The 70419-nt window shown below is 49.1% G+C and overlaps 4 protein-coding genes across 4 annotated transcripts in view; 3 read left to right on the top strand and 1 right to left on the bottom strand.

Annotated features, from left to right (window-relative positions):
* Positions 1–22498: 22498 nt before the first annotated feature.
* Positions 22499–28841, top strand: LOC110474352 (putative P2Y purinoceptor 10). Its single transcript, XM_021537717.3, has 2 exons — positions 22499–22691; positions 27771–28841. Exon 2 carries the CDS (start codon positions 27773–27775, stop codon positions 28793–28795), a length of 1023 nt encoding a protein of 340 aa, XP_021393392.1. The 5' UTR covers positions 22499–22691; positions 27771–27772; the 3' UTR covers positions 28796–28841.
* Positions 28842–37755: 8914 nt separating this feature from the next.
* LOC110474378 (putative P2Y purinoceptor 10) lies at positions 37756–38967 on the top strand. The gene has a single exon (XM_021537747.2). It carries the CDS (start codon positions 37852–37854, stop codon positions 38965–38967), a length of 1116 nt encoding a protein of 371 aa, XP_021393422.1. The 5' UTR covers positions 37756–37851.
* An 11088-nt stretch (positions 38968–50055) lies between these two features.
* On the top strand, positions 50056–51116 carry GPR174 (G protein-coupled receptor 174). The gene has a single exon (XM_021537716.3). The coding sequence runs from the start codon at positions 50056–50058 to the stop codon at positions 51031–51033; it is 978 nt and encodes a 325-aa protein (XP_021393391.1). The 3' UTR covers positions 51034–51116.
* Positions 51117–61376: 10260 nt separating this feature from the next.
* Positions 61377–70419, bottom strand: part of ITM2A (integral membrane protein 2A) — a 9858-nt gene continuing 815 nt past the window's right edge. The window contains exons 2-6 of the mRNA XM_021537736.3: positions 66545–66676; positions 66140–66328; positions 65028–65138; positions 63815–63965; positions 61377–61781 (exon numbers count right to left, since the gene is read on the bottom strand). Of these exons, the coding sequence (XP_021393411.1) occupies positions 61693–61781; positions 63815–63965; positions 65028–65138; positions 66140–66328; positions 66545–66676 (672 nt within the window). The 3' untranslated portion in view covers positions 61377–61692. The remainder of the gene's footprint in view (positions 61782–63814; positions 63966–65027; positions 65139–66139; positions 66329–66544; positions 66677–70419) is intronic.

Below are 70419 nucleotides of genomic sequence, written 5' to 3'. Positions count from 1 at the left end.
CCCCTGGCACAGGGACAGCTGGAGGCCACAGCCAGGGGCCCAAAGGATCCCACTGAAATTCCTGCACTCACCTCCAGATTTTGCATTGCAAATTATTTCATTTGAAAAGTTCCTTCCCTCAGGGTTACTCAGGAGAATAATTTGGCGTTTTCCAACCCCATTGCCACCTTGTGAGAGATGACATGGATGACGGAACCACCCCAGTCCAAGGGAGAGAAGAATATTGGGGGAATTTGTCATAATTTAAGCAAAAAAGTGACTTTTTGGCAGTTCAGATTTCTGTCTTTTCCCATCTATTACCTCATCATTCCAAATTGGCAGAGCAGTGAGGGATCACAGGCAGGATAGAGGATGTAAAACACTGTCCTGCCACAGCCACTCCTTCCCAAATATTTATCCTACAATTCCCCTTTAAACACAACTCCTTCATGGATACTTTCTAAATCCAGAGCTCACAGGACATTTTTCCCTCTCTTTTTTGAGGGTGAGGAGGACAATGATATTGATGTGGGAGGCTGCTTCGTTTTCTCCTTTTCATATTGCCTTGAGCTGTACAACACCTGCTTGGGAGGGTACATTGTCCCCCAGATCTCTGCAAAATAAATTAAAATTAAATAGAATTCTAATTTCCACCACCTCCCCTAAAATGAAGATTTTTTTTTTTTTAATCCTTGATCTTTTAGCCAGGCTTCTGGGAACAGCTTTATTCCATCCCATCCCTCTGCTGGCACAGAGGTGCCCATGGAGGGAGGACAAGGGGAATTTCTAAGCCAGCTTTGCAGCCTCCCAGAGCCCCTCTCCAGGACAAACACCAGGGGTGTGCTGAAGGTGGACTTTTATTTCCATGTGAAATCTTAAATACAAACTCCTGAACATTGAAACTCCCTGGCTGACACCACCAGCCCTTCAAAGCCACCTCAACATTAGAGACCTGTGGTTTAAATCAGAATGAAAGAGTGATTCCTACATTATTTCACCTCTTACTCCCATTTTTGTTTCATTAGCTGAAACTGTTTGGGTTTGATCTCACAACATCAGAATCTTTCCACTAATAGAGCACTGTGCCCATGGGAAAGAAATGGAAAATACTGCTAAAAACATCTTTTAGTTATTGGGAGCCAGCAGCTGAGGAGCGACAGTTATCTCTGGATTCCTGGTAGACATAGCAGGGCAGATTGTGGGCACTAGTCACAAAGTGGGAAAAAAATAATCAGGATAACCCCTGTCCAGCAGTGAGAATGAGTGCCTGAATTCCTGAGAAGTCCTTGACTTGCCACAGCCTTGAGCCAGGCTGGGACTGATGTTAAAACTGCAGAACACTTTGGGTATTTAGGGATTTTAAATCACACATTCATTTGTCTGTTACCAGAATTTCACCAGAAATGCTGTCTGGTTTTCCCATCCCTATGGATGATGGCCTGGAATCACATCCTTGCTGCATCCCAGCCTGGGCTGTGTCCCACACAGTGCTGGAAGAGCCAAAGGGGCAGAAAAGGAAGAAGGAAAGAGTCCAAGCTAACTCCATGTGCATTTCCAGGAACTAATTCATGGAATTCTAGAAGGAGTAGCTTGTCCTGTGAAGGAGGGTGAGGATTTGGGTTCATGGTTTATGGTCGTGCTGGGTTAACAGCTGGACTGGATCCCAGGTGTCTTTTCCAACCTAAACAATTCCATGATTTGGAAGGATGAAGGCTGAGGGAGAGGAGGGAGGCTGTGTGTCAGAATTAGATCATAAATTTCTTCAAATCACTCATGGGCCTGAATCTTCCACAGGGGTCACCTCCCCTTGCTGAGCTGGCCAGGTGCCCAGCAGCTCACACCTGAACCTGATCCTGCCTCAGCACAACTCCAGGTTTAATAAATCCAGGATTTCTGGCCAGGGAACAGAGCTGAGCTCACACAGCCCTGGTGTTTCCATTCAGGGCTTGGCTCACACCTGGCCAGCCTCAAACAGAGCAGCCCCAACATCTGCAGGAGCCCCCAGCCCCAAAACTTCAGGTGCTTTTCAAACACTGCAACGGGGTTTTGATTACGAACAGGACTTTTTTTAACCAGAAAAGGCCAGGAACTTGTTCTGCAAACAAGTTTTATTGTCTTTAACTGGAGGTTTTATCATCAACATCTGAGACTGGGGGAGGGAAAAAAAAATCCCAGGCCGTTTCCAAAGCCATTCCTCCTCTCCTGTGAGTCACAGGTTTGACCCAGCCTGGTGGGACAGGAGCCATCTGACAACAATGGGAGTCTGGCACTTTGCATCCTGGAGTTCAGCGAGCACACGGGCCCTAAAAATAAACCCTGCTAAACTGCTGAAGCTGTATTTTCCTACCAAATTTCCTGCTGAGCTGATCCAACCATCATTTGACCATACGGATAGACCTCCTTGGTTATAGGCAGGGAGATTTAATTAGGAAGGGAGGAAGCAGGGAATTCCTGTTTGGGTTTTTTTTTTTTTTTTTTTTTTTGGAGGGAGGAGTAGGAGGGAAGAACAAATGAGGCAAAAAGAATTGTGAGCAATAGGCATATATTCCTGGCATTGGAGTTGCTGCAGAGTAAAGGATGCTGTGAAACATCTCCTTCCTCCTCAGGGATCTGTCTCCTTCCTTCCCTTCATCCAGCACGGTTTAAATAAAGAAACATCTGCAGAAACTCCCCAACAGAAGAGCTCTAATCGGGGAAAGATAAATCTGAGTATCTGGGATGTGTTTAGAGGTGTAGGATGCCAAGGGGCTTTGTGGGAATTGGGTGCCAAGTCACTTGAGCTGCAGATTAGAGTTGGCAGGGATCCCATGGAGTCCAGCACTAAAAAATGTGCTGCAGCACAGACAGCTATGGGAATACTCACAGGAAAGGACACACTGAAATATTAGGGCTCAAAAAGGACTTCTTGTTACGAGGGGAGGGCTACAAGTGGATCTAAATTGCAGAAAGATGGAAAAAATCCTGGTTAGGCAGAAAAACCTGTGGTGTGTGGAGTGGGCAAGAGCTGGAATTACCCTTGAGCTCAAGATCTCCTCTTGCACGTGGGAGCTCTGTGCAATCTTTACATCTCTGTCAGTATTTAGGGAGAATCCAAGAGTTTCCACCCTGACAGGAGTTGTTTGGGAACTTAGAGCTGCTAAAACCCCAAACCCAGCCAAAGGTGCTCCCTGGATGCTCCCAGGCCTGGAGCAGCCTGGGCTGTGGAAGGTGTCCCTGCCTTGGAGCAGGATGGGCTTTAAGGCCCCATTGATCCCCAGCCATCCTGGGATCCTGTCAGGGGTGTTGCTATAGGACACGTGAAAGCATGAGCCATCTGCTATTTGCAAGGTAAAGAAGAAAGTTTATTATTTGACTCTGACTTTTATACTTTCTTAAAGGTGACATTGGGTTGGAGAGTGAATGGGCCACCTCTCCAAAGACATTGGACAAACCACCAGTACATCAAGTTTCTTCACCCCCATGAAAGAATGTAAACAATATGTTGTTTACAGAAATTGTGTGGGAAAGTTCTCCAACAAAATGTAAACTCAAAAGGCTTTAGAAAATCTTAAGAATCAAGGTGACACAGGGGAACACATCCTCTGCTCCTTGTGGATGTGCCTAACGCTCCCCCCCAGGGGAACACAGCCTGTGCACTCCCGTGAGTGCTGCCTCACCCCTACAGGGAGAACAGAACCATTCTCTGGTACCAGAGCTCACCCCAGAGCTCTCCCCCTGCCCCAAACAGGAAATCCCAGTCAGCAGCACACAGACTCAGAGCAAACAGGGACTTTTCCAGCAGCAGGATTTTCACACCTCTCCTGGGCTGCTCTTTCCCTTTGCTCTTCTGCTCAGTATTTCAGGGGGGAAATGGATAACATGGGAGATTTAAAGCACTTCCCCATAAAACCAGCTCAGTTTCAGAGCTCCAGCAGGAAAATCTCCTCTGTTGAGGCTGAACAGGCACTTGCAGCTGGAGCAGGGGGAGACCAATGCCTTCAACAGGATCTGTTTTTCCTGGCTTTGCCTCACTCGACTGCTCCAGAAAGCAACCTAAGGGCTCTAGGCAAGGAGCAGAGATCAAATTTACTTCCTTTCCATGCAGGGTTTGAAGTGAAAGATCCTATTCCACAGTGCTCTCTTAGGAAAACATATCAAGCATATTTTTACTCCTTTTCTCCCCCCATCTCTCTTTTCCTTTTTGCAATAAGCTCTGGATAAAGCTCAGAGCCAGAGCCTGGTGTCTGCCTGAATCAGTGACACTGGACAAGCTGGGCCTGTCCCAGTTTGAAGGATGTGCTCCCAGGAAGAATTCAGCTCATTTTTTGGGCTCTGGAGAAGCCTGCAGGCACCTCCTGGAGCTGGTGAAAGCTGTGGCTCAGCTTTGTAACACCCTCTAAGCCAGAGCTAAGCAGGGTTTATCACCTCCAGGAGGATTGGGCAGCTCAAGGTCACATCTTGCTCTGCCTGGAGCAGCAGAGCCCAGCTGCAGCCTCACACCAGGGAAAAAAAATCCTCCCATCTCCATTATTGCACTAGTTTTTTCATCATTTTTTTCTTCCCAAACCTCCACCTGCCCAGATATTTTTGTAATGCTGGAGCTCAGCATCTCAACATTCCACATTGGCTAAAAACAAGTGGGCCCAGAAAGTGCCACTTAATTCATTGGGAAAAAAAAAAAAAAAAAAAAAAAGCTGATGGCAAGTGCAGATTTCTGCTCCTGAAAAAGGAAGGAAGCTCCATCCCCACATGAAAATCAACATTTTAACTAAGGAAACTCAGCATAAATTGACACACAAAGGGAAGCAAATAATTTGGGGGTTGAACTGTGTGTTAGCCAGCAAGCCCCAGTGGTGCTTTGGAGGCCATCCCAAGAAAAAGGCTGTTTATTCTCAGCTCCATAGCGACCAAAAAATCACTTGTGTGAGCTCTGCTTGTCCTGCAGCCAGCCTGGTGTCTCCAGCAGGAAATCGGGGAGGAATTCTGATTACAAGTGATCACTGCTGAAGATGTGTATTCAGATAAAAAAAGACTTTTCATCCAGTTCCTTTTGTTTCTTGATTCATAGTCAAACTCTAATCCTATGGCAAGTTGGAATTCCCATAGCAACTCTTTTTAAACAGGAAAAGCTGGCAAAAGGGAAAGGGCATTATTTAAATACCTGCTTACTGACTTCTGCAGCAAAGCTGCTGCCAAACACCCAAGAACAACTTCTTTTTAAACTTGGGCTAAAAGTAAAAACCCTTTAAAGGTGAAAATCCAATGTGAAAATCCTTCCTTTTAGGAGCTACAAATTCTTGCTCTGTTCCCACTGCCTGTAGCTCCACACATCACTTAACACTTGTGCTTCCTAATGCAAGAGGAGAAATGGAAATGGAAATATTTCTGGTGAAGATGCAGTACAAGAGAGCAAACAAGGATTTATTTTCAAAGGAATCTTTCAGAAATACTTTTAGGCAGAGAAACATCTTTGCTGCTGTACTCCTTGATGTTAAATCAGTTATTGTTTGTAGTCACACTGATAGGCATAGGAAAGGCCTGGGCAGATTGCTGACAAAAACCTGATTTCCCTTTAAATAATCTAGATTTTCTCTGTTAATTGGAGGTCTGGAATTTGTACTGATTGTTTAGAAATGCACAGAAAAGAAGAAAACCAACCCACACAGCTGCCCAAACTCATTTGGTTTGAACACGGCCCAGCAGTGGCCTCAGGGCTGTGCCACAGGATGTGACCCCAGGGGCTGTGCAGCCCCTCCTGAAGCCATCCCCAGATCCAGAGGGATGGAGCAGCCTCGGGGGGCTCTGCTGAGTGGCCCTGAGCTGTCAGGGGATCAGGAGAACTGCAGGCTCACCCCCAGCCCTTCCCCACATTGCAGGCTTCTCCCAAACCATGGAAATAACACAGATAATTTTTCCTTAAAATGACAACAACCCCCAGACTCGGAGCTGTACAACCAAACCAGAAGCCCAGAGCCTGCAGGCTGCTGCATGTTGGACACCTGGGGTGCCAAACCACCCCTACACCTGCACAGGGCTTCTCATGGACACAGTGGTGACAGGGCTGTTCTTCCCCTCCAAAAACCCAGTTCTAAAATCCAGCGGTGGGAAGGAGGCTGTGAACATCCAGCTGTGCCCTGGGACACTTTGGGTGGCCACTGATTGAACCACAACCTTCGGCCTGCCTGGTCTGGAGGTGCCAAATCAACACTGCCACGTTGGATTTGGTGCTGGAGCTCAAGACAAAAACTCTGAAATTATTTCAAAATAGCAAAAAATTGATTTCTAGGCACTCTCAGTGTTTCTCTTTGGGCTTTGATGCTACCTGGTACAGGGCTCAGGGATAACTCAACACTCTCCTGTGTCCCTCCACCATTTCTCTGGTGTCCCTGGGATGGCTCAGGGGACACCACAACAAAGAGAAATGCAGATTATCCCACCTCAGGTGAGACTCTGGATCAGAAACCATCTTTTCTTCCAGCTTCCATGAGCAACTCAAACAAGGCAGAGCCAAAAGGGAATTCTGTGTGCTCAGCAAGGGGCTCTGGCTCCTTACCTGGGATTCAAGGGCTCGAGGCTCACACGGATGTGATCAGGGACATTTGGGCAGGTGATGCTCCTTGCACTGCAGGGCTGATCAGCCAAGATCAGGCTGGAGGCTCATTCCAGCACTTCCTGGGACCCTGGGAAGGAGAAGTTCATCAGGAACCTGTTTTTGTTCTCTGGGGGCACAGGGATTTCACCCACTCCAGGCAGGTCCTGCTCACAGAGCCTTGGGGCACTTTTAAAGGTATGAGCAACCCTGGTTCTGCCTTTCCAGCATCCACCTGCCCCTGGAAATCCACCTGGATATTGTCTGGCACCTGCTGCTCCCCAAACGTCTCCTCAACCTACCCTGAGCATGGTTTTACCTGTTAAATGTGTACCCTGTGGGAAAATCAGAGCCAAGATGGGCTGAAAGCTTTGCCTAATTAAAAAATAGAGGAGACAGTTCAAAGTCCTTCTGTGACCCCAGGGGAATGGAGGATGCAAGGAATAATGGAGAGAGATGAAAGGAGGACGTGCAGACAACTGGGGGAAAGACATGAAGAGTAAAAATAAAGAGATTAATCAAAAGAAAGCCTCTAACACCTAGAGGGAAGGACAGAGCCGGCTAGAGAGCAAATATAACAGGGCAGAAGAGGAAGGTGATGTAGGACAGATAGGGAAGGAAAACCCTAAACAAAGCATAAAATGTAAAATAAGTGAAACCAGCATGAGTCACTTTGCCATAGTCAGCCCATCTCTCACAGGCTGCAACTGCCTGTCCCAGGCAGCACACAAAGGGCAGAGGCTGCGAGGTCCAGAGCCACTGATGGTATCACCTCCCACACAGACATTTCTCACCCGAAAAGCACCCACACCCCAGCAGCCCATCCTGCTCCCTGCTGCAGAAATGACTGTGCTGGGGTAACGGGGCAGGAATGAAAAGCACACCAGTGCCTGTGGCAAGAGCTCAGCAAAGTGCAGCAGCTTTTGGGGGGCTAAGGGGGCAGGCAGGAACCTCCCAGCACTGCTTGTCACAGACACAATCCCTAAATTATTGCCAGGCACGAGGCAGCGAGAGCCTGGCACAGCTCTGCTGAGCAGAATGCTTCTGAGCTGAGGCTACTACAAGTTTACAACACCTCTCCTCATGGGACTGATGGAGAGCCCAGACTCCACAGAGCAGATTGCTGGGGGAGGCAGCTGCAGATTAACTCGGGTTTAAAACTGCTGGTTTACTCTGAGCTGCTCTGGAATTGCTCAGGGCCCAGGCAGCATCCCCAGATCCCATTTTCTGCTTTTTCTGGAGACTTTCTGGTTGCTGTGCAGCCCCAGAGCTGTCCCAGCTCCAAACTCCTCAGGATCCATCAGCATCCAGATCTGGATCCATCAGGAGAGCTGTGACAGCCAAGGACGGGTGAGTGCGTGACTGACACCCCACTCCACCCCAAACCTCATCTCCCTGCAGCTCCCTGAGAGCAGGGAGGTGTTCCCAGGGAGAAGGGGCTGCTCCCTCACCCCAGCTCCTGCCAGGCCCCTCTCCAAGGATTTTCTCCCATTTTCTACTCAGCAAAGCTCCAGGAGGTGACAAGTCACAATCCCACTGCTTGGAGGTTCTGATTTCCCCCCTCCCTCCTGCAGTGTGCAGGTGAGGGGTGCACCAGTCCCAGACTGGGAAAAGCAGGGATTTTTCAGGGATATCTTCTGTGCTTTACAGCAAATCAAACTCCTCTTCTCTGAAGTGCAGCATATTTAAATTCACCGATTACAGACCGAAACAAGAAATCAACATTAAACCTTAGAAACCAGGACTCTTTGAGACCCCTTTCAGCAATGCCAGAAAGGAGGTTTTGGCGAGTTTCAATTGATATTTTTTTCCCACCAGGGGCCTGGAAGATGGCCAGGGCTCTGTGGGAGCACTGGGGCTTTGTTTGCCTCAATTCCCAGCAGGCACAAGTGCCTTGTCCCCTGTCCTGCTCCTGCTGCAGGAATTCTGTGTCAATAAACTCCACAGGCTGGGAGGGGCTGGGAGCTCTGCCCCACTGCCATTAGGACTTGGGTTCATTAATTAACCTTTCCAGGGTGCAAAGTGCTGTGCTGAGACCTGGATTTCAACATCCTGGGGTTTCCAGGACTTTCCCCAAGGCAGGCACAAATCCCTGCTCTCAAAACCCCGCTGACCTTTCCTTTTCTAAGGCATGTTCTTGTAGAAATCTGACCCCTGAAGGTGCCAAAGGATGCTCCTGAGTTTTATCCATGTCAAGATTTGGGTTCTGAGCACAAGGAGAGCTTTCTCCAGTGATAAATAATTCCATCCACCCCATTAGTTCTTCTCTGGGGCTTAGAAAAGCAGGAATATGCTTTTTACAGAGTTTATTTTCTCACTCTAATGTTTTCTCCTGGAAAACATTATTTATTCACAGCTAGGTGAATATGTGCACTCAGGGACAAAAATCTCATTTTTAAGCCTTGAATGTCACAGGCTTTTTGCCTCTCATTTCAGTCACTTTGAAAGGGCAAATCCAAGGTGCTCCCAAATTCCTTAATTTGGTTGCTTGGCTTTCTGGACCAAAAGCATCATCCCACTCAGAGGAACAGAGTTTTAATTGCTACATAATTAAAGAAAAAGGCCACTTCTTGTGGTTTTTTTTTTCCTGTGTGAAGTACAGTGCACCACAGAAGTGTTATATATATAAAAAAGATGACAGAAATGAAAAAGAAATGTTAAATCAGAAGGAAAGGGGTGCAGAAACTGTGAATCATTTAGTAAAGAACACAAATGTAGTTGTAAGAAACCACATTTTAGCAAAAAATAAAAGCTGTTATAACAAAGGAGCATCTTCGTTAGGGACTGTCCATTAAAGTCCTAAATTATACTTTCAAATGCAGTAATGGCACAAGAGAAGCAACATGAAACAAGCCCTCGGTAGCTGCAGGCTATGAAATCCCTATGAAAATGTGCTGAGTGACAGCCAGGGTCCTGCTCCGGGTTTAGAGAGCACCAGAGGGCAGCCGTGGAACACAAAAAAATCTCCTTGGAGCTCACAGGAACCAGGAAAACACAGCAGAAAGGGCTGCCTTCCATAAATGCATCCCCTGACAGAAAAAAACAAATCAAACAAAACAACAACAACAAAAAAAAAAAAAAAAACCTGGAAACAACTGGGGGTATTTTGCAGGAAAAACATCCACATGAGCCTTGTAAGTAGAGGGAAGATAAAGAAAAAAAAAATTCATGAGGGCTCTTCAAAACCAGCTCGTGCAAAAGCTGCTTATCCAAGGCAGCCTGGGATGCTGCAAATCCTCTGCCATTTATTCCCATTTCTCCCTCTCCAGCTGCTTTGAGGGTCCAGTTCCCCTGGGACATCTTCTTTATTTCATGCTGACAGATTCCTTTGATGAAAGGTTTGTTATTCCCGTGCCAGGAATGGTTTTTGCCACGGCAGTGCCCAGAGCTGCAGGCAGTGTCAGTCAGAGCCACATCTGAGTTATGTGACAGGGGAAGCCCCATCCTGCCCAAATCCCACTGGGATTCCAGCAGGCACAGCCCCAGGAGGAAGCTCAGCAGTGTCAGGGCACAAATTAATTAAAGGGGGAAAATGAGGGATGGATTGCATTTTTCTAAGGGAAAGGGAGAGATTTAGGCACAGGGGATTAAATAATTTATCTCCTCCCAGCTACTGCAAAGGATTAGAATTAGAGATTCCTGGAATGGTTTGGGATGAAGGGACCTCAGAGCTCCTCCAGTGCTTTGTCACTGCCACTGTCATGGGCAGGGAGACCTTAAACCATCCCAGGGTGTTCCAAGCCCCAGCCAACCCAGCCTTGGACACTTCCAGGGATCCAGGGGCAGCCACAGCTTCTGTGTGCCCCTCCCAGGCAGGAATTGCTTCCCAATATCCCATCCAACCCTGCCCTTCTTCAGCTGAGAGCCATTCCCTGTGTCCTGCCCCTCCACCCTTTGTCCCAAGCCCCTCTCCAGCTCTCCTGGAGCTCTTTCAGGCACTGGAAGGAGCTTCAGGATCTCCCTGGAGCCTCTCTCCTCCAGGTGGGCACACCTAACACTTGTTGCCTGCCAAAGTTTGTTTTCAGGGGTTTGCTTTCCATTATTCCCACAATTACCTGGCACAGGTGCTGAGGCACCTGCTGCCATCCCACAGCCAGAGGAAAACACTCCAGGCAAGAAAAGGAACTTTTTAAGCAGCTCAAAGTGGGGGTGAGAACAGCTCTGCTGTGCAACCCCCTTCAGCTCATCCTGCATCATCAGCTGCTCCCTGGCACCAATGTTTGCTGTGGATTTATTGCTCCAGGTAGCTCAGTTTGTCTAAAATATCCCTACAGAAAGAAAATTTTCCCCCAAAAGCACTGCTGTACTTCCTCAAGGTGTGGAGCAAACCCTCCTCTCAAATGGCCCTGAGAGAATCCACAGGAAGATGGTCAGAGCACAAAAAACCACCCAGAGCTACCTTAAATCCAATTATTACACCACTCATCACACAAACTCCTCTTCTCCTGCTGTCCCCATCCTGGTTCTGACCTGAGGATGAGGCTCAGGTGTGGAACAAGCCCCAACTGGGCCCATTTTCCATCCCCCTCTCCCAGGAGGAATTGCTCACTGATATCAAATTGCTTCAAAACTGCAACTCAGAGTCACCCCTTGGCACTGAGACAGCAGAGACGCAATCCCAGAGGCAGAAATTCTGGGAATTACTGTGAGACCCTAAAAATACAGGTGCTGGTTTTAGTGATTCTCCTCGTGAATCCCTTTATCCAGACCGTCCTTGCCCTCAAAGGGAACCCAACTTCTCTTGGTCATTGTAACAGATTTTTCAAACAATTAAAAACAGATTATGGGCATGAAAAGGCTGAATTTTTGCTATCTTCATAATTCCATAATAAATCTGCATCCCTGGCAGACACAGCCTGAAAATCATCTCATTTCCCATGGACACTCTGACCTTCAAAGCAGACACAGCTTTGAAGAAGTGGTTAAAATTACAAAAAAACCCAAACCAAGATACCAAAAACACCTGTTAAACTGTCAACCCAAGCAAAGCTATTTCTCCCTTGAGGTTTACAGAACAAGACTCTGTCTCCTCACCACTTTTACACCATTTGGAAAGTTATTTAACTCTAAATTGAAAGCATTGATAATGACACTGGATGTCCCAGATAAATTCTGGGAAATGGATTGTGTCATGGACTCTCCTGGGTTGGAAAGGATCCCATTATCAGCAACCCTCTAAATCTATTTTTAATTAAAGATAAACCAGCAGCTGCAGAGAAGAAGGAGAAAGGGAAAATGAAGCACTTGCTGAAGGAAATATTTCCTTAAACCCCCTCAGTTTGCATTTGCTGTGAAAATAAATTCAGGTTGGATGGAAATGTGTCAGACCAAAAGTGGTGAAAGTGCTTTGTATCAAATTTCATCAGGTTCCTTGTTTCAATAAAACATCTTTTTCTCCTCTCAAGTCCTCTTAATAACAACTTCTCTTTCCCTACACCTTTTCATCTTGTTTTCATTTCAGCTAGAAAGCATTAAAAGTTAATTTAAAACTAATTCAAGTAGAGGGTTTTTTTGTGATTATTTTGTTGGTTTTGACATTTTTAGTAATTAACATTTTCTTCTATTTCTTCTCCACCTCCATTTCATTCCCAACTCCACATCCTTAGACTCCTGCATTAAAAACTCAAGACAGGATCCAGCTTTTAACAGCACATTTGCAATATTTTATGTGGATAAATTCCTTCATTTCATTGCTTTTCAGTAGCTGATACCTTCCAGCCCGAGGCAAATAAGGGCTTACAGAAATTTTACTATCTCAAGTGGAACTGAAGCTGATTGTTACAAATAGTCCCATAATGAGGTTAAAAGGGCCATAAATCTTCACAAAGTCAAGTTCCTTCCTGCTCTGAAGGCACATTTGCAGCAAAGGAAAGTCTATTTAGGCAGAGCTTGGAGCTGAAAAATAAACTTAAAAGAGTAAATCAGCCCAAGAAGCTAAAAATCATTGTCAGAGAAATTATTTACCCTGGAAATACAATTGTCTGAATTTGGGATGAACTCCAGGATGGGTGGAAGGGAAGAAGGGAGAGCCACATCACCCCATTATGGGGGTTTCATGCTTGAAAGGAAAAAACTACTCAAAACAAAACCAGAATAGGTCCTGGATTGAAGGAGAAGGGGCCCAGCTTTGACTTTCATGCAAAATGTGCCAGGTGAGAGCCTAAAAGGATTTTGGCAGCTCATGGAAAGGGAAATTAATGAGCTGAAATCTTAGGATATTTTTCTTTTCCCTGGGAACACATAGGAAGCACCAACACCTTGTCAAGCCCTGCACCCACTCCAAATCCTAAAATTTCCCCCTCTAACATCAGCCTTTGAATCCATTTCTTGCTCCAAGCACTTTCTTTGGGAGGCAGCAGCTCTGCAGGCACCCTCAGGGATTTGGGTGCAGCCTTGGGCTGAGCAGGAACCTGGGATCCAGGGATAACCCCAGCACAGGGAACACCCAAAACCCTCCCCAAAACCCTCCTGGAGGAGCAGCTCAGCCCCTCAACAATCCCAGGCAGGACAAGCACAGCCCAGGCTCCAGCCAGGAATTCCAGAAGAAAAGGAGACAGAGCCAGGATTGGAGACAAGCCTACAGCAAGACCCCAAAACTTCCCGCCAAGAGCCAGGATCAAAACCCAGCCTGGAAATAAATTAAAATGTGCATCCAAGGGTTCATCCCAGAGGGAAATTACCTGCTGAAAGGTCTGTGCTGGAGGCAGGGTCAGAGCTGAGTGTGCCCAAAGCAAGGAAGGGAATGAGGGCTCCGGGATGAGCTGAACTGGAACTGTGAGCAGCTGTGAGGTGAGGCTGCTCAGGGCCATAAAGGATGTTGAGGTTCCAAAGGTTTCTGTGGAACAGCTGCTGCCTATCCCTGCTGGGGGATTGGGGTCTGGGGATGATCTGCAGCTTCCAGACTTGTCCACAAGAAGACACTGAGTCTCTCCCACACAAATTTCCTTCCTTCCAGCAGCCCCCTAAAAAATCCTCCTTGCTTTTTCCTACAAACCCATGTCCCATCTGCACAGTTGAGGCCTCTCTCCTTTCCTCACCACCACCCTGAGTGCTGATTCCAGGCTGGGAATGTGTCCTGTGGGTTCAGGACTGGTCCTGGTCCAGGATCTGCCCTCCAGCAGGTCCCATCTGGGCTCCTCCAAGCCCAGGGCAGGATGTGCCTGGGGATGGGGCCAGGGACTGAAATTTGGGAGAGCTCTCAGGATCCATCCCTGCTTCCCTCTCTGGATGGGACAGAGAACAGATTGAGAATCTGCTCCTGCTCCAGGGGCAGGGATTTGGGATTGCTGTGGTCTTTAGGAAGTTTAAAAGGCCCTAAAATCCGTGAGGGTGTTCTGGGGGCTGTGGTCTGGCCCGTGGCCTCAGGGAGGGCTCTCATCAGGACAGGCAGCTCCAAGGCAGAGCCAAACCAACAGTGACAGGGGACAAAAGGGACCAAGCCCTACATGAGAAATTCGAAGAAGAATTAAGAAATCTCTTAGCTCTTGCTGTTTCTTGATCCTATCTGTGAAACAGAGCTCACCCTTTCCGTGCAGGCTGAGCTCATGAAAGGCCACAAGGTGCTCAGGTAATTAATCAGAATCTTCATCTAATGCACAAACACTTCTGTCACAGCTCAGTGGCCTGCAGACCTGGGGTGCTGATGACAGTTTGGCCACAGCTGCACAAAACCAGAAAAGGCTTTGAGCTGCAGAAATGTCCCCACACCTCCTGCTCTGTGTGCTCCTGCAGCCCCTGCTTGGTGCTGAACACTCAGGTTCAAAAGGTTCTGCAGCAGCTGCAGCACAGGGATTTATATCCCATAGAATCCCATGGGATGTGGGATTTGTATCCCGTGGGATTTGTATCCCGTGGGTTCTGGCTAAGGCAGTCACACTGCAGTCAAACACATCAGGATGAGCAGTGGGGAGGAACAGCCAAATTTAAATAAAGGGACAGAATTCCCAGCTTGCCACTCCAAAGTGGGTATTTCCTGAAGGAATGGAAACCCCAGGGAATTCAGGCAGGCCCCTGTGCCAGTCTCAGCAGCCTTTTGCCCAAGTTTACTCTTCTGTTAGAAAAAAGCACCTTCCCCTGAAGCTGTCTTTGGTGACCTCTGTGGGAAATCCTTTGCTGTCTTCCCTGGTGACATTTCCCTCAAGCAAGGACACTCCCACACACTCAGGCTGAAGCTGGACAAAAGACTTGGGATCCTTGTGGCTTGGGTGAGAGAAAAACCAACTTGCCAGCAAATAATGGGCATTTCTTGCCTGCACCTTCCACCTGACTTCCCTTGCTCCTGACCCTGTGTCTGTCTCTGCTCTGGGGCCGTGGTGACACCGTGTCCCTGCTGCCACCTGCCAGCCCAGGACTGCTCAGGACAGGATTATCCCTTTCCTACACCTCTCCCACGGCAGCAATTTCCAGCACTTCTTGCTTTCTGGGCTGGTGCAGCTGCTCAGCCTCTGGTGCTGCCTCTGGAAGGTCCCTCCTGGCCAGGTGCTGCTGTCCCCAGGGAAGGAGCAGCTCCCCTTCCTCCGGAGCATCTGAGGCTGCTGACAAAAAGCAGGATATCATTTTCTTGAAACCCGCTGTCTCTGCCTCTGCAGAAATCTAATTAATGCATGCTAATGAGGCAAATTCAAAATCCCTGATCCAGCGACTGCCCAGTGCTTCTTCCAGGCTTCAGTTCTCCTTCCAGCTAGAAAGAAAGGAAGAAAAAAAGAATTAGCAGAGCTGATCTTTGCATCTTGACGCTGTTACACAATTTCACTGATGTCTCAACCACAAACCAGCGGTTTCCTTTTTTTTTTTTCTCCTCCACCTGTACAAGAATTCTGTCAATAAAATGATTGCACAATGAATTTATGAGCTGCAGCTCTTGCAGACGAGGTGTTTGATTGAGTGGTGGCTACAAAGGTTTTTTTATCCAGACACAAAATGATCAGATGCCCTGGGAAAAGCAGCGATGGGGCTGATATCAAGGTGGAAGAGGAACCTGAGAATTACTGACAAATCTGGGAAACAACTGGGTTCTGTTTATGAAGAGAAAACAGGAAAAAAACTTAACCCCAAAGTTTTATGTAAACTCAGCAAGCAAAACAAGCAAACCAGACCCAAAAAAACCCCCCCAAAAAAACCAAACCCAAACCCCAATAACTCAGCCTGAAATGAGAAAGGGAAAAGTCCAGTTCTAATTCACAGATGATTATGATTTTCCAGTCAGAGCCCAGTGCTAACTGGGATTATGTATGGCCTGATTTATGGGGGAATCATAGGACTATTGTGGATTTTTCCACTGATTTCAGGAAGGAAGGGAAAGAAGGACATTTGCTTTTAGTCTAAAATTAGTTGATTTAAAAAGCAAATTCTGAATGTTTTTTTCTCTCTCACTTCTCATTGGGATGTTCTATGTGTGGAGCCTCCCCTGTGCTCTATTTTCACAACAGATCTGAAAAGTGAAGGAGTTATCCGATCCCAAATGCCTCTTCTGAATCTCCTAAATGGATTCTCAAAGGTTCTCATTTAAAAGCAGCAAGAATTGAGAGTTCCAATTCAATGAAAACCCATTGGAAGTTGATGGGATGTTTGTTTTTTTCCAGGGAGGGAGGACTCTGGGATCTGGTGCCTTGAGGAGGTATCTCAGCTGAACTCCAAATTATTTGGGGATATGTCTGCAGGAAATGCCCCTAAAATAAAAAAGGGATTTTGCCAGTCAAGGTTTGGATTTCACCCGAGTATATTGTGGTACTGGTTCAAGGGGAGTGAAACTGGAAGTTGGTACAGCTGGAATATGGGGGAAACTCAATTCAGACTGACTCAAAGGCAGAAAATATTCCTTCTCCCAACTCTTGAATCTGGGAATACATGGTTAGAAACATCCATTTTGAGTAAATCCCTTATAGCAACTGATTAGCAAAGTATTTCCCTGTTTGGAAATCCTATCCAAGGAATTGGTAGTTTGATGCAATCCACATTATGGTTAAAAAATGAAATTAAAAAGCAAAACATTAAGGAAAAACACTGGAAAAATAGAGTATAGCTTAACTGTTGTTTTACCCCAGAATCTGAAGGGTTCTTTCTGCAAACACAACTTAGACATGATTGTGCTGCATTTCCTCCCCAGGTGTCAGAGGAAACCAAGGAGTGAAAGACAGATTTGAAAGAGAAAATAGAAACAAGGAGTGAACGTAAACACAGAGCTACTGGAGAAACCGTCAAAACAAGAAGCAAAATCCAACAGGGCAAATGAATTCTGGCTGCCAAGGAAATCTTGACTCCTCTATCCAGAGGAACTCTTGTAAGAGTAAAGACTTACTCATCCTTTCCAAGACTCAGCTGGATTTGCATCCTCATGGGATGTGAGTGCTCTCCAAAATGGGAAGAAGGCTCCAGGAGCTGCTGGCTCCTGCTCTGCTCCTCCCACCAGCTCCAGGAGACATATCCACCTTGTGGGATGGCACAGCTCCTTCCCAGCTCTCCTTTGCTGTTGCTGAGAACTTGCTGAACTGGAGATCTTCAGTTGTAGCTCTGGAGGGCAAAAAGTTGGAGTTTCTGACTGGTGGGATTCAGCTTCAGCAGAATCAGGCATTTGGAGCAGGACTAGGAGATAAAAAAAAACTTTATAAGCCAAAAAGCCCCAAGCAGATGGTGCTGAGCTAATGTTTCTCAGGAAGAGCTAAAATCGAGCTGTTCCATCAGCATCTGCACACATCACTGCACCTCTGCTGTTGGGCAGGGAAATTAAACCAGCTCCCAGGACTTTGTCCTGCTCGTTTAGAATTCTGGGAAGCAATGACAGAGCAAAACCATCTCGTGGCTTTTCATTATTCCAATCAGCCAGTGAAATCTGAGCTGTAGCTGTTGTGATTTGTACGTGCTGCCAGTGTTTCTAATCTGATTGAAATGATAAAATGTCTCATCAGGCTGTTTTCTCCTAGGAATCATTTTCCTTGGAGTCCTTCCCCAGCCAGGAGCACCCAGAGCAGACCTGAGGCACAACTGCTGCCGTTGATTTCTTGCTGTCAGTTGTTGATGGTGTAGAATTAATTTTTCTTTCTGACCAGATTTATATCTTAGGCCCAGGCCTAAGCCTGTGTTCATGCTTGTAACACACTCCACACATCTCCTGCATGGCACCTGACTGCTTCCAAATCCAGGCTGGGCAGGGATTTGAGCAACCTAGTCTGGGTGGACACCTGGAAGGTGTCCCTGCTCATGGCAGGGGAGTGGAATGAGATGAGATTGAAGGTCTCCTCCAACCCAAACAGTCCTGTGACAAGAATGAGTCCAACCTGGCCTTGGACACCTCCAGGGATGGGGCAGCCACAGCTGCTCTGGGCACCCTGGGCCTCCCCACCCTCACAGGGAAGGATTTCCTCCCAATAGCTCATCTAAAAATCTCCTAATCTTTAAATGCAATCAAGTTCTCTCTTTGCTGGAGTCTTTGGTGCTGTTTCCAGATGAAGTGAAAGGGGAAGCAGAGCCTCATGAAGAAAATGTGATGAAGAACATGACCGGGGTTGATCATATTTGTCGGGAGGGGTTTTTCCGGTCTTGGGAATTCCCCATGGAGTTCATTTGGGTTTGTCTTCCAGTTCTCATGAAAATTCTCATCCTTCTCCTTGCAGCCTTCATGGGGAGGCTGCACCAGTGTCACAGACAATACGTGGGACATTGGCTTTGGGATTATGGAATCCCAGGATGGTTTGGGATGTGTCCAAGCTCACACCATGACTTGTCCTGCCCCTACTGAGGGTGCATCACCTGTGGGTGAGAGGTGACAGAGTTCCAGGAGATACTTCCAGGCTGAGTTGGTTCCCTGAGGCTGATATTCCAACACCAGTAGCTCTTTTTGCTGGAAGCTGTAAATTAACAAATTATAACCTTGGATCTCACCAGATTGTGCTGGTGATTCTCCCCCAGGAAAATGAGAGCAAAGGCTTTAGCATAAATCTCCAGAATGAACACAAACAATGCACTCAATTCCCTGTGCACGTAAGGAAAAGGAATTTCATGTGCCAGCTTGTGGCAGCTCCTCCAGGGGAACTCACCACTACAAAGACCCCCTTGGGAACAGAACTTTTGTAAAGAAATTAAACTAGGCAAAGAAATCAAAACCACCACAGGTAAAATGAAGACTTCATTTTCCTCCCAAGGTCCCTCTCCCTCAAAATTTTCATTTATCCCCTCCAAAAAGGCTGCTGCAATCTGTCTGTCAAGGGATTCTGAGCTGCAGGGGATGAAGGAGAAGTTTTCAGCAAAGAGAACCAATGATTATTTTTAGCATCAGCTGCATGGAAAATACTTCTCAGAGTCTCTGCTTGTTTAGAGGGGAAGATACATTTTCTCCTTTTTAGTTTCTGCTAAAAACCCAGCAATTAGGAAGTAAATGACTCTGACAAAGAGCAATGGTTATGATGGGCAAATCCTTGCAGCCAGCACTGGTAAACCCTGGATCTCCCACTGGAAAAGCTGCTCAGACTCCTCCAGCTCCAGGGCTTCAAGCTGCTCTGAATAAAATCCAGGGCGAGCTTCCAAGGGTTTGGGCACCAGCATTTCAAGATCTCCTTTCTCTTTCTGTTGTCAGGGGGGAATATTTGTGTTCCTGCAGAGAGCCCTGGTGTGTGTTTTCAGCTCGTTACCCATCCCCAGTTCCAAGCGCCCAGGGGAGGGAACGGCTGTCGTGGGACACAGGGATGGGCTGAGCCACAGCTACCAGGCAGCTCTGTTAGGAAAAGCTGCTGGTTTGAATTAAAAATCGATTTCTTTGGAACAGAATCAGCCTCTCTTTTGGACAGGAGGAACGTGTGTGTCTGTACTGGGGGCAGAGGAAATCGTTAACGACGTGGTGCAATTGAAGCTCTGTAACAGCAGAGAGAGGCACTAATGAGCAATGATATTTCAGTGGCCAGAAAATGTAGGTAATTAGAAGTTATTTCTCACAGAACACCCTGTTCTGACTTTTTCCATGTGCCTCCTGCTCCTTTCTGTTGCAGGAAAAAAAATTTTATCAGCTTGAGGCCCAAAACCAGAAATAAAAGGGAAGAATTTTTAAATGCTTGTCATTCTCTGTTCCTCTTTCTCTTATCTGATATATTAGAGTAAACAACACCGTTATGTAATTTAACCTCCACATATACATTTCACTCTCCTTTAAATAGTCCTTTAAATTCTCCATAGGAAGAATCACTGAATCAGGATACAATTATTTATTTTCTCCTTGTCAGAGTATAACTACAGTCCAAACTTAGATAAATTTCTTGATGTGATCTTTTGTTGAATGTCTGCTTTTCTACACCCCAAACACTTGACTTGGCAGCAAAAGAAATTTGACATGAAATCTAAATCTTGATGTTATTTATTGGCTGCTCCATCCAATATCATTATTATTTATTGGCTGCCCCACCCTTGGAAGGTCCAAGGCCAGGTTGGATGGGACTTGGAACAACCTGGGATAGTGGAAGGTGACCCTGCCTATAGAAGGGGGTGGAGCTGAATGGATTTTAAGGTCACCTCCCATCCAATATCCTGGGTTTCTGTAATTTTAGAAAAAAAAGTTATAATTATGCACTATTATGAGTATTGCTATATTAACAATACTATACAATGTACTATATTAATGCTTTCTATATACTAAATAATACATTTTCATAAATTACATACCTATCTCAATAATAGCTTAGAAATGCAGATGGTTTTCCTCTGGTTCCCATTGAAAGGCTGTAATTTGTTTTATGGGAGGGTTTTTTCCTTATTTGATTTCTCCCCTTATAGATGTGGAAAACCTCTAAAAAGCCAGTTACAGTTCTATGGACTAAACCACAAAAAAGCCACAAAGCAGCCACTTAATTTTGGATTTGGGGAAAAAACTGGAAAGGAAACAGAAGCATGGAAACTTCTTTCTATTTGGGATCATTGCACAACAAACCCAACTCCTTAACAGCAGTCAAAGCTGGAGCTATTTTTTTGGGTTAAAACCATGTGATTGCTCAATTATCTGTCACATAATGATGGCACTGAAGTCCAGGTGGCCTTGCAGGATCCAAACTCCCTCTAATCCAGGTAATTATGGTAATGAATATTTCTTGGAAGCCATAACCAAGAGGAGGAAGAGTCTTTATGCTGCACAAACCAAAGTTTTACCTTCAGAATGAGGGCAAAGAGCTCTGTAGGGAAATTCCATCGGGCCCAGCATAACTGTCTGCAAAATCTCCAGGCAGTTCTGGTTTATCAGCAGAAAAAACCACTTCCTGAGCCCTTGTCTGCAGGATAACTGATAAACCACCCCAGTAAACAGGGTTCAGATCCTCTGCAACTGTACTTATTTAAGGAAGAAGAAATTCAGCGGTATCTTCTGCAGGTGCAATGACTTGCATTTTTAAATTTCCTACGTGGTTCTAAAGGTCTCATGTAACAACCTGCCCCAAACCAGAGCAATTTATGGCCATGGGGAAAGGCAGGAACAGCAGCTGCATCTTTTCCCTCTCCTTTTCTCACAAGGACTGTGGCTTTTGCTCAGATGAGTCGAGCCTGTCCTAGATGGAGATTCATGCAGAGAAGAGCATCTGCAGAAGAGCTGATAATGAGGGTGGTGGTGCCCTGGCACAGGTGCCCAGGGAAGCTGTGGCTGCCCTGGATCCCTGGAAGTGCCCAAGGCCAGGCTGGACAGGGCTTGGAGCAACCTGGGACAGTGGAAGTTGTCCCTGTCCATGGCAGGGGGCAGAACAAGATAAGCTTTAAACTCCTTTCCCTTCCAAACCATGCCACGATTCTGTGATTCTCTGAATGTTTGTTTTCCACAGATGCTGGTGGGGTCAGTCAGGGAATTGCTGTTCCCAAATTCTCAGCTTGCCAGGCTGCAGAGTGCGGTGATTTTATGTGAAAGCCAAGTTTGTGATTGGGTAAATTCCAACAAATATGTTTCCATTGCTGAGGAAAAAAAAAAAAATCAGCTAAACAGGATGTGCTGATAAACACTGCAGCACCGGCCAAAACCGCACTATTGCTTTTCACAAGGTCCATATAAATAATTTTAAAATAAACACCTGGCAAGCTCCCAGCTTCTACCAACCTCCTTTGACAAGTGATGGAAGCGAGACCGTCTGGAAAGAGCAGCACTGCACTTTAGGGGGTGCTCGTGTGGAATTACCTGAATGAGCCATCGGTTCTGGGTTTCTGAGGTTTCTGAGCTGTCAGACGTCAACTCTTGCATTGTCCCCATGGCAGGTAGGAGCTGCTGTGATGTTTGATTTCACACACTCAGACCACAGCAGAGCAGACAGATTTCAACTGGTGACAGTTGAGTGCTGAGAGGCAGATCCCAGAGAGGCGAAACAGGGCAGATTCCTGGTGGCTTTCTGAAAATCCAAACGGTGAGATCCTCCAAAGGGGTAAAGCTGTAGCTCCAGCTGTGTATTCATCCCCTGGGATAAGGTGAGGTTGGATCTGTGCCCATTCCTTGAAGCAATGTCAGAAGTGCCACCCTTGGCAGGGAGATCCAGCGAGTGTAAACCGAGCTGGGGACTTATTTAGTTCAGGAGAAATGTCAGGCAAAGCTCACACTGTGCTAAAAAAAGCCATTGGGAAGTCAGACCTCATCTGCAGGAGGACTGAGCTGGAGCAGAGCACCCATCAGGTCCTGAGGAGCAGGAGGGGACAGCAGGGCTGAGCTGCCAGGCAGGAGCGGGCAGAAAGCTCAGAAGCGTTTCCATGGTCTGCTCAGAGCTGGGCTTAGAGAGAAGGAAGAATTGGAGAGGAGGAAGAATTGGAGGGGAGGAAGAATTGGAGGGGAGGAAGAGTTGGAGAGGAGGAAGAATTGGAGGGGAGGAAGAATTGGAGGGGAGGAAGGGGTGCTCTGCACCCAGCTCCACTTGGAATCTTCCCAGTGGGTGCCCAGCCAGCCCAGCAGAGCCACAGGACAGAAAACACCTGGGACAAAGGCACATAACCCCATTTTGGGGTCTTTGTGGGGACACCTGACCAGGACTGAGCTGCAGGGCTGGGAGCAGGGTTGGAGCCACAGCCAAGCACCAGCAAAAGCAGCACCTTTTGTGGCACCTCCTGATGTCACCCAGGTCCCCTCGCTGGTGTAAACAGTGGTGCAGGGGACATTCCACTTCCTCCTGAGCACTCGGCTGCGCTGAGCACGGCTCTGCCCGCCAAGGTAAGGCTGCTTGAAACCCTCTCCTTGGGATCTAGAACCGCTCTCGTGCTGCTTCCTGCAGAAACCTCCCTTTCTTCCCTCGGGCTTTTCCTTAGGGGGTGGCTCTTGCCAGGAGGAGTTTTGTGCCCCTTGGAGCCCTGCAGCAGCAGCTGCAGCTGCTGCTCTCCTCGTGTGCCAATGCTCTGGGTGAACACATGGAGGAGTTCAAACAGCGGCTGCTGCGCCTGCAAAAAACAAATGTCAGGTGTGGGTTTAGTGGTGTCCAACTGTTCTGCAGCGTCGTTCATAGGGATCATTTCTGTCTCTTGCCTGATTCCTCTGGGAATATAGTTTATTTTAAAGTCATACTTGACAGTAAGGGTAAAACACAAATCTGTTTTTTCCAAGGGGGATTTATACTGCCGTAAAATCAAATCCATGTGCTGCCCATCTTTGTGCCATCTAAGGCTCTGTGAGTGAGCAGCAACAGGAGGAAACTGATAATAGTGAGGGGACACAAGATGACAAAAATAGCAGGATTGCTTGGACTTGCATTTGCTAATGAGAATTCTGAGGTGGTTTTAATTCCTAATTCATGCTGTAGTCAGTGCTCTGGTTTAAAACTTGATTTCATGGGCTAAAGATTTTAAATTTAACTTCATGGGCTGAAGGCTTTGAACTTGACTTCATGGGCTGAAGGCTTTGAACTTGACTTCATGGTCTGCAGGTTTCCAGCTGTACTTTGTAAAAGGTGCTTTTCTGCTGGCTTTGCCTTCACTTGCACCAGCAGCTCAGCTCTGCTGGGAGCCCAGCAAACAGCCCATGGGATGGTCACAGACAGGATTTAGAGTGGGTGGCCCCTGAATCCAAGATTTCTGCACGTGGATCAAGAGGGAATCTCAGAGAAGGTGAGCCAGGATGTTGGGATCTGCAGGAGGGGGTTCCTCAGCAGGCTGGAGCAGGAGCTCTGCAGGGACAGTGGGGTTCTTTTCAAGGGTATATTTTTGGTGTCAAGTAAAAGTTCAGGGACTTTGGCCCCAGTGCCAGCATCATCAGCCATGGGAATTCCACCCATGAGGGAAGTGCATCCGTGGGACAGCCTGGAGCCAGCACCCTGAGGGGGCTGTTGTCTCTGCTGCAGCTGCAGGAAGGAGCTCCACCAGTGCTGCAAAACGAAAATACAGCAGACAGCACAGACCTGCTCTTTTTTCTGTGAAAGAAAACCAAAAAAAGCCCCTTTAACTGTAAAATGTTCCACTCGGAGCGCAGACGTTTCACTCTGGTGTCACAGCCACGCACTGAGGGCAGAGCATGGAGATGTTTGTACCCAATCAAATCAATTAACCTGGCTCTGATGGGCACCTCAGACAGATCCAGGGCTCTGGAATGACATCCCTGAGCTTCTCAGCCTATCCAGATGAACACATTTTGCCTAGGAATGCTATGCTTAGTTTCCAGTAGTAACATGCTCTCTTCTTACATCCTTATTGCAACAGCATCAGGGATGCAGAATCTCACAAAATATATAAAAAATAGTGGTTGGATCTCAGTGTGTTTATTTGACACTGGTTTTTTTTTTTTTTTAATTCATATTCTGAAAGCAATGTTGCAGTGGGAGCCACCTCTCTCTGTAAGATGTCAATGAGCACTGCTGAAATCTACTGGTGATTTCAATTTTCTTCAGCCCCTGTTGCACACCCACCATGCAGTGAAGGACTTTGGACAAGTAATTTTAGGACCCTCAACGGTATCTCAAGCATCTGCTTTTGTGCACAAGTAGGAAGAGAAGGGGTTGGTGTGGGATTAAGTCTCAGTCTGAGCCAAAATGAGGGGAAAGGCAGAAATGCAGAAATTTTGTAGTGCACTGTGCGTGTCTGGGTGCATTTTGATTAAAAAGAAGGCTTAATCTTGTTATGTTTTTATGGTTTTGTAGTGAAATTCTTAATCCTCAGAAAGGCCCTGCTGATGAGCCAGCAGACACCACCTCGTGCATATTAATTGTGGTAATGTATTAATTGTGTGCACTGCCAGCCAGGACACCCTGCTCAGACCCTGAGCTCCCTGATGCAGAGAGGGATTTTCTGACTCCAGGGCATCCACCTCCTCTGAATTAGATCTCCTGGGATGGTGGGGCTGGGACATCACCTGCAGGATAGGTTTTATAACCTCCTGGCTCCAAGGTTCACCACAGCTCCATGATCTCCACCAAAGTGTGGCTTTTCAGGATTCTTCTACCTGAAAATTGAACCATAGAATCATTTAAATTGGAAAAGACCTTTATAGAGCATCAGAAAAGATACCAGCAACCAGGCCCACTCCTGGGAACAATTCTTTCCCCTCATATCAGTTATTCAGCAGCACTGGATGTTTTCAGTTTGGGATCCTCCTAAATGATGGCAAGGTGGACTCATGAGAGCTCCCACTGCTGCCACTCAGACAACACTTGGGGTGAGAAAAAACAGTTTAGAGAGAGCCAAGAAATGGAATTTGGATGAATTCTGACACCTTGTGGACAATTAGCAGATGAAGGTGATGGATGAAGGGGAAGCTCTCCATGCTCTGGGCTCCCCCAAGGCCTCGGGCTCCTGCCTGGGCAGGGTTTGTCCCACCAGGAAGCCAAGCTGAGCTCTGGGATGGAGTGTGTGCCCTCAGCATCACCCTCGTGGTCCAGGCACACATGCTGGACACAGCAGTTTGCCCTGAAGCCTCTGGTCTGAGCCCAGTTTGAGTCAGCAGACCTTCACCCCATCACCCCATTGTCCTTAGTGTCACATGAGAGCTAAGTCACAGAATCACAGAATATTCTGGGTTGGAAGGGACTAAACAAGGCCTAGCTGTATTTAAATACCTTGGCTGCTGTAACTCGTGGGGCTGAAGAGCAAGCACACACTGGCCAGCATTTAATTCCATAATTAATTATAAAAGTGTCTTTAAAATATAACATTTTGCAGTTGTACCTAATCCTGTGTGGTTTTAATGGTCTCCCACCAGCTGTGTCTGTCAGGCCAGACCTTCCAACTTTGATATCCAAGGAAACCAGGCATGTGAGGACTTGGAAAAGGGTTTATTGGCAAGGGGAGAGGTGACCTGAAGGGACAGAAGGTGCAGAGGGTGTGCTTTTACCAGAGATAAAGCCATGGCCAGCTAGACAACAGCTGGAAAGGGATGAAACCTCCCAAGCAGCAGAAATTCACAGCTGTCCCAGGAAATGGGATTTAGCCCACATCCCCCACTCTGAGGGGAGGAACAACCCCATGCTCAGCTCCAGTCCCTCTTCACTCCCTGTCCTGACTCCCAGGTGGAGAGCAGGAGGAGCAGGAGGCCTCCATTGTGCTTCTCAGGGGAGATAAATCCACAAGCCAGATGAATTTTCTACATTTCTGTCACACTTGGAGCCTCTTCCCTCCTCATGGACCTGTTTTGGCCTCGTGGCAGGAGCAGGGCTGTGGTGTCCTGTGATGGGGAACACGGAGCAGCACATCCTGTCCCAGAGCTGAGTGTGGGGAGGGGATTGGGAAGGATCTGGAGGGATAAAAGCAGCTCTGAGGGCCTGGGATCCAACATCTTGGGGAAGGAAGGGCACGAGCCAGAGACCTTCCCCAAGGCAGAGCTTCCCTGGTGCTCGGAGCAGCTGGAGCTGCTGAAGATGAGTCTGCTGCAGGAGATAAACACAGATTTTCCTTTTGAAGGCTGTGGGAATGTGAGAGAGAAGCTGAGAAAGAAAAGCAAGAATCTCTTTGGGGTTACAAGGCTCTGCTCGTTGGCCGTGTCCCATGTGGGACCTCGCCATGTCTGGGCATTTTGGGGACTGAATCCCAACCCTGCCATGGCAGCCTGGACAGAAGTCTGGATGAGCTGTCAGATGTAAGCACCACAATGATTCAGAGGCTGAAAACCCAGCAATTTGTGCTCTGTGGCACTGAGAGCTCTAAACTCAAGTCTTTTGGTAACACGAAGGAAAAAACTTCAGTAACAGAGTAAGAGTTACTAATTTCTACCTACAGAGACAGTTTTTCTGGCAAATGCCCGTTGCAGGAAATGAGTCAGAGGAGTGAATCAGTGTCTGCAGTGCCACATGAAGCTGATCTTCAGCTTTAACCATTGTATTCAACATGAGAGGGAATCACTGTAATGAGAATTATAACCCTGTGAGGAAACCCCCAATAAACCCCAAGTCCTGCCTGTGTTGCCTTGCTGAGGACGAGTGACCAAACTTACTGATCCCAGTTACAAAAGCTGGCGAAAGTGGCCCAACAGTTCAACACGTGGCATTTTGCTGATGGCTGAGAGGCAGAAATTGGCAGCAGCTAAAAAGTAAAATTATCTGATGGAAAAAAGAGTCAGACTGAGGCTGCCATGGTGATGAGAATAGAAGTTGGTGGTGTGACCAGGTCTCTGTGTGTTCCATCAGCTTAAATGCATTAACAGAGCACTTCAGGAGCACTGGTTGTGTTCACAACAGTCACATTTTCCAAGTCCACTCCCTGCTACCCTTTTGCATGTGGTCTGTGCCTGTAATGCCAGACAAAGTGGGTCCATGAGGGGCTCAGAGGCCTGTACCCCACATAATGTCCAACACAGCCCAACATATCCCTGAAAGTGTCCAAAGCCAGGTTGGATGGGGCTTGGAGCAGCCTGGGACAGTGGAAGGTGTCCCTGCCCATGGCAGGGGCTGGCACTGGATGGGTTTTAAGGTCCTTTCAAACCAAATCATTCCATTCTTCAGTGCTTGGCACCCACACTCTGAGCGCCGGGCTGTGACCATGATGGACGCTGGGATATGCCCACTTTCATCTATGTATTCCTGCCTTGCTCCCAGAGACCAAACCACAGGAGATCTTGAGGAGATGGCCGAAGGATGGGCAGCTTCTCCTGCTGCCCCGTGATCAGTGTGGCACAGCTTCACTTGTGCCCCTGGGACTGATACACCAGGAATGGTCTCCCACGCCTGAGGGAACAGTGGGACCTCTGACAGGGCAGCTCTGAACACGATTCCAGGATGTTTCATGCAGACAACAACAGCCAAATGGGAGATGCAGATGTGAGCACTGACAGCTCTTGCAGAGCCTTTGCCTTCACATCCTGTTTTTGTCTCCGCAGGAATGACCCACCCACCCCACACTACCACAGCCTCTTCCAGCAACCCAGTCATGAGCCAGAGCAACCAGAGCTGCTCCCATCAGGACATCAACTTCAAGAGCAGCCTCTACGCCACCACCTACACCCTCATCTTCATCCCGGGGCTCCTGGCCAACAGCGCTGCCCTGTGGGTCCTGTGCCGCTTCCTCAGCAGGAAGAGCAAAGCCGTCATCTTCATGATCAACCTGGCCGTGGCCGACCTGGCCCACGTCCTCTCACTGCCCCTGCGCATCTACTACTACATCAACCACACCTGGCCCTTTGGGGATGTCCTGTGCTTGCTCTGCTTCTACCTGAAGTACCTCAACATGTACGCCAGCATCTGCTTCCTCACCTGCATCAGCATCCAGCGGTACTTCTTCCTGTACCACCCCTTCCGCGCCAAGGGCTGGAAGCGCCGCTACGACGTGGCCATCAGCGCCCTGGTCTGGCTCGTGGTGGGGGCCCTCTGCGTGCCCTTCCCCATCATGAGGAGCCACGGGCTGGGTGCCAACACCACCAGCTGCTTTGCCGACCTGCAGGTGAAGCCGATCGACAGCAAGGTGGGCACGGTGCTGATGACCGGCACCGCCGAGCTCCTGGGCTTCGTGGGCCCGCTCGTCATCATCTTATTCTGCACGTGGAAAACAAGAGACTCCATCCGGGGCTTCCATATCCCAGAGGAAAACAGCGGGGAGAGGAGGAAGGCCCTCAGGATGGTTTCCATGTGTGCCATTGTGTTCTGTGTGTGTTTTGCACCCTACCACATCAACTTCTTCTTCTACATGTTGGTGAAGGAGAATGTCATCACCAACTGCTTGCTGAGCACCATCACACTCTACACCCAGCCCTTCTGCCTGAGCCTCGCCAGCTTTGACTGCTGCTTGGATCCCATCATCTATTTCTTCATGACTTCCGAGTTCCAGGAGCAGATTTCCAGGCACAGCAGCATGGCCATCCGGAGCCGGCTCATGAGCAAAGAGAGCGCCTCGTCGATGAAGGGATGACAAGAAAGCCACTTGGAAGAAACGAAGGTGTTTCATGTGAAATCTGAGACTGGCCTGGGATACTCCATTGCCAACTCCATTGAGGAAGATCCTGGAGTTTTGTCCATGGGAGTTTTGTGGCAGTGGAATTTTTTCAGTATACAGAAGATAAAACCTTGTCTAAGACTGGTGTGTTGGAATCTGGTGAGTGGCCCAATTGATGTGACTGTCCCCCTCCCTGTGCCACCTCCACCTGACCTGAGTGGACTAGAAAATACACAGGAGGGAGTAAGAAAACTTTTGTGGGAAATGGTGGAAAAATCCCAGGCTTTTCTTCTATTTTCCCAGTTGCAGGCTCTATGATCAAGCCAGAGACAATCCCACATTCATACACTGACATCTGCTGAAGGAACTTCTCAGGGAAAACCACACAAGAACCTGAAACTGGCCAGTAGCAACCAAAGGACATTGTTGTTTCTATAGTGGGGGCTGTGGACAGGTGAAGGTGTGCAGGTGGTTTCCATGTGCTTCTGGGTTTGGTGCATCCCACTGGTCACCAGTGACCTCTGCTCTCCCTTTCCACACTCACCTTCCTGCTCTGCTCCTCCTTTCCCTCCTCACCCACCTCTGTTTGCTCCCAATTGCTGACACATCCCAGAACTTGCACCTGCAGCTGGTGCAAGACGCTCTGCAAGACAAATTCTCCTCAAACATCCAGAGAGTGGCACCTTCCCTTGCTCCAGGTGACTTTCTTCCCTCCAAGCTGGCAAGGTGGACCTGGGCAGGGGGCTTTTGCCTTTGGACCCCTTGGGGCAGGACCATGGTGGTCCTGGGGTCAGTGCAGGTGGGTTTGATGGTGCTGGTGGTACCACTCAGGTTCTCACTCCCTTCTGTGTGTGGTCCAGAGGTACCTAAGATGAATCTGCCCCAAAAAAGCTCAGCTCAACCTGTTCAGTTGATGCATCTTTTAAAAAAGAGAGGAATCGTTGCCAAGGTGATTTCACTGATAGAGAAAAAGTTAAGTTCCTAAACTATTGTGATTTTTTTTTTCCACCAGGTCCAGTCATGATCCTAATGTTTACATTTTTAGATAGCTATGCAAAGCAGCAACAAGGAAGGATTAATTTACCCCTTATTTTTAATTAGTTACAGCTCTTCAGCCGAGTCCACCCACTCTGTAACCTCAAGGGTATCTCATGATACCTGGGGATGGATTTGGCTAAACAATCACCAATTTATTGCCTTTGGAAATCAGTATATTTTCAAAAGAATGTGAACAATTTGTACAGTATTGCAACAGTTGCTACAAAACCAGAAGAAATACCAGTAACACTTGCTATGTGTATTTTAACCCCAACCACTCAATTTCATTTAATTAAGATGTAGCTCAGCCAAATATTTCCTTATATTGTGTTTTCCCACTTCTCTGTTTTACAAAAAAAAAAAAAAAAAAAAAAAAAAAGAAAAGAGGAAAAGTCAAGAATCAGGGTTTAAACAACCATTTCCCTCTAAAAGGCAGCAACACTGATTAAACAAAATAAGCTGTCATAGCTCTCCTCCTAGGTGTGAGAAGATGATTTTGAGCTGAGTAGGTTGCACTGGGGGTGATGGAAATGTTCTCTCTGATGTCACTGACACAAGAAACGTTTACACACTGCAAGGATCCCCCTTCCAAAGGGGTGGATGCTCACAGGCAGAGCTGACCTCACACAATTCAATTGTCAGTTCAGCAGTCTCTCATAAGCTACACTCTGTATAAAGTTGTCAGAGAAGGAGAGTTCAATTTCAGTGCTTGTTTTGAGGATTTTTATAGACCTTGCACAGCCTCCATGTGACTGGGAGCTGTTTCCTGTCCCTTCACTTTTCGCACCCTTCTCCCTTGATCAGCTTGTGAAAACAAACCGAGGGCACTTACGGGAACTCTGTAGCTCCTTCTGTGGGTTTTTTGAGCATCAGTTCTTGGGAACTGATGCTCAAACTCAAAAAAAAAACTCAAAAACTCAAAAAAAAAAAAAAAAAAATAAAGGCTGTTTTGCAAACATCAGTTGAGTTTTGTAGTTATCACTGGTACCTGGAAAAATGTGTGGGATCAGCTCCTCTGGGATCAGGGTTCAGCAAAGGAACACAACTTCTATTATTATTATTATTATTAAACAGATTTGTTGCTTGTTTTCACTCTGGATAGTGGTTATTTATTTAATTTTTGAATCTACCACACTTCTATTAGATTTAGAAGTATTTTGAGGATGGGAAGGTGTCCTAGGTAGTGGGAGATGGACGAGGCATGGAAATACCTGCTCCAGCTGCTGAGTGTCCAGGAGTGACAGTGGCTCTCCTGCCTATAACCTTAGCAAGGATTTGGTGTCTCCATCTGGGATGACATTCTCCATCTCCATGATGGCATCCCCAGGCATGTGAGTTCCCCACATATTCCTGCCTCATTCACCCTCTGAACTCCCTTAGGTTCCCCAAAATGCTCCTGTTCCATACTGCAGCCCCAGCCTGTGAGGAAAAGCCACACGTTCAACCCTTTCAACCTTGTGGTGTGCAGGGGATCAGATAACTCTGACTGAAAGTCTCTTCTGGTGTGGGGGAAAGTGCCCTGGTTTTGGCTGGGGTGGAGCTAAGCCACCTCTGTGGGGTTCAGCTGCCAGATGGGTTTAAACCACCAGGGAAAGTCAGTCAGGATGGGCCAGCCTAGAGAGCAGCAGCTCAGAGCAGAGCAAAGTCCAAGACGATCCATTTGGCCTCCACAAACCCATGCATGATATCCAAACCCTTTCATCAGGCCTCCAAAACCTCGGTGTGCATCTCAAGAGAAGAAAGCAGGCATTCCAGTGAGGAGGAGAGTATTCCAGCTGCCTGGTGCTGGATCTGACCCAGGATCTGGGCTGCAGGGGCTGCTTTGCCTCACACAGTCAGAGGCACAACAAGCCTGGCTCAGGTTCCTGTAATTCACCCCATTTCCTGTGACCAAAAAACATGTTTATTATTTTGACAAGAGGAAATATAATTTCATGATGTTGCTCCTGGATTATCTCTTGTGCTGGTCCTGCTGCTCAGACTCACAAGTAGAAAAAGACTTTTCCTCCTTCTTGGGCAGACACACAAAAGCTGTTTTAACAGACATGCCGCAGAAAGGCAGACTTGAACCAAATCAAGAGGTTTGGTGCAGCTCCACATGGGTGTGAAAGGTGGATCTGAAGGGCTCCTGGGGTTGGAGCATCTCACCCTGAAGGGAACTGCTCAGGATGGAGAGGTGGTGAGGTCTCCAAGCCACCTGCACTGGCCCATCCCCAAGGCACAGCCCTGGGCAAACACATTTCCTCTAGAACGTGAGCCATTCACCTTTTAGCAAAAGCAAATTTTCTCTGCAGAGCCACCCCATCCTAACCAGGAGCAAATGTCTGGTACCTCCCATCCTGCTTGGAAGGGCCCTCCCGTGTATGAGAACAAGCATATATGGGAAAAAACTCCTGAGGATTTAAAGCCTTTCTGCAGCTTCAGGTTCTGAGCTGCAGAATCTTGCAGTACCTCTTGCTTCCCTTAAATAAAATTACCAGCTCTCTGCCCAGAGAAAAAACAAAATATGCTGGAAATGCAGGATAACAACTCTGCAGTTCAGAAACATGAAACCACTTCATTGCACTTAAAACATTTTGGGGATGACTGGTACTTTTTAATCAAAAATGCTGGGTTTCTGGATTGGACAAAGGCTTAGCCCAAAAAGTAAGGGAGGCATTGACAATTATTTGCTGTATAATAAATTAGATCTCCCCAGACTGCTGTCCCTGCAGAGAACTCTGTGTGGCAGCGAGAGGGACAATGAGCTGGGGGCTCACCCAGCCCTGCTCAGCTCCCTGCACAAGGGTGAAGCTGCTTTGTGTGAACAAACCTCCTCCTCCCCCTGCTTTTCATACATCCTTCAGGTGCATCCTGTCAGATATTCTCAATGCTGAGCGCTTGAGAGATGCTGATCATCTGCATTTGGCCCCCTGCCCACAGGATACCAGGCTGCAGGAGAAGAGACATTTATCTGGAGGCCTCAGATAAAGTCTCATAGTTATTCTAAAAGTTATTTTAAAAGTCCTTTGTGTCTTCTGCCTTTGAGAGCAGAACGTTGCCAAGTGTGAAAGGCACGTTAGTGTTGGGGATGAGCCAGAGAAACAGAAATGCTAAACAAAAACCTGCTCAAGTTGAAAGAAGAATGGAGAGGTTGATCTGTGTGTGTGGAAGGATGAGGACTGAGTTTTGTCAATCCCTCAGCTTTTCATGGCCAGGTATTGTGATCTTCTGCAAAAGTTCTCCAAAAAGCCAAGGAGCAGAGGAATGGCTTAGCTTGGTTACAGAGCCCTCGCTTGGCTCTGACACCCACTGATCTCTCCCTCCCCAGCAGCACAGCTGGAAACAAACACCTAAAAATAGGGCTCGGGGATGGCTGGATATGCTGCTGCAGACACAGAAATAGGATGTCCCAGGCAGGATATCCTGATAAAACAGCCTCTTCACTTTGGGATTAACCTCTGCCCCCTGGAGAGGGACGGGGCACTGTGCCAGCCTGCCTTCTGTGCTCTCTGAATGCTCCACAAACACACGAGCACTGCTCCTTCTTCCCAGGATCAGCACCAGCTGCTGCAAGAGATGCACAGGAAGAAACCGGGAATGACAAACAGCTCTTGCATCTCCCAAATCCTCTGAGATGAGAACCATGGGGGTTTAGGGTGCCCTGAGAAGCTTGAGCTGCCCCATCCCTGGAAGTGTTCAAGGCTGGACAGGGCTTGGAAAAATTTGGGATAGTGGGAGGTGTCCCTGCCCGTTGCAGGCGTGCTGGAATCAGAGTCTTTAAGGTCCCCAATCCAAATCACTCTCAGATTCTGAGATTTCTTGGCACAAGGAGACTTGGCAGCTGAATAGGTGGCAGAGCTCTGGTGCACTCCTGACCCCAGCCCCTGAGCTGGTAACAAGTTTATATTATCTTCCTCCTTTAATTTCTCTTCCACAGTTCTGTTCCGGTTAATTTTGTGAGGTCACAGAACCATTTACAAAACATAGGGTAAGGATATTTCTATTTTTATGTTACCTTCAGGAAGGCAAAGTAGCCAACAGCCAAATTATCTGTACAAGCCCTGGGCTGTGAGCTGTGACCCTGGATATCAGGTAAAACTGCTCAGCTGGAAAAGAGGCAGCTCAGAAGAAGTTACACCATGAAGTTGCACCACTTCTTCAGCCATGCAGAAAGGAAGTCCTGGTCAGCAGGCAGAAAAACAGCTAAAAACTCTTTATATGTGCACATGTATCAGAAGGGAATTAAAGGAATTAAAGAAAAAGATTGGGAATTATGCATGTTATGGGTTTTTTTTTAACAACAGTGTTTTGGGGAAATCTCCACCTTAAACCATCACATTATGTCAGGAATAAAGTCCAAACCGTCCTCCAGCCTTGATAGTCTGAGGCTAACCAAGCTTCCAAGAAAATGAGGGAAAATTACTCCCTTCCAGTAACTTACACTGGCAGAGCGCTCGGTTTTCCTTCAGCGAGCACTTATTGGGAGGTTGCTTCTGTATTTTACAGCTCTCCCCGGGCAAAGTGAGCAGGAGCAGCCGGAGGGAAGGGCTCCATCCCCTCCCACCGCCCCTGTGCCCAGCGGGGACAGAAATCCTCGCTCTCCAAGCCAGGGCACCAAACGACGTCATCGCCTTTCCCGAGCGGCTTGAACGTCATTAACTGCACACGTTTGGTGTGCAGAAGAGAAAGAAAATACAGGATTTCCTGCTCTGCGGCCACCGGACCGGGCTGCAGATGCCGGCAAGCATTCCAGCGCTCCCAGAACATGTGGAAGTTGAGCGAGGAGGCGCTGGGATTGCCGAGGGAAGCAGCGGGGAGGAAAAGCAGGAGGCTGGCTGCTCCTGCTCCCTAGCACGGCTATGAGCCCCCCGCAGCATGGGCAGCGCAGCAAGGTGAGTGGCGGTTCTGCTCTTTGCTTCAGCAGACTGAAACCTGCGCGCTTTTAGCAACTTCGTCGCTCCTTTGTAGTTCTAAAAGAGATGGTATCGGGCAGGAGCTGGTGCAACATCCTCAGCCGCTTCTGCTGTGCCCACAAATTCATCTCCGAGGGTGGGTGAGGAGAGTCAGTGCCTGGGGCAGGCTGTGGTGTGGGAGAGGACATGGGGAGAGGCTGCTTTAGCCAAAAAAACCTCAATTTCGTCCGTACTGACAGAGGCTGCCATCAGCGACCAGCTCTATTTACGCATTTCCTATTAGTGCCTAGATTAAACAAACAAAATCGTTGCTTACAAACCCCAGTGCCAGAAAACTCCACTACTTAAACCAGGACCTCATTTCAAGCCATAAGTGGATTTATTAATTTTTAAATTTTTTTCCCCCAAGCCTCCTTTTCCCTCCAGCATCCCCAGCCCTGAAGGGAGGCAGCTCTGCCCCCATCCCCCAGCTCGGAGGGCTCTCCCCAGCCATGCCTGGAGTTCAGCTTTAGCCTGGGTTGTCCAAGCAGCCCATGGAAAAGATGAGGATGAATTTGCCAATGGATCGGGAGCAGCAAATGCAGGAACACCCCGGTGGTGTGGGGCTGGGTGGGGCCCGGGCTGATTCACAGGGGCCGGGCGGTTTCCAGCGCTGACATTCGCCTCCAGGAACACTCCAAAAATCAGCCCCGGGTGCTCTAAGAGCTGCCTTGCCTCCTAAATAATTGCAGTTATTTGATGTTTAATGAATGGCGGGGCTGCATCCACAGTCAGTGCTCTGACTCCCGGGCTACTGTGCTCCCTTGTGGAATTTCAGCTGATTAAAACTCAGCTTTGCCAAAAAAAACCCCACTCCCTGCTCCTGCCCGTGTTTAAATCCAAGTGTGGATGAAATGGGAAAGTAATCAAAGAACGGCAGGAATATTTTATAGAAGATTTATAAAGGCACTGAATAAAACTCCAGACAGAGCCCACAGGAGCATCTCTGTCCTGACACCACCAGCAAGGCAGGAGGAAGCTGGAGGGGCATGGGGCAAAGGGAGAACTGGAAAACAATAAAAATGTACAACTCCACCTTCCCAGGAATTGTTGTAGCGAGCAAGCCTGGCCTGACCCCAGCCCAGGGTGGGGGTCTCTGCTGCTTTCCTGCCAGTGCCCTCCAAAGCTGTGCTGGGGACCGGCAGTGGCAGCCAGCCCTCCTGCCAGGAGCAGGCACTCCTGTGCTCCCAGGGAGAGCCAAAAACATGGAGAAAAGCAGCAGGGAGGCTCTCCATGGAAGAGGTGTAGGATTTGGGCTGAGCTGTGTGGCAGGGACACCGGGGGCTCTGCGACCCTTCCGAGAGCCCCACACCAAGTGCCACCCCTGTCACTGCACAGCTGTGACAGCAGCTGGGAACAGCTGCATCCCCACACTCCCTGGCAGTTCTCCCTCCCTGTTTTCTGCAGGGATGTGAAGACAAGTCCTGCCACCCCTTTGCCTGGGTTAAACAGACTGAGTGCAAAGGGCACGAGTCCCTGATGGATTTTTGGGCAGGTGAGGAGCACAGGGATCCTGCAGGGACCAAGGAGATGTTCCCCAGTGTTCCCTCAGCACAGATGTCCACTCTCCCCTGCCTTTCCCAACTCAGTGGAGCAATCACAAACCTCTGGCACAGTCGGCATCCGGGAGGTGCCCTCACTCAGCAGCCCCAGTTCCACTGGAAAAACAAGGAAAAGCAAGAAGGCAGATTGGGAAAGGCTCCGTTTGGAAAGCAGGGTGGGAGCACTGACCCTGCTGACATCAGAGGTGAGGGTGAGAGGCAGCCAGCCGAGAGGCCAGGACTGTATTTTAGATATTTATCTGCACATAAAAATATAAAATATCTAAAATGATGATTTCCTGCTGATCCTGAAAACGTGGTAACCCCACCAAAGGGCTGCTCAGGTGAGGAGGTGCAGGATGGAGGAGACTTCATTCTGTACCTTGAAGCATTGGGATGGATTAGCTCCTGGAAATCCATCCCTGTGACAAACATCAGGCTCTGGGAAACAGCATTGTGGCTGCTTCTTAATTAATTACTGCTGATGAGGGGCTGGGTGACAGAGATAGGAGGTGCTGAGGGCTCTGCCAGCCCCAGCTCCAGGCAGGGAAGGGCAGGGCAGGCTGCCCACCTCCCACAGGCTCCATTTCCAAATCCTCTTCCCAAAAGTACAGATTATTTCCTATGGGATCTGTTCACGAATGACAAAATCCATCAACTCTCCAGAGAGCACCAGGAGCACCTGAACTCCCCATGACCTGCTGTTGAATCCTCTCAGCACTGGGTGAGCTGGGATGGGTAAATGGAGGAGAAGAATTTCTACTTTAACTAGAAAGGAGTTGTATTTATCTCTCTGCATGTCCTGAGCAGTTGCTGAAGGATAATTCCTGCTGCTGAGGGATAATTCCTGCCGCTCCAGCACGATGCCTGCACAATGTGCCGGGAGTGGCGGAATTGAGTTAGCAGGACCAGCAGAGCAACTGGCGTGTGTTTGGCCAGTTATTAACTTATAAATCCAGCCTTAACTCTGGAGCCAGAGCTGATGGATCTGTCTGCAGCTCTCCCCTGGCCTCAGCTGCCTGGGGATGTTAATTATTGCCTTTGCTGCCAATTCACATCAGATCCCTGCATGGATCTGCAAAGACAGTGCCAAAATCCACTTCAAATCCCTATTTATTTACAGTCCAGCTGAAATTGCTTGTAGATGTGGAGCAGCAATTTGACAGAGTGCGATGGGAAACTTGGTAAAATAAAAGTGGTTCTGGAAAACCCGGGGAGATGCAGAAGCTCTCTGGCAATCAAGAGATGGATGTTCACTGTATTTGGGTATTCACTGTAATTGGGGCATCTCACGAGATCCCGCAGCACCTCTGCGGGAGAGGGTGGAGGATGCCTGGAATCACTCCCGGGGAGTGGGGTCACTCTTCCCCCCACACACTGACTTGCGCACACAACTGACTCTTCTATCCTAAAGCACATTACCTCCATGGAGAGATTTTGGCTTTACAGCATCTTTTTACCCATTCCAGAACCCCTCCCCCTGCTGTGACCACCCCATGAGTGAAGAGACCCGGCCAGGATGGAAAGCAACGTGTCCTCAGAGAACTGTTCCGACCCCCAGATGTCCTTCCAGTCCACCCTCTACGCCACCACCTACACCCTCATCTTCATCCCGGGGCTCCTGGCCAACAGCGCTGCCCTGTGGGTCCTGTGCCGCTTCCTCAGCAGGAAGAGCAAAGCCGTCATCTTCATGATCAACCTGGCCGTGGCCGACCTGGCCCACGTCCTCTCACTGCCCCTGCGCACCTACTACTACATCAACCACACCTGGCCCTTCGGGAGCTTCCTGTGCCAGGTGTGCTTCTACCTGAAGTACCTCAACATGTACGCCAGCATCTGCTTCCTCAGCTGCATCAGCATCCAGCGGTACCTGTTCCTGCTGCACCCCTTCCGCGCCAAGGGCTGGAAGCGCCGCTACGACGTGGCCATCAGCGCCCTGGTCTGGCTCTTGGTGGGGGCTGCCTGCCTGCCCCTCATCATCGTCAGGAGCCCAGCCCTGTCCAACTCCATCAACAGCTGCTTCTCGGACCTGGGCGTGAAGCAGCTCAGCCCGGGGGCCGCCATCGCGCTGGTGACGGTGGCGGAGCTGTTCGGCTTCGTCATCCCCTTCGGCACCATCGCCTGGTGCACGTGGAGGATGTGGCACTCCCTGCGGGAGGGCCCCACGGCGCTGCAGGACGCCGGCGAGAAGCGGAAGGCCCTGAGGATGGTCCTCATGTGCGCCGCCGTCTTCTTCATCTGCTTCACGCCCTACCACATCAACTTCCCCTTCTTCATGATGGTGATCGAGAACGTCATCCGGGACTGCGCCGTGCACCGGAGCACGCTGCGCTTCCACCCCATCTCCCTGTGCCTGGCCAGCCTCAACTGCTGCCTGGACCCCGTCCTCTACTACTTCATGACCTCCGAGTTCCAGGCGCAGCTGCTGCGCCACGGCTGCGTGGCCCTGAGAGCGCGGCTCCCGCCCCGCCGCGGCAGCGCCTCCGGCACCGACACTGCCCACGACATCCGCCTCAGGAAGAGGAATCTCCCTCGCCTCAAGTTCTGGTCTCTTCCCAAGTTCTTTGGCCAAATAAACAGTATGGACATCCCCACCGTGCCACCTGATGAGCTGCTGCTGGAGTCCATCTCGTGAGAGCCCCGTCCACGCAAGGGCTTCTGAGAGCTGCAGTGAGGATTGCTCTGCTCTCCAAATCCGTCTGGAATTGTCCCTGTGTGCCGCAGATGCCAGGACCTGATCTATGAGGACCTTGTGATGCCAAAAGATTTGATGGTTGTGCTGTTGCTGCTGGGGGCTGTTGTCTTCCATCCCTTCAAAAGCCATTGTTGATGCCAAAGTTTCCCCTGTGCTGAACTGCAGTGGGTTCAGGTGCCTCATTTCAGGTGTTCCTCTGCTTCTGCGTATTTTCCATTATTGGGAATCCTTCTGAACCCCGAGCTGTGAGTGAGAGGCTCAGCCTGGGTACAGCTCTGGGGATTTCAGCTCTGATCCTGGGTACCTACAGCCACCATCACCAGGAGCATCCACCATGCTCACACGGGGCTCTGCATCAGGACAATTCATTATGTCCCTGTAAACCAAAACTTTTCCACTACAAAAATCCATCACCTGGGTCCAATGCAGCCTAATCTGGACTGCAAGACTGTAACCAAACAAAGAGTATTAACCTATATCACATCAACATTGTAAGGGAGGGCTCAAACAAACTGGGCTCAGCTCACGCTGCTGGAAAAGGCACCAAGAGCTGAGCAGAAGGATCCACCTGGCTCCTGGGAGCTGCAGGTGCTTGGCTGATTATGGGGGATCAATATTTGGAAGACAAATTACAGTAGATATGCCACAAGCCAGAGGGAGATGTGACACCTCCCAGGGCACATTAAGTCACAGAGCTCTGGTGTGAGCTGAAAAAACAGGGACCTGTCATTGGTGTCTCTTGTGTTGTTCTTGGGAGTCTTGTGTTGTCATGTTGTTGACGTGTGTGGTTGCACATGAAGATGTTATCCAAAATTTCAGTTTTGCTTTGAACACCAAAAACCATCCCAACCTCCACTGGGTACTGAAAAAATTTACAAAACTGACTCCAGTACACCCTGAAAGCTTCAAACCCTGAGGAAATAAAATTATCCTAATGTGTATTTGAGCTTCAGGAGTATTATTTTAAGTGCTTGGAAATAATCTCATTATGCTCGACATCTGCTGTCGGAGCAGTGACACAATTTGGGGGGGACACCCAACTCTGGGGCTCAGAGAATCCTTGAAGAGTCGCCAGTGCAGGGGTTCTGAGGTCTCCTCCTCCCAAAAAACCCTCAGGGAATTTTTTAAGTAAGCGTAGGCAGAGGGGGATTGATAGAAAACAGCTTTTCCCATGATTGGATGCACATTTCCACCCCGTGCAGCGTTTCTGGGAAGCACGGAATGGGTGCCGAGGCTGGATGGGGGAGACCAGATGGGAGACCCAGACAAACTGGAGGAATTTGCTTTGGTGCTTAAAGTGTGCCAGAAACAGAGAGAAAACTCCAGGAGCAGGCAGAAAAGCCACTGCCCTGGGGCTCATTCTGTCCCAAATCTCCTCCTCTCACAAAAAATATAAATAACAAAAGGCCATGTTTTCCTTGTTTGTTTGGTGGGGGGAAAAAAGAGCTTCCAGGGCTGGAAAAATGCTGTTTCAGATGGCCCAAACCCAACAGAGTGTGGAGGCAAAACAGGAAACCCAAGAAAACCTCACCGATGCTGGGACTGGCTCAGGGCAGCTCCCACAGACAGGACAAGCCACACCAGCAGGATCTTCACCAGGACTGTGGCTTTTCCTGAGTGTTTTGGGAATGGCACAACCCCGAGGAGCTGGGCTGGACATCCAGGTGGCCCTGAATGACCACAGACAGGTCATTTATAAGCCCCTGATCAACAGCAAATCCTGGATTGTGGCTCCAACTTTACTGGCAGCACCAGGTCCAGGTTTCCCAGGAGCTCCAGTTCCCACTGGGACTTTGCCAGTTTGTTTTCAGATTGCTTTTCTGACATTTCTGCAACACAGCTTGCCCCTTCCAAACAGAGAACAGGAAAGGGCAAACCCAAAACCCTCCCTAATGTCACATGGAGACTCAACAGCAAACCCTCCCTTGGCTGTGCCTGCCTCAGGCACGGCAAACACAGAAAAATCCCTTGCAGGGTGGGACACCCTGGCTAGCAGGGGTTTTGCTGGGCTCTCTGTAAATCAATCCCTGAAGGAACGTCCTTGTCCAGTACAAACTGGTGCTTCCTGCTTTTCCAATGCCTGCCAGGCTCCTGCTTTATGAGTTGTAGGATCATCATGGAAAGGTTTGGGTTGGGAGGGATCTTAAAGCTCATCCACCCCTGCCATGGGCAGGGACAATTTCCACTATCCCAGGTTGCTCAAGCCCCGTCCAGCCTGGCCTTGGGCACTTCCAAGGATCCAGGGGCAGTCTGAGCAACATGTGCCAGGGCCTGCCCACCCTCACAGGGAAGAATTTCTTCCCAAGATCCCATCTAAACTTACACTTACACATCCCTAAAATTATGCAGTACTTGCGAGTATCCAAGCTGTCCCTTGCACGGCACTTTTTAGGGCCCCAAAGGGAGGGAGGGGAGCTGCTTTTCTCCTTGCTAAAAATACCTTTATCCTCCCTCCATGACCACATGCTCCCAGTCCAGCCCCAAAGTGCCTTTGCCTCTGGAAAACCACTCAGCCTCTGTGGAGCCCTCACAATCGAGCCTCTCCTGACTTTTGGCACCGCTGCTGGCCAGGGCAGCTTCTCCTCCCACCCAGCTCGTGCTGGAGAGGGGAAGGGCTGTCCCTGGCAAGGGAACAAACACCAACAGCTCCAGCCCTGAGCACAGCCCCAACACACTCCAAGAGAATTCTGCTGCTTCAAACCCAGGCGAGCCAGGGAGTGGTTCTCCAAGCCAAGGAGCTGTTCTCCAAGCCAGGGAGCTCTTTTACAGACAGCCATGATTTCATCACACCCCAATCCAGTTTTTTGATTCATGTGCTCAGCCAGCAACACCCTGCAAAGCCCAAGTTTGGGGTGTGGTGGGACAGCACCGTGTGACAGCCCCAGGTGTGTCCATCACCCCTCCCATGCTCCAGGGTCCTGTTCAGGGCACGGGGGAGAGGATTTGGGAATTCTGCATGGATGCCATGGCAGTGTTCAGCGCTGGGAGGGCGCTCAGCATTCCAAGGAGCAGCCAAAGCCTCATCCCTGCTGGGCCAGCACATCCTTCCCGGCAGACGCTGCCACGCCATCGCCCAGCCCTGCTCCTTTTGCAGGGATTTTTTGGTTTTTAAAGAGAATTCCCTGCTGCAGGGACACAGGGCAGGCAAATCCAGCAGGTTTAGCCCTCAGCCTGGTGGCAGCAGCACGGCTGCATCCCTGGCTCCACGTGAGCCCTGCTGATGTCGGGAGCTGCATCCATGGACCTGCGCCTGCTCCCCTTTTCCAGACACGCTCCTTTCCCCTGGGACAGCCCCAGCCGTGTGGAGAGCAGGCAGACAAATTCCTCCCAGGAATTATTTCTATTAAACACAGGCAGTGCAGAAGGACCTCAGCTGGTTCTCTCTGAGGAGTTCCTACAAGATCATGAAGTACAAGATTAGATAAACTGAGAACTTTCAATTCTTGTAAGATACAAAAGTAAGTAAAGGTAAAAAAAATATATAATCAATACAAGAGAAAATTACAATTTAAAAATTTTACTTTATGCTGTAAAATAATTGCTTTGTGATTTGATGTCCAGCTCCAAGATCTCCTGATTTTTGTTGGTCACAACTGCAACAGGATTGGAAGGTCAAGTCAGGGTTTTCCCTGGGGACAGCAGAAATCAGAGACTGGCTCTTGCCTGCTGGTAAAGGCACCCTCAATTCCCACCCCACACCCCAGGAACGCTCATGATGTGATGGGAAATGGGATGGATGCTGGTGGCAATGCACACAGAGCATGGCAGCAGGAAAACAGGATTTGGGGGTGCCCTGCAAGGTGGTTTTGAAACAAAACACCCCTCAGTACCCTACATCCACTCCCTGCCCCGAGCTCAGGCTCTGCCTTCCCCTGACCTGGCTGACTGCTGTGGAAATGGCAGTGAAGCAGAGAATCCACCACGTGCTGCAGTGGGAAAAGCAAAGGAGCCCATCCCAAACCCAGGTGCTGCTCAGCCACAAGGGATTGGTGATTCCTGGGACTGGCCTCAGGTTTCTTGTCTAATAAAGTCACCTCCAAACCATGCCCCTCAATCCTTGTGGGAAGCAGGGAATGCCAGGGTGCCAGGGAATGCTGGTGGAGTGGGGCAGAGCCTGGGGACCCCTGGGTGTCACATCACATGGTTTTGGGGAGAGGGAGAAAAAATAAATGAGGGCATGGCAGAGGTTGCTGGTGGGAGGTGCTGGGAAGGTTTCACATCTCAGATCCTGCAGAAATTAGGGAAACACCCCAGGACTGACATAAGCTGAGGCAGCATTCTCCTCTGAGAATGCTCAGGGAGACCCCAGCACCAAGAAACCCCCTTCAGTAATAAAACCCCACTCCCCACTGCTGCCAGCCCAAAAACATCAGTCCAAAACCCACCCCTGCACCTCAGGGACAACTCTGCAGAGAAGATCCCACAGTGCTGAGAGCTCTGGCTCCCACGTTAATTAGAGCCCATCAAGTCATCAGCAGCTTCAGAATGAAGCTGGAAGCTTTAACCCGCAGGAGCATCAGCTTATGGAACAGACACACAGCTGCATTTTTGGGAGATGTGGTCCCCAGAGCCTTAAAGAGGGGTTGGGCCACCACAGGGTGACAAATCCTGTGCCCTGCAAGGCTGTGGGAGCCATTAATCTGTAAATCGCCATAAAAAGGAGTGTAGAGAGCTACAAACCCTAAGTTGGAATTGTGATATGAGTAAATCAACAATGCTTTAAAGGAGAAGGTGTAACATAATGTATGGTGTTCTCCTGGGGAGATGCGTAAGAAAAAATGAATAAATACAAATTAAAAAGTCGCAAATCACTGCAGAACTTATCTGGAAATGATTAGCAAAGTCACTTTTTCAAATTAACCGGCTGAACCATTGCTCCCTCAACAAGAATTCCTGTTGATGCTCCTTGAGCCGGGCGCTCCGCCGGAGCAGCAGGGCAGTGCTGCTGCTCGAAGCCAAAGCGCAGCCGGCTCTGCCCTCTGCCGATGGCCGGCACCGCGGCACGCTTGGAAAAGAAGAACCCTTGGCTCCCACCCTGTTTGCTCCACGAGAGCTGTGGGAATCCCCTGGATGAAGTAATGACCGCGGAGAACTCGCTGCTTTTGGGGAGCCCAAAGCTGCCCACGGTCAGCTTCGGAGGGGGGGACCCGAAATCCCCCCAAATCCCTGGGAGCAGGGACTGCAAACACCCGGTGAGGAGAAGGAGCCTTTCCCAGAGAGCTGGGGAAGGAAAACAGTGGGTGAATGCTCGCATTCCCTCAGCCTGTCACAGAGGGGCTCTGCCAGCGGGTCCCTGTCCCCAGGAGCGGAGTTGGGGCTCCTGACCCCACCCCTGGCAGCAGGAACAGCTGCTGGGGTGACACCAACCCCGCGGCGACAGCTCCCAAAGCACCCCGAGAGCAAAACACCCCGAGGAACATCACTGCAGAGCCCGGCGGGAGAGGAGAGCGGCTGATCCCGGCAGAGCCCGGGCAGGGACACCCGGAGCGGGACACAGCGGGGACACAGCGGGGACACAGCGGGGACACAGCGGGGACACAGCGGGGACACCCGGAGCGGGATACCCGGAGAGGGACACCCGGAGCGGGACACAGCGGGGACACAGCGGGGACACAGCGGGGACACAGCGGGGACACCCGGAGCGGGATACCCGGAGAGGGACACCCGGAGCGGGACACAGCGGGGACACAGCGGGGACACAGCGGGGACACAGCGGGGACACCCGGAGCGGGATACCCGGAGAGGGACACCCGGAGCGGGACACAGCGGGGACACAGCGGGGACACAGCGGGGACACCCGGAGCGGGATACCCGGAGAGGGACACCCGGAGCGGGACACAGCGGGGACACGGCGGGGACACAGCGGGGACACCCGGAGCGGGATACCCGGAGAGGGACACCCGGAGCGGGACACAGCGGGGACACGGCGGGGACACAGCGGGGACACAGCGGGACACCCGGAGCGGGACACCCGGAGCGGGGCCCGCCGCAGCCGCTCCCCGGCACTTGCGCTTCTGCTCCGCACGGCGAGGGAGGGACCCGCCCTGGGGACACTCCGGGACACCAAAGGTAGGGCTGGAATTCCTCTGTCCCGGCTACCTCCGGGTCTGTCTTGGGGGTTCAACTGGGATTTTTTTGGTTGTTGTAGCCCTAGATTTGGTGAGGCTCTGCCGGGAGTGCTGAGAGGGGATGGGGCAGTGCAGGGACAGCCAGGGGGGTCCTGCCTTCACCAGAGACCTGGTGTAACTCCCAGAGTAAATGGGTAGAAGGGAGGAGATGCAGAGTAAGCCCAGTTATATTCATTTACTGAAAAGCTCCTGTGCCACGGGATGCTTTGAGCATCCGAACGAGAGCAGGGGGATGGCTGAAGTTAAAACACCCAGCCTTGGTGTTTCAAGCTGTGTTTTCTGCTATCACTGAGTGAGCAGCTGAGTTTAAGGATTAAGCCCAACTCCAGCGATTCTCAGCCTCTGCAAAGCCAGCACTGCCTGGGATGGGACTGGTGTGTAAGGGGCCTTTGAAGCCACGCAGCCCCATCCCCCCTGCACAGGGATAACTGACCCAGTCCCCACTGCTCCACACTTCCCTTGGGTTTGTCTCTCTCCCTTTGTCCCAAAAGTTTTCCCAAGTGGTCTGTTCCTCACAAGTGGTACCACACGGATTTTCCATGGGCCAATTTCCATTTCACTGCTAGAACCAGTAGAAGAGGAAGAGGACAGGGTTATCACAGCACAGGGACATGGCTGTGCGTCCCTGGGGACCATGTGCTGATGGTCTGGGGGGATAACTTACAACTTTGGTGCCCAAAACATCTTTCAGGTACATCAGGGTGTGCCAGGAAGGGAGAAGGAGGGTGGGGGATTAGGCTGACACACAGCACTGCTGTTTTGGGTTAAATTCCCTTCTTAACCAGGATAAATATTAACAAAGGAGGACAAGAGCTTTTGCAAAGGATTAAAAGGCAAAAGCAGAATATTTCTCATGGCATTAAACCAGAGCATTTATTTTTTCCCTTCATATTCTTGGAATTTAGTTAGCACAGCAAGAGGCAAGATCACTCTGATGGAGAAACAGAAAAATCCCAAATATCTACCAGGAAACTGCTTCAAGGCAGAGAAGGCTCTTCTTCTGTCATTTGTTAAAAGAACAAAAAACCCAACCCCATACAACATTCAGTTTCTGGTTTTAGCATTTCTATTTTCAGTTCATACCTTGTAAATTCTACTTCCTGCCAAAGCAGGCCAGCAGCATTTCAGGTGAGCCAGAGAACAAAGCTGGCAATGGGAGAAGCCCAGACCACCCCTGGGCCAGCTCTCCCCTGCCCACAGGGCCCCTTTGGAGGGACCCAGCCACCCTCACCCTGCCTTCACTCGCACAGGAAACTGAATTTCTATTTGATGTTTCCCCTGTGCATGTTCTGCTTTTATTTTAGGTTGTGGAGGAGAAGAAGGAAAAACACAAGAGAGGTGCCAGGCACAGCCCAGCCCAGCTCCCCCAGGAGGGTAAGTGAGCAGGGGACACCAGGGTGATGCTGCTGTGCTCCTGTCACGGGTTTTTTGTGTTCTTAAAACACATCCTCACCCTGAACACGAGGGACTGAGCACCCCCAGCTCACCTGGGCCAGCAGCAGGGGCAGGGCTTGGTGGAGGATCCATCCGGGGCTTGGTGGAGGATCCAGCCAGGGCTTGGTGGAGGATCCATCCGGGGCTTGGTGGAGGATCCAGCCAGGGCTTGGTGGGGGATCCATCCAGGGCTTGGTGGAGGATCCATCCGGGGCTTGGTGGAGGATCCATCCAGGGCTTGGTGGAGGATCCAGCCAGGGCTTGGTGGAGGATCCATCCGGGGCTTGGTGGAGGATCCATCCGGGGCTTGGTGGAGGATCCATCCAGGGCTTGGTGGAGGATCCATCCGGGGCTTGGTGGAGGATCCATCCAGGGCTTGGTGGAGGATCCATCCGGGGCTTGGTGGAGGATCCATCCGGGGCTTGGTGGAGGATCCAGCTAGGGCTTGGTGGAGGATCCATCCAGGGCTTGGTGGAGGATCCATCCGGGGCTTGGTGGAGGATCCATCCAGGGCTTGGTGGAGGATCCATCTTGGGCTTGGTGGAGGATCCATCCGGGGCTTGGTGGAGGATCCATCCGGGGCTTGGTGGAGGATCCAGCCAGGCTCATCCATCACCTGGCTCTGGGCAGGAGCAGGAGGCACCGGCAGATCCCAGCTCTGAGAGGGCTCCAGGCACGAGGCAGCAGCAGGGACAGCACCCACAAACTGGGCCCAGCACCCACAAACTGGGCCCAGCCAGGAGCTGCTCCCAAAGCCTCTCTTGACCCAGCTGGGTTTGGGAGTTGCTGTGGATTAAACCCCAGGATTTACTAACAAGGATTGGACACGCTGAAGCAGCCTCAGGTAAGGAGCCTGAGCTCTTCTGGGGGTGCTGAGCTGTGCTGAGGGTGCTGAGCTGTGCTGAGGGTGCTGAGCTGTGCTGGGGGTGCTGAGCTGTGCTGAGGCCATGGGGCAGAGCCCAGCGTGAGCAGGGTAATGCTCCCACAGCCCCAGCTCCTGCAGGGGCTCTCCTGGAGCAGACGGAGACCCAGCTGTGCTCCAGCGTATGGAAAATGCTTTGCCCAGGATGTACCCAGCTCTAACAAGCTGATTTTAGGCTGCCTGCAACTCTCACCTGCTGCTCTGACTCATTAGGCACAAATCTTCATCCAGTGCCCCAGCGTGGCTGATTTGGGGGGTACCCATGGAAAAATCAGGGGGAAAAGCTGTTCAGGGGGAGAAGGAGGCCGTGCCTGTGGAGAGTCTCTCACCCACCCCCTCACAGCGAGGGGGAAGCAAGCACAGAGCACGCAAACCCAAATTTCCTCTTTCTGGAGATTTTTTTAGCATCCTGCTGTTTTTTTACACAGCGCACAGGGCTGAACTTTGTGATGTTGCTGCTTGGGATTTCCAAAGTGCCATTTCTCACATTGCTGAGTTTTTGCACCCACTCCCCAGCCCTGAAGGTGCCTCTGGGTGCCCTGGCTGAGCCCCCTCGCTGCTCCCCACCTTCAGCTGGGACTCGGGGACCCCTCGTGCCACAGGGACAGGCAGAAACTCCTGCAAGGGACTCCCTGCCCCAGGGAATGGAGCTGCAGGCAAGTTGCTGTGTGATGGGGATGGGGAAGGGCAGGAGCTGAGGGACAGCAGGAAAAACAAGATGTGAATGTGTGGAAGGGCTGAGAGTGCACTTTGTCCTTCCCTCTGTGTGTCCCAAGGCCCAGAGATGGAGTCAAGGTGGGTTTTCCCACCTGGGAATGCAGCCAGGGGAGAAGGAGTAGGATCAAGTCTTCCTCAGTGGGTGACAGGAGCCTCTGCTAACAGGAGAGGAGAGGCAAGCTAGTTTAAATTGATAAGAAAAAATGTTAAAATACAAATATTTGGAGCATAACAGGATCATTTCACAAGCCATTTTACTCCACTGCTTGAGTTAGATGCTCCCTCTTTAAAAGGAAGGAAGGAAGATATCTCAGTCTCCTTGGTAAGAGAAAATACAAAAATAGACATGTTTCCTTTTATGGCAGATTTTCTGCTTCCACCCAAAACTACTTCAAAGTTTCGTTACCATCACACCAGCAAGTGTTGACCATCGTTAAATAAGTGTTCACACTTTTTACCTAAGCACTGAACAAAAACCAGCAGGGACTATAGCAGACGTCATTTTACCTTTAAAATTAAAATTTAAAAAAATTAAGTTAAAACATTAAAACATTTTAAATTAAGTAAATGTGCCTTTTGGCATCTTGGTTGCTCCCTACAAACTTCTCCCACTTAGACCTGCAGGATAATTCTTCATGTGGAAGCCAAAGCAAACCTGAGATGGTTTGGGCAGAGAGCTGAATTTACTCTAGATTTATCAGATCTGGCTGAGGTTTTTTGTGTCTGACACATTCAGATAACATCACCTGTTTGGCTGCAATTTTAAATAAAATCCACCTCCAGCCTCCTTAGTACCAGTTCTGGTATTACCAACAGCCTCAGATGTGCACGATGGGTAAGGACAGGCTTGGAAAAAACAGCTGTGAGAAAGTCAGACTGGATCAAGTGCAGGTAGGTCTGCAAAGGATGGTTTATGTCCTATTTTTAAAAGATGAACCTGGATTTGACCCTATTTTTAAAAGTTGACCCTGGTTTGGTGAGAGCCACTGGCCTGGGACTTCCACCCCATGACACAGCGGTGGTGGCTGCACCAGGGGAAAGGTTTGTGTGCACATGGGTTACACGAGGAGCAGATTTCCTTCTGTCACCTGCAGCTGGGAATGTTCTGAGGGCTTTCCTGGGAAACCAGGGGAGTGTTCCCCTCAGGAGTTTTTGGGAAGTGAGACTATCCCCAGGGAGGGAGGCAGGTCTGGCACTGACCACGTGCTGGGACACAGGAAGAGCAACACCCCCAGGTTTGTAGCAGAAAACGAACACCATTTCTATTTATTCCTTGGTGGTTCTGCACCTCCACTGGACAGGGCACGGTGCTTGCTGGGCAGCACAAGAGCTGATCCACCAAAGCCATACAGGTACCAAAGCCACACAAAGGTGGAGAGATGCTCCAGCTTTTTCCAGCTCTCCCATAACTCTTGCTCTGTTCCTCCCCTGTCTCCCAGCAATGCTCCAACTGCACCTTTCTGTCTTCCAGCTGCTGAACGCCTGTGCTGGGAGAAGAGGCTGAAATGCCACCCAAAAGGTGACAGAGCTGCAGCTCCGGTGAGGATTTGCCCATTGGACACAGCGATGCTTTTCCCGGTGTGGATCCCTCCTGCCCATCCCGCAGGTGACCCCAGAGAGCTCTGAGCAGGAGCATGAGCAGGGCTGGAGGGCAGGGCTGGAATTAACTCCTCCCAGGCCAAAACTCCCCGCCATGAGCCGGTGACCGGAGCCTCCCGCACGGATCCCAGGGCTGGATTGTTCCCTTTGGATCCTGAGGCCCCCCCTGGCTGCAGGACAGGCGGGATGGACGTGTTATGATGCTGAGCACGGAGCTGGAGCACAACCATGAGCAACAGCTCCAACTGCAGTGAGACAGACCTCAAGCCCTACTACGCCGTCACCTACACGGTGATCCTGATCCCCGGGCTCATCGGGAACACCCTGGCCTTGTGGGTCTTCTATGGCTACATGAAAGAGACTAAAAGGGCCGTGATATTTATGATCAATTTAGCCATTGCTGACTTATCACAGGTGCTGTCCTTGCCCCTGAGGATTTTTTACTACCTGACGGGCACGTGGGAGTTCGGAGGAGGTCTCTGCATGTTCTGCTTCTACCTGAAGTACGTCAATATGTACGCCAGCATCTACTTCTTGGTGTGCATCAGCGTGAGGAGGTACCTGTTCCTCATGCACCCCTTCAAATTCAGTGACTGCAGGCGTGTCTGTGATGTCTACATCAGCATCGTGGGCTGGGTCGTGGTCTGCGTGGGCTGCCTGCCCTTCCCGCTCCTCAGGATGCAGCACCAGGAGGATAAAAACTCCTGTTTTGTGGATCTTCCCATCAAGAAACTCGACCTCCCCACCTCCATCACACTGATGACCATAGGGGAGTTGGTGGGGTTCGTGACCCCCCTGCTCATCATCCTGTACTGCTCCTGGAAGACAATCTTATCACTAAAAGAGAAGCACTCTGCTTCCCGGGACCTGGGCGAGAAGAAGAAGGCTTTAAAGATGATCCTCACCTGCGCCCTGGTGTTCCTGATTTGCTTTGCACCTTATCACATCAGCTTCCCTCTGGATTTCTTTGTGAAAACCGGGCAGATCCGGGAGGGCTGCGTGCAGATCTCGGTGTTCCACGCCGTGGCTCTGTGCCTCGCCAGCCTCAACTCCTGCGTGGATCCCATCATCTACTACTTCACCACGGACGAGTTCCGGAGACGCCTCTCCAGGCAGGATCTGCAGGACAGCATCCAGCTCCAGCCCCTCAGCTACGGCAGGATGCACTCCAGGGATGTGCTTGGGGAGGACACCACAGAATACTAGAGCTGCCCTTCCCAAACAGCAGCCACACTTCCACTATTCATTAAATTTTGGCCTTTGCCAGAATTTTTTCCCTCAGGACACTGAGAACAACTCAAACTTCTGCTTTCAGTGAGGGTTGGAATAAACAAACAACCTCCCTCACAAAAAAAAACCAACCCAAACCTGACCAAAGATGTGTTGATTTAATACTTCAGGTGCAAATTTTCACTGAATAGAAATAGGAGCATTTCCATTTCTCAGCTGGGCAGCAGGAGGTCACCGACCCATGGGAGAGGTGACACCATGTCCCACTGTCACCCGTGGCATCACCCAGTCACGTCCTGGTCAACAAGAAACAGCAAAAGATTCTGGGGTCTTGCTGTGCAGAAAGAATTTGATCCTAAAAACCCCTGGATGCCACAATATTCTCTGTTTCTGAAACACAAGGCAATTCAGCAGAGACTGATTCTCCAGAGAGTGCCCGGAGCCCGCTCCAGCCACGCTGAGCAGGGAGTGAGCAGCAGAAGGTGGCCCCAAAGGACTTCCCATTTAAATAATTAATGAAGCCTCATTTTCGGGTGTGGCAAATGCCATCTCCAAATCCCACAGCCAGTGAAGCTTCCACACACTATTTTTCTGTCATCAGTTCCCACTTCTGGGTGCAAAGACAAGGGTTAGACCCCCTTGGGTTTTGAACCATGGGGTTGTGCTTGGAGGGTATTTATCCAAGCCAGGTGTCCATCAAACCTTTCAGGTTGTCTTTTCAGCAAAAATGGGGCAAATTATTTCCCTTTCACTGATAACTGACCCACAGCCATCACATCCACTCCCCACTAACAGCAGCAGGATTCAAACAGAGCACCCAAAACCTTTCCAAAGTTTGCTGTAATGAGAAATCCCTGGAAGCAAAGTCAAAGGTACCATGAGAGATTTTTAAGAAAGGCTCAAAGGTGGATGTTGTTTTAATGATATTTGCTTTAAATTCAAACCACAGAGACTTCAGGCTTGACTTTGGTATTTCATTTGCACCTTCTTGTAAAACATTATTTTTCTGTGAACGTTGCAAACGTTACAATAGAAGCGTTTTGGAAGTGTGAAATACTGTGACAGTATCGTTTTTTATTTATGCAAATGTTGCTTTATAATTTATATAAGGGAAATGCACATTGTAGGAAAATGATGTGAAGCACAGAGAGTGTCAGAACACAAGAAGTTTGCTTTCTTTTCAAAAACTTTTTCATATAATAAAACTCCATCTCCTCTTCTCCTACAGGAATCTGAGCCAGTGCCTGATGGCTGAGCAAGCACTGATAATTCATGGAAACCACATTCACAGTGACAAAAAATTATTTATTTTTATATTTCCCGTTGTATATAATAAAATAATAATTTCTAAAAATGTTTTTTAAATGCAATTCTTGTCTCCTTCTCCCCCTGGCATCACCAATACACATGAACATGTGACAGCACCTGGATTTGATGCCTCTTGAATACCTGCAGAACATTTTAGATGCTTCTCCAAAATTATTTGACTCTTCCTGTTGCACTGGGGAGAAAAGTCAAGGGCCAGGTTTCCCAGGATAACGGGAATTCCTCCAGCTGCAGGGATCCAGCCCATCCCTGCCCTTTCTGGCCACCATGAGAGGGGACCAGGGTGGCCCTGTCCAAACCCCCCCTGAGTCACTTTTAGCTCCTGAGGGGGAAAAATTGTTACATAAAGCCGTGTCAGAAGTTCAGAAATTGTTCAGTGACAGAAACCTCAAGCAGCTGAAGTTTTCCACCCAGAAAATCCCGTGGGTGCAGCAGCGCTTTCCCCCTGCCACTTATTCAAATGAGTGTTAATTATCTTTCTTCAGAGGAAGCTGCTGCAATGGTCGGGGTTGGTGGCAGGAGATGAATTCAGGGGACACCTCCTTGCCCTCTGCTCCAGGTGACATCTGCTGGGACCACTCTGAGATCTCACAACCCCTGGGGATGCTGCCACAACAACTGCAGAATGAAGATGTCCCTTAGATTAGCAGGAGGTGGATTTTCATGCCGTGGGTATTTTTGCCATGCCCCTGTATTTTTAGTGTCTCAGGATCCACGAGCTGGACTCAATGATCCTTTGGAGTCCCTTCCAACTCAGAATATTCTGTGAATCTCTGAAATAATCTGAATAATCTGGTCTGCAGCACTGGAATGGGAATCTGAATGAGAATGTAACTGAGAACAAAAGCACCCAAACCCCAAAATATCCCCTTTACTCTGCAGGAAGGGTTTCCTCTGGTTGTTATCACTGAGCAGCAAAGCACTGAGCCCTCAGCCCGTGCCCTCACCAGGCTGGCTCTGGGCTGAAGTGACAGGTGGCTTTTGGGCACAGAACCAGCTTTAATCCCTGCTGGGCCAACACAAAGCCATTGCAGCAAGAGTGCAGCCCCAGGGGTGGTTTGAAGGATGCCTGGGGAGCTTGAGCTGCTCAGAATGAGCAGTGAACATTTTGGGAGCCTTACTCACACAGGGCACAAGGTGGCTGAGGGTGCAGGGTCAGGGGAAGCAGAGTTCTGGGTCTGCTCCAGCCCTGCCTTATTTCCATCACCTCCCCCGTGCTCCCTGCCCGGCAGCAGCTGCACAACCTCTCATAACCCTCGGGCACCCTCTCCCCTGCCCCTGGCACCGTCAGAAGAGACCCAGCAGCTTCCTTGGGGATTTTCTCTGCGTGCTGAGACCCAGAGCTGCCCTCGCATGTGACAGCTGGCACAGCAGTGGGAGCACAGCCCCCCTTCCCTTCCCTTCCCTTCCCTTCCCTTCCCTTCCCTTCCCTTCCCTTCCCTTCCCTTCCCTTCCCTTCCCTTCCCTTCCCAGATGGGATCAGAGCCCACTCCCCTGCCTGGCCACCACCCTGGACCCCCAACACCCCCTGAGGTCTGCTCTGATGAATTCCCTGCTTTGGCTCCACGTCATTGCTGCTTTGTCCAGGGAATCCCAGAGATCTCCTTTTGCCATGGAAAGGGCTGATTTACAGCTTCTCCTACCAAAGCAGAATTTTTGTCCTCTCATACATCTTTTCTTTTATCAGCATTGTTTTATTTGCTGTTTTGTCACATGGTTGCTCAACATCCTGAGCAGAGTCCCCGTTTCTCTGTAACTTGTCAGATTTTCCTGCTGGGGTTAAGGCAGCTTTGACACATTTTTTTACTGCAGTTTTTACTTCCTTTTTCACTTTGCTGTTAGAAATGAACCTTGGCCCCAGCAAGTGGGGTGTAAATGCACACACAGAGCACCCCTGGCACTGCTGGACTCTGTTCCTCACACCCCAATAACTAAAAACAACCTCCAGAGAGTGAACCAAATATGAGCCCACCCCATCCAACACAAAAATAAAAAGCTAAAATCTTGTCAGAGATGTTTTGATAAATATCATGACCAAAATTAAGCAGGATCCATCAGGGCAGTGCCTGGTTCATGCTGCCAGTTAAGTCAGGGCAGAGGAACTGCAGCCTTTGGGGTGATAAACTCTGAGAATTTGACTTACACCATCTACAGCTCTCGCCAAACATCTCATTTAGAAAAAAAGATTTGGTTATGTAAAACCATGAGAACAAAATTATAGAGAAAAAATGTAGTAATGTCATTACCTCAGAGGGGAAGACATGGTTCTGGTTCCTGCTTCCAGCTCTGTTCTTGTCTCTTAGGTCACACCAGCCCTGTCAGGGCCAGGGTTTGTTCTGGGCTACCCAGAGGTGCCACCATGAGGTTAAAGGGAGGGGGAGAATGGAGCTCCTTGGAGGTCAGGTCACCACGAGGCTGAGCGCAAATCATCAAGATAATAATTTTCTACACCATTTTGCTCAAGTTTTCTTCTACTCCCATTTTTCCTCCCCGAATTCAGGGAAGAAAATGAAAAGTCCAAGCAACCAACAAAGGCAGGATGAACACAATGATGTGACTGAGTGCCATAAGGAATTGTGAGAATGAACCTTAAGAATGACTCTCTTAACTCATCTCCCCTTTTCCCAGGGGCCCAACAGAGCTGTGAAAAGGGAATAACTTGGTGAGGCTCCAGCTCCTGGAAGGTCATGGCTTTTACCACCCACAATGTCCAGCTTTGCCTCCCCACTTGCACTCCCACAAGTCCCAAGAGAAAAAACTTATTTTAAAGGATTTAACCCAGCCAAGCTCTTGTTTTGGCTGACTCCTTCCCCTCATGTGCCACCAGATCACCAGTCCTGTGACCAGTGCCATTATCTGGGACAAAGCACAGCCACAGGACGGTGGATATTTAAGGGCAGGGTAACTCCCTGTGGTCACACAAACATCCAGAGAAAGTTCTCAGGAGACCTGAGTGTAACAGAAGCTGAAACTCAGCTGTAAGGTTCTGTTTGAATGAGAAGTTTCTTAATTAAGTAAATCAACACAAACCATCAAAGCCCACAGCCCAGCCTTGTTCCTGCTGCTTAACAGCCTAAAAATCTTAAAGCAGCACCATCCTAAATCCAAAAAGAACAGCAGCACTGCCCATATTGGTGTCATGCTGTTCTTTGAGGTCCTTCACCCAAAATTTCTCCCTCTGGGCCTGTCTGCCCCAGCCCAGAGTCTCTAATGGGACTTCAAATCCCTGGTGAGATCTGGTTCAAATCATTACCGTGCTCAGCCATAGATCCAGCTCTGCAGAGAGGACACATCTTGCCTTCAAGCACAAGAGGGTTTTGGTTGGTTTTTCAAAGAAAATAGAAATGAAAACACAAAAAACCAAGAAAATCAAATTATATGGACAAAGCATAATTAAGGGTTTTGTGGAAAGAAGCCATCAGCTCCACTGAGAAAAATATTGGGATATATGGGTCTGCAAAAGGATAAATGCACATTATCCAATATATCTGCAAATGGGATATTTATTGAAGAAACACAAAGTGTTTCTGGTCTAGGGACCTGGTCTAGTGGGAGGTGAACTGGCAGGGGGTTGGAACTCAATGGGCTTTAAGGCTCCTTCCAACCCAAACCATTCTGGGATTCTAAAGTCTATGAAGATCTGCAGCTCACTTTTTCCTCAGACAGCCACAAATTTGGTTTTCCCTCAATCAAGGGGGAAAACAGAGCCTGAGAAGTGCCCCAGCAGGCAGCAATCCTGGGCAAGCTGTGCTCAGCCAGCTCCACCAGCACAGCCTCGCCACGGCAAACCCTTGGAGACGAGGGGGGGAAGAGGAGAAGCCGTGGCTTTGGAGCATCCTTAGGGATGCAGCAGTGCCCTGATTCCTCGGCAGCAGCAGGAGAGCGGGGAGGGGAGCAGGAGGGAAGGCAGCTCACGGTGAGGCACTGATGGAATTGATAAGCACCGAGCCCTTCCTGTGCCCCTCCCGGGGAGAGCAGCAGCAGCCCCGGGGTGTGTGAAAGTCTGATCCTCCCGCCGGTTTGGGGTTTTTTTGCTCATGAGATGAGGAGGCAAAGCTGTAACTGCTTTCAGCTTCAGGCTGGGTGACAACGCACACTGGTAAGGGAAGGGTGGTCTGAAGTGGGGCTTCTACATTACTCTTATTTTTCAAAAAAATTAAGGATTAATTAGTGCAAAGGGCTGAGAACATGAGATGACAAAAGCTACGACCCCCAAGGGCAGAGAATCCAAAGGAGTGAATTACTTATCACCAAGTGACCACTGAGATCATCACCCCGCAGAACCCAACAGCCTCCACAGCCCTTCCCTCCCAAGGGATTTTGGGGTGGAAAGCATGGGCTTATCCATATAATCATGGAATGGCTTGGGTGGGAAGGGACCTTTAAGGTGATCTCATTCCACTCCTGCCACGGGCAGGGACACCTTCCACTAGCCAGGTTGCTCCAAGCTCCATCCAACCTGGCCTTGAACACTTCCAGGGATCCAGAGGCAGCCACAGCTTCTCTGTGTCCCCTGTGCCAGGGTTTCCCCACTCTCACAGGGAAGGGCTTCTTCCCAATATCCCACTTAAACCTCCTCCATCCATGGATCCATTCCTGATGAATCCCACATGCTGACACACTCATTCCAGAATAAAAGCACTGGGTTCCACACCAACAAGGGATTAGGCCTGTGGGAAAGAAGTTCCGTGCTCCAGAATCAGGTGTCCACCCATGGGTTTAACCCACAACAGCTCCAAACATCAACAAGCCCTAAAATGGAACAGCTCAGGAGAGCCCAAACATTTCTGCAAGACACAAATACCCATCCACAGTGAGAATGAGTGTGCAGACAGGAAACTCACTCTCACAGCTGTTAAGGTGGAATTCAGGGCTGTCACAGCACAAAAAGAGAGAAATTACATTCAAGTAAACAGAATAGTTAAACTATAAGAAATAATTTCCTTGGGAGGTGGAGTGGAGGTGGAGAGCCTCTAATTACTCTCAAGACAGGAAATACACCCATCCTATTGCCTAGGTAATATCACAAATATATACTCATAATGAAGAAATAATGTTAATGCAATAATGCTACTGTAATTATCCATATTGTAATTATTTTGGTGGCAGCCTGGAAGCTTCAATCAGTGCTGGCAGCAGAGCCATCCCCCACCCGGCCTGGAATTAGGACAGGCAAAGCAGCTTTAATCCTTCCAAGCCTGACCTCGAGCTCAGCCCTCCCAGGAGGGTAATTCAGGCACAGAGTGGAGGTTTTGGGGCTGCACCCCATTTATCTGGTCCTACACAGCTCTGCTGTGACCCCACCTGCAGTGCTGTGTCCAGGGCTGCTGTCCCCAACATCAGAAGGACACGGAGCTGTTGGAATGAGTCCAGAGGAGGCCAAGGGGCTGCAGCAGCTCCCCTGTGCAGACAGGCTGGGAGAGCTGGGGCTGTTCTGCCTGGAGAAGGTTCTGGAAGAAGAGACCTTCCAGTGTCTGAAGGGGCTAGAAGGAAGCTGGAGAGGGAATGTTCGTCAGGAAGTACAGTGACAGGACAAGGGGGATTGGGTTCACACTGAAACATGGCAAATTTGGATATACAGAAGAAATTCTTCCCTGGCACAGAGAAGCTGTGGCTGCCCTATCCCTGGAAGCATCCAAGGCCAGGTTGGATGGGGCTTGGAACAACCTGGGGTAGTGGAAGGAGCTCCTGCCTGTGGGAGGGGATGGAATGGGATGAATTTTAGGGTCCCTTCCAACCCAAATATCCTGGGATTCTGGGACATGGGTTCTCTTCAGGTCCAGGGTGCTCAGTGCTGAGATTCCAGCCATGGCTCAGCCCAGACTCTGCTGAGCACAGCTGGATTTTGGGGAGTTTCCCAAGAACTAACAAAGTCCACAGGAGCCAGCCCGGAGTTGCTGGAGCCCCGGCAGGCTGTGTCCCCCAGCCCTGCACAGCCCTGGCAGTGCTGCTGGGGTGGAGGTGACAGTTTCTGCCTGTCACAGCGAGCACAGCTGCTCTGCAGCGGGCCCTGCACAGAGCTGAGCTTATCACCAGAAAAGTCTGGCTTAGATGAGCAGTTTATCAAGTCTGAGGTGCTAAAGCTCCTTTTCATACCAGCCCAAAGCCTCAGGGTGTCTTTCAAAGGTCTCCACACTACCCCTATTTTTTTTCTCAAGATCTTAATCTCAAGATATTTATATATGCAAAGAAGTTCAAATTTTACAGAGTTTTATGAACAGAAAGCCTGGAGGAGAATGAAGTTCTAATTTAGACCATTTCATACTCTAATGGAAGAGTCTGTCACCACAGCCACCCACGCCTCAGCAGTCACACAGAGCAGCAGGTTCTGCAAAGGGCAACAGCATCTCCTCTGAGAACCAAAATCAACTGTGTTCTTAATAATTGTTTCTCATATGTATTTCTGACTAAAAAACCCTGAATGAACTCCCATGTAATGCTGGAGGAGGAAATATCCAAAGGGCTGCATTGCCAGCTTCATGTTGAAAAGGTATTTAAAATTAACATCTAATTTTGAATTTATTTGGTCAGAAAATGAACCTGCCAGCTCCCCCAAGGAAGCTGCCCAAAGTTCCTGCAGAGATCTTGCTGATTGTCCCGTGCCCACAGGATGCTTTTGCAGTAAACACAGATGTAAATGAAGCTCTTCCAGTAAATGAGTTTGCATTTTGCAATGTCACCCCCTCAGCCACCGCACCCACATCTGTAGTACAGTTCCACTCAGATATTAACAGGGCTTTACATAGGTTAAGTTCTAGTATAAAAATGTTCCTTACAATAGATAAAAATGAAGCAAAGACACTGAGCACCAGTAGGATGAAGCTTTGATCAAACCAGTTTTAGGTTTAATTTTGGTAAAACACCTGAAAAACTGTCTGTTGGGTGAATACACCAAGCTTTTACCAATTACACACAGTTTACACCCACGTTTGCTGCCTGTGCCATCTACTGGTGCAAAGGACTCCTCCAACTTGTGCTCCTTCCTGCTTCTATAGCCCTGCTGAACACAGGAGCTGCTCAAACCCAAACACAGCATTAGAAGATCCCAGGAATACCTTCAAATTCCAGTATTCTGGCTTGGACACCCAGCCCCAGCCTAAAACGCTTAGGGATAGATCACAAGGCCAGCAGAGCACAGGTGGGACCAAACCCAGCTCACCTCAGAGCAGGTGAGAACAATCTGTTCCTCCTGTCCCTGGCTCCCTGCCTGGAACATCCAATAACATCTTGAAGAACTGACTTCACTTTGTTCCAAAGGTACAGAAAATGTTCCAGCCCACGTGGAAGCAGGTCCAGCATTCCTGGCTGGAGGTGCATCCACTGCATGGACACTCTTGAGCTGGGGAAAGAACAATTCCTGGGTTTTACTTTCCATAAAATCAGACCTCAGTGCTACAAGCAGGTGCTTCTTACTCTCTACAACCAACACATCCCCAGGTCCTACCACTCAAGGCTTCCAAAAGAACTCATCCTGGTTATCCCCCCAGCCAATCCAGAGGAGCAGGAAATCACACCTTGTCCAAGGACACAAAACCTGAGGAAAAACTTCCCAGGGCAGCTGCTTCTCCCATTAACACCTGTGAGTGAAGGGAACCTGGATCACAGTGACAGGAATTAGAGCTTTCTACAGCATTTAATTCAGTATATACTTCAACTTACTGAAATACTCTCCTGTGCACCCTATTTTAGAGCCAAAGCTCTGGTTTTGGGCCACATCCTTGGGGGGAAGAGCTGTGTTCGTTTCTGTGCTAAAATTCCTGTGTTCTTTCCCCTGCAGCTTCCTGAGCAATGACAGAGCACAAACGCCTCTCCCTCCCCTCTGCCCTCTGTGCAGAAATCCTGTTTTCCTTCCAGCTGCACAATCCCAGGCACTTTCCAGGAAAGCCACAAAGGTTCAGCAACACTTTAGCTCTGAGCCCCAGTGCTCTCAGGGCAGGACTCTCCTGTCTGAGCTTCCAGCAAAGCTCAGGGTCAGAGCTGAGGGTTCATTAACCTCTGTACAGCCCCTCATTAACACCCAGGAACACCCTGGGACAGCCTCATCACCAGCAATATTCAAATGAATTGTAAATACACCCTGTCCTTGCAGTGAACGCCCCCAGAGCTGCCCCTGGGGATCCTGTTTGGAGAGCTGTCTGTTCTTCCCTCTGTTCCTCGAGCTTGTCTGGCACCACAAAGCATTTCCACAGCAGCAGAAGAGGAAATTCAGCTTCACAAGCTCAAAAAGAAGAGGGGTAAGAGAAGAGCAGTGCACACTGCCTTGGGCCCACAGCATCACCCCCTCACCTCTGAGCACCAAACACAACACAAACACCAAAGTTTTAGAGAAACATTTATTATAGGGTTGCAGAATTTATGCCAATATAAAGTCCCTTAATAAAACTCTCAAGTTTATCAACTGCAGGACACTAACTCTTCATTCTTTTTACACTGCAGCTTTCCAAAAAAAGGGAACAATGCTCTGACTGCAGCAGTAATGCTACTTGCTCATAAAAAGTTGATCTAAAAAGTTTTATATAAGCCCAAGTAGTTTAAGTTTACAACTACAGTCACGTTCACAAGTGAGCTATACCAGAGCAGGCCCTGGAAATAAGAAGTTACAGGATAAACCAAGTCATAACCAAAAATACTGACAAGCTTTAAGAGCAACTCTATCAGAATCTAACAACTAAATGCCACAAAACCAAACTAAGGGAGAAGAACTCAACATAAGCTCAGGGAAGGTTCCAAATATACATACGAATTCAATACAGTAATTGCACAAAAAGAAACAGGGTAGTGTTAAAGGTTTCTGATCACTGAGCTTGGATTTTACATGCTGCACACATGGTCGGTAAAATAAACCTTTAATGAGCCAGATCAGGAAGGTTTTTGAGCCAGGATACGGAGTGCAGAGCTATTCTACAGAACTACACAAGATGTGCAAACCACAGATTATTAATATTAATCATTCTGTGAAAGTTAAGGTGAACATAACTGGTTCCAGCCAAGGAACTGGTTAACATTTTTATATATATATATTTTTCTGCCATTCCCAGATTACACTAAATCAAACACATTCAACAGATAAACTGATATTAGCCTTCTAAAAAAACCTTACTCAAATTTAAGTTTTACATGAGACAACTAAAAAGTTATACCAAGGATCAACAAAAGCTGAAATGGTGACTTTGTCTTCTGAAATACAAGCAATACACAGAAAATGCATAAGGCTTTTGATTATCACTGCACGGTTTAATTGCAGAAGTCGATGTCTAATGCTGACTTCTCCAAGAAGGTGTGACCTGGTCACCTCCCATCTGTCACCTTTCACTGCTGACAGATCTTTGTCTCGACCACGAAAGAGTTTTCAAAGTGTCTGATTGAGTGACAGTTCTCCGCTGCCCGTTTCTGCACACCTGGGGACGAGAGAGGACAAGAGGCTGAGTGAAGGGATCCCCAGCCCAGAGCAAGCACTGCCAGCCTTCCATCGCTGCAAGACACAATCATTCAGAGCATGGAGTTTCTCCAGCCAGGAACTGCCACCAGAACCTGCTGTGGGGCTGTTTTCCATCCCAAATCCCTCACCCAGTATTTGCACAGGGTGTGCTTTGCAGAGTACTTAAACTTGGGAGGATTTACCTCACTCTGGTTCTTCCTAACACTATTAAAGTGATTTTCTCTATTTTGGGACATGCTGGCACTGGGTCTGACCCAGGCAGCTTACCTGTATCAGCTGTGGCTCAGTAAGAGACAGGAACACTGCAGTCCTACCATCAAAGAGCTGCTCTCCTCAATCACTTCCATTTGCAGTAAAGTCGGAAGGATTTAGTTTGTTTAGTAAGCAGAAATTGCTCAAATGAAGCAAGAGAAGTACCAGCTCTAAACCCCACCAGGGCACTGCTTTGGTTTATAAACACCTAAAATCCAGGCTTGTCCTTCAATCCCAAGGCATCAGGATAGAGGTGAAGTTTCCAGAGCCAACCTAAGAGCATGACCAGGGTTTCTCCAAAGCCTCCAAGTTACAAATCCAGGGAATTGACACAGCACCTGAGGTCAGTTTGATCTAAGATGAACACACAAACTCCACAGAAGCTGGGGGCCAAGGCAGCACTAGCTCAATGAGAATAAATGAAAAGATTTTTCCAGAGAAGTTCCAGGAGTTTATCCACTGCAGTCTCATTTCTGTGACATGGCTGGTACATTGTGTGCTAGAAATGAGATGGGGAAGGCAAGGCAAGACTTGTCCCTGAACAATTTTCTCCTCAGTTGGATCAGATTTCCCACCCTCTCCCCACTACAGGCAAACAAGGAGAGTTACAGCACAGCAGCTGTACCAGGAAACATTTTCCATTTAGCAGAATCCTTTTGTACAAATTCTCTGCAGGAATCTTTTACTCTGCAGCAGAAATGTCAACATGTAAGAGCAGGATGATCTCAGGGAACATCATAAACACTCTTCACAGGGCTGTCTATAGACACAGCAGCTGTCAATTTAGCCTTATTCCCAAAATCATTCTCACAACAGCACAGTCACATGCCTCTGCCTCCCATGAGGGCAGGGTGTTTAGTGTTCCTCCATGTGTCCTACATAGAACCCCTCTGCTGCTCCCACAGAAGGAGCCTTGCTTCCATCCACAACAGGATGTTGTGTGCAGCAAGCTGCAGATGTGGCTCCTGATGCTGCAACTGGGCTGAGGAAACTCTTGCCCAAGAGCTTGGCAGCCAAACCAGAGCAGAGAGTCCTGACAAACCAAACATTTGCATTCTGAAAGGCTCTAACTGACAAAGGGTTAGCTCACTGTGTTTGGTGGGAGCAGCAAATACGAAAAGCTTTGAGCTACAGTGAAACAAAATTCACAGTATCAGATTTCTGCCCCCCCCAGGCCTTGTCCCAGTAGGTCAGAGCACAGACACCTCAGCTTAGTCCCTGTCAGGGGGTGGCAGGAGCACACAGGCAATAAAGAGCCAGAACTCAGCAGTTCCTCTGAAGTGTTCTTCCTCTTTCAGAGAGGAAGTCTGGGATGTCCGGAGATCACTGTTCAATTACTTTTTTTTTCAGAGCAAGTAAAGCAGAAGAAAATATTTTTATTTGCTGCTCCTGTAACCCAGTTTTAGATAGGACAAGGACAGAATAAGCTGCGCCTACAGAGACTCACATTACCTGATGGATTATATGAATTTTAGGGTCAAACCAACTTTTAACTTCAACCAAAAATTGGAACAGGAACAGACTTAAATTTGGTTTGGGCATGTAACCTGTAATTGTGCAACTGAAACTTTCTCAGCATGTTCACATCCAGACAGGGAGGGGAAATACCCAGCAGGGCGAGGAGTAGCCTCAGCTTCTGCTGAACACTCAAGATTTCCCAGATTAAAAACTCCCCAGGTTTAAGTTTTTACCCCTTCCCTGGTTAAACAATACATTTGCTTTTTCCTGAGGGGAACTTACCCAAGATTTGGTCTCTGCGCTGAAGCCTGAAGGTCTCTTTCCCCACACAGAGCTGGTAGATGAAGATGCCCAGGTCAGACACGTTGTCGATCTCCTCTGTCACCACCATCTCCTCACGCACCAGGTACGTCTGAGGCAGGTAAGAGCCAGTCTGCAAGAGACAAAGCCTGAAGGTACAGACTGCTGCTAACAAGGGACAAACCACTGCCTTTCTCTGCTTTGGAAGGGATTCAAGCAGCAGAGTTTTAATACCAAGATACACTGAGCTCAACCAGTCTCATACCAGGGAAGTTAAAAACTGACAGAGGCCATTTCCAACAGCTGCAGTTACATTCAAACAAAGCACAATTAACCTCAACTCTGCAAGCCTCATGTGAAGCAAATGTAAATAGAACCTGGTCAGGTTTATCTGTACACAAAGTTTGCAGCTAAAAGAGAAACAAAATATTGTGAAAGACTCCAGGTTTGAGGCAGTGTAATTCTAATATTAAAAAGGCAAGGCAACCTACAGAAGGCTTCACCAGATGCTCCCAGCACTACTGAAACAGCTTCCCACTCCCCAACTGCTAAAAACAGGGGCATGTCTTCATGAAGCTATAAAAAAGAATGCAACAAGCAAAACTAGACCAGTGGCCTCTAGAACCAGGTGTAAGAGAGCCAATGATTTTTTTTAAAAGTCTATTTGATGCATGATATCCAAGTATTGCGTTCAACTGGGAAGCAGCAGCCAGCTCTATCAACTTGACCCATAAATCATCTTGGAAAAACACTGGTTTTAGTCACTGAAGAGTCAAATGCTTGTGGTGATCTCATAACTGCAGTGCCAATAACTGGGGAACAAGTTCACATTGTTCTTTTCAGTAAAACCCTCATGGGGCGAGCGAGCTAGCCGAGAGTAACTCTCAGGTTTAGGCTTTCAATCATATTTGGAGCTTTATCAAATTCCTTTCTAACAGCTAAATTTAACCTTATCTGCTGGTTGCTTTCAGCTCTCATAAAGCCAGGTATTAATAAGAGCATTAGGCATGAATCTACTCAACATAATATACACTGACAGCTGGCCTGAACTTCAGTGCAGTGACTGAGCCGGGGGATTACGGACTTTGATGGAGGGAGGACTGTTCTAGCAAGGGCCTGGGGCTCAGGAGCAGCACCCAGCACTCTCAGCAAAGGCAGCCTGTCAGCAGAAGGCAGCAGCAAAGCTCCCACATACCGCCAGCTTGGCGAAGAGATCCATCAGATTCCTTGGAGGCATGACTATGGAAGTGTTCAGTGGGATCACGTAGCAGTTCCCCAGCTGCAGGTCGAGGTACGCTGTCAAAAGCTGTTTTAAAAACAAGTTTTTAATTAGTCAGGGTGTCTTTGATTAGGAGAATACAATTCCATCAGGAGCAAAGCAAGCTAAAAAAGCTGGAGATCACTCACAGCTACTACAAACGTGATGCATTCAGGAACTGCCCCGTGTAAGAACTGAACTGTTACCACTCTGGCAAACCAGCAATAGTTTAAAAAACTTTCCTAGATAAGAGAAAGCTGAATATAAAAGCAGCTTCTGCCATAATTGTAAAGGAGTACAGTTTGTACTAACACAGAGGAAGTATTTGGAATATGATCTCATAACTAAAAAGGTCTAATTAAACACAGTGCAAACAAAAGGTATCCAGCTGCTGATAAACAATGATTCCCTTTAAATAGTTCTTCAGGAAAAGTGTTGGTCCCTACAAAAATCTCATCAGCCTTGCCACTGAGTGCAAGAACTGCAGCAACTAGAATTATCTGTTTATTCTATCTGCATTGCCAAGGCTGGATTTACAACCAACCTCTGAGAGCTTTTACAGCTGACTGAGGATAATGTTAACACTATCAACACAATTTGATTAAAAAGTCAAATGAAAGCCACCCTCTCCTCTTTGCCTTACAGAAGCTCCAAGCAACTACACAGCACTGTCAGGTTCCAGTTTTCAGCTGCTTGAAGTGATTTTTCAATGCCCTTCTCCTTACACCTGTTTGCAATTCTACATTTTGCTGTGACATTGTGCTAAGTCCTCAGTCCCTTAACTCACATTTATGATGTTCTCTATTTACACAGGATTCTTTATCCAGCAGCAAGTGGCACTTGCAGATATCCCACGGGCGCTGCACAGCACTGAAATGCATTTTTCTGGGAAACAGCTCAGAGCTCCTACCCGCAGTGACTGTAACACCCGTGCAGAGTTAATCCCTCTGTTCCCGAGTTCACAGGGTCAGCTCTGGCACGCTTAAAGCCCAGGAGCAGCCTGTGCAGACCGGGAGCTTTGCGGCCCGGAGCCAATCCCCGACACTGACCCTGTCGAAGTCGTGCACGATGGCGGCGGGGTCGCTGTCGGAGAACTTGGGCACGGGCACGTCGATGATGGCGATGTTGTCGTCCTCGCGGATGTCGGCCTCCTCGGCGATGGGCAGGAAGTACGGCTCCACCGCGCGCTCCCGGCCCTCGTTCTCAAAGTAGCACATCTCCCCTCGGTACACCTTGTGCTGGGACACGGGCAAGGTGGGCAATGAATGCACAAAGCAGCTTTAACTCTGCGCTTCTGTCTGCTGAGACCGAGCACGGCTCTGTCACGCCCAAAGGACACACGCTCGCCATGCCCTCATCATCTTTCTTTCCCCTTCATCTTCCCAGTCTACTGATAATCCATTTATGTATTTTTAAATCAATGCTGTTTAAATAAAAAAGAACCCTCAGATTACCTTTGGCATGAAGTACTTGTAGATGCAGGCTCCACCCACAACAACCCCTGCCAAGATGAACGCCAGGCCCAGCAGAGTCAAGAGACATCTTCCAGATGAGTTCTCACCCCTGTGTGTGGCAACTTCTGGGTCCTTTAAATAAAGAAGGGGAGAACTGAGAAAGGGCAGTTGCTCTGAATTTAAAGAAAGTTGTTATCAACTGCTTCACCTTGATCCACTGTCTCCTATTTCTTCTAGGTGTGGGAATTACAAGTCAGCATCATAAAATAAAACACTCACATGAAATGTTACTGCATCAAATTAAGATCAGTTTTCAAACAGCACCAAGAGTATTTTCTGAGTTAGAGGATGTTTTCTAGACAAACCTTTGACCAGAAACTATTTGAGATGCACAAAAGTTAAACAACTGTAACAAAAGATCCTGTGCTGCAGCCACACTCTTGTACAAAAAGCAGGATTTGTAGATCAAGGTCATTAAAGGTACAAAGTGTCTTCAGGCCTCTTCCCCTCCTCCTCTCACTATCACGTGCATTAACATCACTTTTCCTCCCAAAGCTGGATTAACAGAAGAAGCCAAGATACAACTTTGTCTCTTGGCTGGAGAGAAGACAACTGACACGAGTCACCAGGTTTTGGAACTATTGATATGCACAAGCAAAGTCCATTATGAAAGAAAACAACTCATCAGCTTAAACACAGCTTCCAATTATGCCAAATAAAAACAACTCCCTGTGGCACATCCTACCTTGCAGCCTCAAAATAACCTTTTTCCTACCCAAATCTCAGGAAATTTTGTTTCTAACAGCCTGAAATTTCTCCCTTTAGCTCAGCAGCTTGTTTTCCCCCACCCACTGTTCCCTCGAACAAAGATGACTGCACCCAAAGGAAACTACTCTCCAGTGGTGGCGAGTTGTGCAATCCTCACTGCAAAGGCAGAGGTGGTGTCTGAAACGAAAATTTAACCTTCCAGAGCTCCTGCAGCACCTTCCCAGACTTCCAGCTGCAAGCCAAGTGAAGAGAACAGCAAAAGTGCTGTCAAACAGCAAACAATCAGAAGAGACATTCCCTCCTGGAATCACATGCTGGGTTTGAGTCTTTAAAAGGAAAAAACAAAACACAAAAACAACCACGAAACCCAAAATGTTTAGATAACCCCTGTATTTGGTCAAGAATGTCCCTTTAATGATTCCTGACTCCAGGATTTAATAGCTTGCTTTCAAGATCTGCTCTTTGTCCCAGTCAGGAAGGAAGAAAATCGGATTTCACAGTAAAGGATCTTTTCCTTTGAGGTGTTCCCAGAATCAGTGGCTGGGCTGGGCACAGCAGCTTCCACAGCCTTTCTTTATTTGGGTCCTGCAGAACACAACACATTTAGTGCCCCGTGTTCCCAACAAGCACCAGCATTATCACCAGGGCTGCAATATTTCCATGCTCAGCAAGATGCAGAGCATAAAAGTCAGAGCCATCAGTTATGCAAGTGCTGAAACAAACCCCAAGCTGTTTTGTGAAAGTCAATACTCCCACATTCCGCTCGCGCATCCTCCAAACACAAAAATGTTGGTTCAGCAGGACACAAGAAGCTGCTACAATTGGCATGTGAAGCATTTGTTAAAAAAGAAACCAACTACAAAACCAAAGCCAATCCCTTGTTTCAAGTCAGAATGATGCCACATTTCTGTGGCACTGTGTGAAAATCTCTTTTCAGGGTTAAGCAGCTGTAAGATGGAGATTAATTCTGTTCTCTCCAGGTTCTCCCACCCTCACCTCCACCTTGGAGCACCTTACTCATCCAGCCTGTCCCTACTTGAACACACCAGTCTGCACCAGTTTTCGCACTGCAGCCATCCCAGCGCAGGGGTGATGTCGACATCTAATTAGCTACACTTGCACTACACCTATTTCAAACAAAGCAAAGCTACTTGAGCATATGAAGCAGCAATGCAGGCAGCTGAACCTGAGAGGGAAGAGTTGACAGAGCTGCTAAGAGAACACAATAGCAAGGTTTTGCTCGAGCAGGTTACAAAACCTCTGCACAAAAGAAACAGGTAAAAGTCGTCAAAAACCTACAAAGAAAATGCAGCTCTAAGTTGTAACAAGCAAAGCGAATGAGGGATAAGAGACAAGAAAAATCTCTTGTTTGAACACTGCTGACAGCCCCAAAGAACCTGCAGGGAGAATATGCTGCAAGCTCAAGGGTTTGTGCAGATACTCCAGGGGGCTCTTATTGTGCTGTTTCAGCCAACATTAACCTTTAAGCTTGTTTGCTCTGCACAAAAATTCCAGCTAAAGAAGACATTAACAACCACTCCAACAAGTTTGTCTTGCAGTAAAATTATGAACTTGGTGTTTATATGCAACTCCAAGCCCTGAAGTCAGAGTGGAGAGTTGTTAAAATCCCACAAACATGTGTGCAAACACACAGAATATTCCAAATTGAGAGGAGCAGCTCTCATGAGAACAGAAAAAAGGGGTATGCTTATTAGAACTATTCCAGTCAGAACTTTCACAGTACAGGGCTAGTAAATATATGTATAACCAGTTGCCTAAGGAATAGCTGAGGAGTTTGTCCTCAAGAAACTGGCCAGGCTAATGACACCTTCAAATTTCAAATCCTTTATCTACCTTGTTTTCCCACTTTCTCTCCTTTTGATCCTGTAATTGAGTGCTACTGTATTAAATGTGCATGCATCAAACTGACAGCTCAGAAGAGTGCACTGAGCAAGAAAATCACTCTGCATCCCTCTTTTGGAAGGAAGGCTAATTCAGGTGAGGCTGTGTAGGCTGGTAGGGAAGCTGCTTTCCTGATTACGGCTTAGAAGGGAAGAAAAAAAAGAAAAAACATAACTACAGTTCAACTCCAAAAGTTTTGTTGTTTCTAAAATTTTCTTACTCTCCTATTGCAAATAAACTCAGTCCATGCCATCTTCCCCGTCCAGAGTCACTGATATATTTACCTACAGCCTGAGCCTCTCCATCTCCCTAAAAACGCAGGACACCTTCAAAACAAATTTCCCACAAACGGGGAAAAGTTCCACTCAAGCCAGCGCCGCGCAGCTCGCTGGGAAGGAAAACCCAACCACAGGGTGCTCGCCTGGGTTTCTATTTAAAACCCTTTATGGCAGGTTTCTTAATTTAAGCGCGACACCCTCGGATCACCGCAGCTGCCGGGAGCGGAGGACGAGCCTCAGCCGGCTTTGTGTGCCCGGGGGGCTCTGCCCGGGGGCTGTGCCCGGGGGGCTGTGCCCGGGGGCTGTGCCCGGGGGGCTGTGCCCGGGGGCTGTGCCCGGGGGGCTGTGCCCGGGGGGCTGTGCCCGGGGGCTGTGCCCGGGGGGCTGTGCCCGGGGGCTGTGCCCGGGGGGCTGTGCCCGGGGGGCTGTGCCCGGGGGTCTCTGCCCGGGGGCTGTGCCCGGGGGCTGTGCCCGGGGGGCTGTGCCCGGGGGTCTCTGCCCGGGGTCTCTGCCCGGGGGCTTTGCCCGGGGTCTCTGCCCGGGGGGCTGTGCCCGGGGGGCTGTGCCCGGGGTCTCTGCCCGGGGGGCTGTGCCCGGGGGTCTCTGCCCGGGGGCTGTGCCCGGGGGTCTCTGCCCGGGGCTGTGCCCGGGGGGCTGTGCCCGGGGGTCTCTGCCCGGGGGGCTGTGCCCGGGGGCTGTGCCCGGGGGGCTGTGCCCGGGGGTTCTGCCCGGGGGCTGTGCCCGGGGGGCTCTGCCCGGGGGCTCTGCCCGGGGGTCTCTGCCCGGGGGCTGTGCCCGGGGGCTGTGCCCGGGGGGCTGTGCCCGGGGGTTCTGCCCGGGGGCTGTGCCCAGGGGCTCTGCCCGGGGGCTCTGCCCGGGGGCTGTGCCCGGGGGTCTCTGCCCGGGGCTGTGCCCGGGGGGCTGTGC

This window comes from Lonchura striata, chromosome 14 (genome assembly GCF_046129695.1).
Source record: "Lonchura striata isolate bLonStr1 chromosome 14, bLonStr1.mat, whole genome shotgun sequence".
Taxonomy (NCBI): Eukaryota; Metazoa; Chordata; class Aves; order Passeriformes; family Estrildidae; genus Lonchura; species Lonchura striata.
This window is presented reverse-complemented; position numbering and strand designations above follow the sequence as displayed.

Bases quoted from the DNA above. Each gene is read 5' to 3' on its own strand.
- LOC110474352 (XM_021537717.3), top strand. From the start codon at position 27,773: ATGACCCACCCACCCCACACTACCACAGCCTCTTCCAGCAACCCAGTC.
- LOC110474378 (XM_021537747.2), top strand. From the start codon at position 37,852: ATGGAAAGCAACGTGTCCTCAGAGAACTGTTCCGACCCCCAGATGTCC.
- GPR174 (XM_021537716.3), top strand. From the start codon at position 50,056: ATGAGCAACAGCTCCAACTGCAGTGAGACAGACCTCAAGCCCTACTAC.